Below are 72,089 nucleotides of genomic sequence, written 5' to 3'. Positions count from 1 at the left end.
CTATCTTCTCTTGTATGGGGCCATCTGCCTGACAGACTTGTAACTGGAACAACAGCCGTCCTGTGTCTATAACTTCTATCGTGTTAGGGGACCCTCTCAGCGACGAGTCTGTTTACAATGCATATGTCTTTTGATTAAAAGTCTGAAAATTTTATGCCAATTGCCTATCTTTATACTTATTTATGAATTTGACATTAATTAGGTCAAATACATGTGGGTTTATGAATTAAAAGATTATTTTTGTATCCTAGCTGTTGGGCATATATATTTACATACATAAATATTTTATACGTTAGATACACAAGCATATATAAATATATAAAACTTTCTATTTGAGCGTGTGATGGATACTGGGAGCTTTCTCCGCTGTTTCTGTTAAAGGACAAAAGCCCCTTTTCCAACTTGTACTGTCTCTTCTTGCCTATTCCATAAGGAAGCAGCCTAGGCAATTGTATTAATGCTTTCTCTGCTCTATAGTCTGACAGCCTTCGCTGATTCTCATGACATCAGTGAGCTGCCATGTACATTTTGTATAATTCTAGTTTTCAGGATCTCTCCCAAAGTGGTCTTGACAATAAACGGCAATTTCCTAAACCATACACACAGGGCACTGTCTGGCCCTGATCCTTCAGATGAACGGTGATTACACAGGTTATTATTGTCTCCTTCAGGACACCATCTGAAACCTAAAATGCCATTTTGCCAATTCAGATTAAAATCAGATGGAATTATGTGACACAACAAATGCAGAAATGCTGAATCAGATATGAAATAGGCTGCCAAGGAGTTGCCCTCAGTAACTCTGACCAAATTCCGTATCCATTGCACCTTACAGCCAGCAGGTAGCAGTGATGTACCATGTTACCACCTTGGCCACACTGCAGCACATAGGATGATGGTGCAGGACAGGGAACCATTGTACCAGCTAGTTGATATGTTAAACACTAAAGATTTCTGAATGAATTGAAAGCTTTTGTGGTTATTCACATTTTACATTTAGTCAAGTTGACTTTAAAGTCTGTTTATGATCTGAACACAGATGGTTTAATAAATCTTTCTAGGTTTCGGATGTGCTTTTCCACTGACAGATTTAGCTCAGGCAAAAATGTAAACTAAACATTAAATCATTGAATCTTACAGTACAGAAGGAGGCCATTTGGTCCATTGTGCCTTTGCTGGCTCTTTGAAATGGATATTGAAGAGCGGTCCTGCTCTTTACCCATAGTCCTGCAAATTTCTCCCCATCAAGTATTTATCCATTTTAAAAGATCATCATCAGCTACAGATTTTTAATAGCAGAAAACACAATATTGTTACTTATCGCATTAATTAAAACCTAGTGATGTGATGACACAAGCAGCTGGATTGGAGAGAGAAAAATTAACATACGTTTGATGTGTAATGTTGCTGATGTGACACTTATTATGTAGGTCACTGAAAAACAATGCAACTGGCACCCATATGCTCAGAGTATTCAGGATCTGGGGCCATTGCTATTGAACTAAAACTAGGCTAAGAAAGGATTTAGTACAACAACTTTGTTTAATAATGTTTATTCAAAGTACAGAGAAGCATGTAATAGTTTCCCCCCACAGTGATATAGAAATCATTACCCTGGTGCTGAGGTCATTCCAGGTGCAATTTGCTTGTTATTTTACAGAAGTGTGCAGATAAAGTGTGAATTTTAAATTCTCAGCCTTGATTTTTTTCCTATCACGGAGAAAAAGGTTGCTTCTGGTGTTTTGATCATTTTACTGAAATGGGGTGGAAAAAGTCAGCGATTGGTTTGACAGTGTGTGACAGGTGATTATGTAGATTGAGGATGGGAGTAGACTCCTGTCATTAGGCTCCCAGTTCTGAGTGTACTCTGTGAACCAAAGGTTACACAACAGTGCACAAGGGCAATGGGATGTCACCTTCCCACCTGCAAGAAAGCAGGAAAGCGAAAGAATCAAATATTTGTCTTTGCTCTGAGGTTACTGTCAGGTTGACTCAATCTCAGAGTGTTTAGAATATACGAGAATCCACATAAACTAATTCAGTTACCAATAAAATTATTCAACTATTCATAATTTGGTGATGATGAAAAAAGTACCTGCAAGGGATGGAATGGGGAAAATCTAAAAGCAGAATCTGCTCCTCTGTTTCCTGAAATCTTAGTTATAGTCACAGAAGGAATAGTTCCATGAACCAGTGTTTTGCTGAAAGTCTGTTATTTTCTGTTTAGGTTTTTTATTGGCGTTAAAATTATGAAGAGTTTTGATCGAGTAAATAAGGAGAAACTGTTTCCAGTGGCAGGAGGGTCATTAACGAGAGGAAACCCATTGAAGGTAATTGACAGAAGAACCAGAGGCAAGATAAGAATTTATTGACACAGTGAGTTGTTGTGATCTGGAACGCGCTGCCTGAAAGGGCGGTGGAAGCAGATTCAATAGTAACTTTCAAAAGGGAATTGGATAAATACTTGAAAAGGAAAGAAAGCAGGGCTATGGGGTAAGAGCAGGGAAGTGGCACTAATTGGATAGGGCTTACAAAGAGCTGGCACAGGCTTCCCTCTGTGCTTTTTGTTTATTTATTTGTTTTATAGGATGTGAGCATCACTGGCTAGGCCAGCATTTATTGCCCATCCCCTATTGCCCTTGAGAAGGTGGTGGTGAGCTGCTTTCTTGAACCGCTGCAGTCCATGTGTTGTAGGTACACCCACAGTGTTGTTAGGGAGGGAGTTCCAGGATTTTGACCCAGCGACAGTGAAGGAACGGCGATATAGTTCCAAGTCAGGATGGGGGCGAGGTGGTGAGTTACTCGCCGCAGATTCTATGAGGTAAGACTCTGTATCTCAGCCATGCTGTTCCTCTCAGGTCTTCAGGTGGAATTCATGAGCTCTGGCGAGGTACGAAAGTCCTGGTAAAAATGGATACAGCTTTACATTGCGGTTGTGGGAAATTCACCCTTACTCCTAATGCAATAGATTGACCACCTTCCAGTCCGACAGCGTTTTATGCTCACCCACAAGAAGGTAACCTCACTGTGACCCTTCCTACGAGCTCTTGTTACAGATCTGGGTGATATAGACTTGTCTGTGGTTCAATTACTATATTCATTAGTGTTGATGTATTATTTATAGGGGTCTCTGTGTGTGGCAGATTCCATTTCCTATTGTGAAGGGCTCCATACTTACTGTGGGTATAAATATGAATCTCTGGTGGGTGACTCACAGGGAAATCTTCCCTTTCTCTGTGTTAGCTGATACCTGGATTAGTTGACATAATGATACTGGGGCTAAAAGGGTTAAATGCTGAGGACATGTTGCATAGACAAGGCTTGAATTCCCTTCAGTATAGACGATTAACGTGATCTAATTGAGATGTTCAAGCTGATTAAAGGAGTTGATAGGGTCGATAGAGAGAAACTCTATCATCTGGTGGGGGGAGTCCAGAACAAGGGGGCAGAACCTTAAAATTAGAGCCAGGCCGTTCAGGGTGATGTCAGGAAGCACTTCTTCACACAAAGGGAAGTAGAAATCTGGAACTCTCTCCCAGAAAGCTGATAAGGTTGGGGGTCAATTGAAAATTTCAAAACTGAGTTTAATCGATTTTTGTTGCTAAGGGGTATTCAGGGTTATGGAACAAAGGTGGGGAAATGGAGTTAAGATACAAATCAACCATAATCTAATTGAATGGCGGAACAGGCATGAGGGACTGAATGGCCTCCTTCTGTTCCTACATTAGTGGCATTATGCATGGGAAGAAGGAACATTTTGATGTGCATTGGTCACAGTTGCCTTGATCAGGGGTAGCCAGTGAACAATGACAAAGGCAATAGTAGTGAGTGTCAGGAATGCACTGGTCATTTGGGAAGATGGGGAAATGTCGATGTGAATGTGTCCTTGGTGCTGTATTATCAATGAACTCCACCCACGCCCTCTCCCCCCACCCACAACACTGATCTGTGAGAATCCCACGTCATCACAGTTCACCCCGAAGAAGAGGGTGGAGGGTCTTAAACTATTTTCCTGTAGCTCTGAGCAAACAAATGGAGGACACGTTGCTAGAAGTCAAGTAAAAGTCTCAGCCAGGGAATGGTACCACTCTGGGCAGAAATCGGAGCTGAAATCCAACCCCCACCACCTCGCCCCCAGCCCCAGTTCACCACCCTGCTCCCACCCCCAGCCCGCCCCCTGCCCCCACCCCCTCTGCTCTCACCCCCACCCCCCACCCCACCCTGGCCCCCACCCCCTCCACTCCCACCCCCCTGCCACCACCCCCTCCGCTCCCACTCCCCCTGCCCCCACCCCACCCCCAACCACCCCCTCCCTACCCCAGCTCCCCACCCCTACCCCCACCCCGAACGAATGGGTCAATGGCCTCGTTAAGATTGAACGGAAGGAGTTTGGCACAAAAACATTGATCAGAGCACCAAAAATAGCAGAATCGCAGCCCCCAAAGAGAATTTGGGCACAGAACGATAGAGAAAGTTTGATGAACAGTAGATGTCAAATCAGTTGGTGAAATCCATATCGGTTTATAGGGTCATTGGAATTTTATTTTGTTTTCAAATTATAAAGGAAACAAGCTGAATCATACCCGAGTGATTTTAAGGCAAGACAAATGCATATAATTCTCAACATAGCTTGTTGACATTCATCTCAGGACTAACACTAAGCCAGTGAGTCAGTGACACAAGAATCATGAAACCTGATATCAGTTGTGCCCCTAATAGATGTATTCTGTGGTGTTCTGTACCAATGGTATATCAGACTTTGTAGGAAACATATATGTTCTTATAACCTACTGTTTGTATAGCTCCCAACAATAGCATAATACAAACTTCAACATCTCCACTCCACTCCACTCACTGCGGCACAGTGGCGCAGTGGTTAGCACCGCAGCCTCACAGCTCCAGCGACCCGGGTTCAATTCTGGGTACTGCCTGTGTGGAGTTTGCAAGTTCTCCCTGTGTCTGCGTGGGTTTCCTCCGGGTGCTCTGGTTTCCTCCCACATGCCAAAGACTTGCAGGTTGATAGGTAAATTGGCCATTATAAATTAGGATAGTATAGGTAGGTGGTAGGGAAATATATAGGGACAGGTGGGGATGTGGTAGGAATATGGGATTAGTGTAGGATTAGTATAAATGGGTGGTTGATGGTCGGCTCAGACTTGGTGGGCCGAAGGGCCTGTTTCAGTGCTGTATATCTAAATCTAAAAAAATCAAAGCATTAGCAAGGCAATTCACTTGACTCCTGTTGGCTTACTGTATATATGCTTTCTTAGTTCTTTATTTACCTGGCTTATCCCCTTCTAGTGATATTGCTGGTTACTGATGAAAGCATCTAACTAACATCCTCTCCTGAAACCCCTCTGCTCTCCATGTCTTCAGATGATGTTGGTGAGGGGCCAGCATGTAGATGAGAAGTAGAACGGGGCCAAGGATAGAACATTGGGTGACTCTGGAGGTAACCGTGCAGGGGGCAGGAGGAGAAGCCATTGCAGGTGATTCGCTGGCTATGACTGGATAGGTAAGGGTAGAAGCAGGTGAGTGCAGTCTTACCCTGCTGGACAATGGAGGAGAGGCTTTGGAGGAGGATGGTGTGGTCAACCATGTCAAAACCTACAGACCGTTTGAGATGGATGAAGAGGGATAGTTTACCATGGTAACAGTCACAGAGGCTGTAATTTGTAACTTTGATAAGAGCTGTTTTGATACTGTGGCAGAGGCAGAAATGTTATTGGAGAGATTCAAACAAGGAATTGCAGGAAGGATAGAGCAACAGTACATTGGAGGACTTTGGAGGGGAAGGAGAGTTTGGAGATGGGGCAGGGTTAAGGATGGGATTTTTGAGGAGGGGGTGATGACAACCATTTTGAAAGAAAAGTGGGAAATGTCCCACTGAGGAGAGGAACCATTTACAATATCAGTTGGTATGGGTATCAGGTTAGCGTATCTGTACACTGGCAGAATCCTGCTCGAGTTAGGGTGGGCATAGCCGGAACAGCTGTTTGTTTTTGGAGTCTTGGTTCTTCTGGTTATGATAGCTTCTGTTTTCTCTCTAAACATGGGCCCACCTTCTTTAGCTTAACCCTTGGAAGAAGATAAGCTGCTCAGAATCTGAAAACAGAGGCAGCCTTTTTCCTGCTGGCTGCCAAATTCACAGTATAATGTGTGGAGGTAGGCTTTGTACCCTTCGAACTGTGTGGTGACAATAGACCATTCATGATTTAATTAAACTGGACTTACTATTCCACCAGCACTGAATGAGGACAATGAATTTTTATTGATCGCCTGAAATGTTTATCAATAACTTCAGCTAACTGACCCTTGGGATCTTTCCATTTCTCACTGCAGTAGTAATTTGCATAAGTAGAAGAGACATTGGCGTCATGTCTGAGGTCGAGCTGGTATGACCCACTCCCAGGAAACCTTGGGTGACAGATTTAACCCCTTATATGCTGATCCTAGTTACAAAAAACTATTATAAATTAAAACAACATGGACAAAATCCAATTTTCTGTCTCATACATTTATAGTTTTAGCATGCTGTCTGACATTTTTGCCAAACTGAGTACAGTCTCCTGCTCTCGAAAGATGACCTCTGGGTAATATTATACACATTCCCCTGTCGCTGCCTAAAATGAGACAGTGCTGCCTGGCCAGATATCTTCGGCAGTCGGTCCTCATTCAGAAGGCAGTGTGGCACAGCTCTCCATAGCCTATTTGGTGAAGCATACTCTTCTCATAACACTTCTCAGGATCTGTGTAGCCTGTAAATTCTTTGAAAAGGGGTTGATATATTTTGAGGCATATCCTCCTGAAATGTTGCCTCACTTTCCTTCCCTCGAGCTTTTTCTTCCCCCTCTTCCTCATCCTCAAGAAAAATTACAAGCAAAAGAATTCCCATTGGGAATCCCATAACTATCAGCTCATTTGAGGTGAAAATGCTCTCAAATCTCTTTTGTGACACCAGCTCTCAGTCAGGATTCAAATCACCTGCACTGGCAGTAGCTCTGCCTCTCTGACTCTTTAATTACCCTTGGTGCAAAGGAAGCTTTCTGAACTCTCGAATGGGGTTCTCCTCAGTTTAATATATTATAATGAGCATCAGCAAATCCTACATCACCATGGAGATCAAAGTGCAGTCATCATGGCGTGGAAACCTGGTGGCAACAGGTCCTGATCCAGAATGTTCCCAGTATAAGATCAAATTATGCCTTGTGCTCACTTCAAAATGTATTCAGGGTCAAGAATTTTCTTTCATGGCACATTTTAAGAATGAAAGACTGCAACACATGTTTTAGTAGGTTATGGTGCTTGTGGTGTGTTGAATGCAGGCAATGTAGTTGTTTATGTGGTGTTATTCTGCTCATCTCAAATTCCTACTGGGCTTTAAAGTAGCCCATGTGCATGCATCTAGGCCCAGCTAACTCACACGTGCTCTGTGGAAGTTTTCCCCCAGCTGAGGCTGTAGCAGTGGGAGTTGGTAACTCATCCAACCACTCAGCTACCCGGGAATGTAAAGACTTACATAAGCCACTAGATGTTAGGTACACGTCATACAGCCAATGGACTTGTAGCCACAGGGAGAAAATTAAGTGGTACACAACCTCAGTGTCTTACTTAACTTCAAAATTCAAACACCACAAACTTTCCAAGACCAACACTTCCTCTTTCCACCTTTACGTTATCTACTTCCAATCTGACCTTAACTTCACCACCACACAGCCATACTTCTATTATTTAAAGGTTTTACAACACTATTCTTGCTGACCTCATCATTTAGAAACTCCAACTCATCCAAAACTCTGCTGTTCACACTCCATCTTGCACTAAATCTGTCTTGCCCACCAGCCCTGTCCTTGCTAACTCCTATTGTCCAATGTAACAAATTCAAAATCCTCATATGTGTTATAACTCCAACTATTCCCTACCTCCTTAACCTCCTTGATCTGCTCCCTTTGGTCTCCTGACACTGGTCTCTTGTTCATCCCTCCCTTCACCATTAGTGGCAGAGCGAACAATCCAATTGTTACTTCTTTCTTTGAAAATTCCCTCAATGAGGAAGGGGAATGCACAAAAGGCCAGTGTCAGAAGACTGAACGGCAAGGGAGAGAACATAGAGCTCGGAGAGGTTTCAGAAGTAAAGTGGGCTGAAGACAGCTGAGTGGTTGGATGAGGGATGGGGGCAGAGGTGTAGATGAGGATGGGAATTTTAAATTAAATGTGGTTGGGGATCGGGAGCCAATGTTGGTCAGTGAGGAGGGGTATGATGGGTGGGAGGAACTTAGTGCAGGGCAGGGATACAGGCGTTTTAGACAAGGCAGCCTTCAATTACTGCACATTCTGGGATTATCCAGTGTTTTAAGAAATTGCAAGCACAGTGACTTTTGAAGTACCCCATTTTCCAGACACAATAAATCTGTGCTTCAGATATTGCTCAGTTGGTTTTGAATACTTTTGCTGCAAAAACATGAGTGAATGAGGCTTGTTGTTCTTCAGTGTGACAACCAGGATTCACAAAGTATTCAGGGAATGCTGGAAAGAGTGGATTGGCCACAATCTGGAACCTGAAAAGACCGGTGCATGGTTTGGGTGAAACCCTTTAGGATTTAAGTGAAATGTTAACCTATCTTTTCTCTTTATAGATTCGGGCAGCATATTCCTAACATTAAAAAAAAAATCAAAAGCTTAGGGAGGTACACTTTCCTTTCATTTTAACTTCACAGCTTGTAGGTTGTGGGAGTTTGTGAGTTGAAGCTGAAAGTTCGACCTGATAGCCCAGTGTGTGAGTGGGTTGGGTCTTCTGTACAGCCTTTATGTCCCTATGAATCTCAAGGTAATATTTAATGGGTTTCTAACTGCAGATGACCATGAAACTGTGGAGGTGCCTTTTATATCTTTATCTTTTATATCAATGCACCAGATTTGCTGGAAGCTTTGTTTCCATGGCTGCTGCCACCATCATACATAAAAAGCTGATGCAGGGTTAGTTCAAAAACATAACAGCCACAGCACATTGAACACTAAAATATAGTGAGAAACACCATAGAAATACAAGTATTGTATATTATTAAAAAAGGATAGCAGACAATCACAGTATTAGGTTGTCCCACATAACCTTGAAACCAATAGATTAGTTCTGAGGAGCAGTCTCTGGTCTATAGATTAACACAGCAGCCAGTTTGTACATAAAATGTCCCTTACATGGTGATAAGATGAATGACCAGTTAATCTGATGTTTGTAGCGATTGGGTAGTTGGGGACATGGGGTTGAGTTGGGGGGGGGGGGGGTGGGGGAGTAGTGGTCCGGAGGGTTGGAGTTTAGGGAGGGGCTGGTGGTTGAGCACAGCAGCAGAAGAACATTCTACTTGTGGTGAAATGGTCCTGATTCAATTCTACTACTTTGTTTTTGGAATGACCTTATTGCTTAGCTAATCATTAATGCAACATTTAACTCAAACTGAGTTCAATGGGGGTCAGTGGGCCTGAGTTTGGAGTCATACTTAACACAAAGCAAGATGACAGTGGTTGTTGGAGGCCAATCATTAAGACATTGCTATCGGAGTTCCTCAGAGAAATATCCTCAGCTCTGTCAAGTTCATCAATGACAGGCTTGGGCTGGCAAGTGTTAGAGGTAACAGTTGTGCCACATAATTGCCAGATATTGACCATCTCCAACAAGAAAAAGCCCCTGCACCTTCCCTTGATCTTCAATGGCATCCCCATCACCCAGCATCAACATCATGGAGGACACTATTGACCAGAAATGTAACTAGACCAGTCACAGCAACACCTTGGCTACAAGAATACAACACATAATGTGTTTGATTCTTAATGCCCTGAAGGTAACTAGGGATGGCAGTGTTGAATTCAGTTTGAAGTACACTGGCTGTTGTTATGCCAGCTCAGATGATGAATAGTTTCAACTTAGGATCAACATTTTATTGCCAACAATATTTGTACAAGGGTACAGCAGTGTAGTGGTTACGTTACTGGACTAATAAGCTAGAGAACGTGAGTCTGAATATAGTTTTAAAAAACCTGGAAATAAAAATGTGGTATGAGTAAAAATACATGTGAAGTTGTTGGATTGTTGTAAAATTTCAACTGGTTCACAATGTCCTTTAGGGAAGGAAACTGCCATCCTTACCTGCTCAGGACCTATATGTGACTCCAGTCCTACAACAACATGGTCGACTCTTAACTGTCTTTTGGTGGACTATCAAACCTGCTACCTGTTCAAGAAGAAGGCCCACATCTCCTTCTTGGTGCAATGAAGGATGGGCAATAAATGCTGGCCTTCCAAGCGATGCCCATATCCAGATAATGAATGGGGAAAAAAGGCACTGCATTGTATTTGCAAACAATGTTGAAGAGAAGCTAGATGTTATAGCACTACCAGGGATGGAAATGATGCTGTTGTATGACAATTTTATCAAATTCTTTGCTCAGCTGTTGTAACCCAAAATAACCAGATCATCGGCTTTTAAAACCGTCCAGAGTGGAAGCGGGTTAAGCATTTTGCCCAATCACATCACTACTGGTAATAACCACCCATACATACCTAAGAAGCGAGTGAATTTTACACTAGAGTGTAAAAATAATAAACAGTCGCTTTCATTAAACGCAATGTGTCACATTTAACCTGAATTACCAGAATCAATTACCGGCCTATCAGCAGTGTGGGGACAGAGCTTTGAGCAGAGGCGTTATTCTACATCTGGGAACCAGGGATTTCAATTAGGAGGCCAATAACTGTAGAAGGGATCATGTACTTCACCATCTCCCAGAGGGTCCAAGAAGGCTACAAATTCCAGTAATCAAGGTGATGTCAACAGACATTGCAAACCATCTGCTGCTAAAGTACCATTTACATCTCAAACCTCAATATTTACAGAGCATTGATCATCTCCAGGGACTGGGGGAACTGTTTGCCTGGGGACTGTGGGACCAGCAGGGTAGGTGTGTTTTAACAGGCTAATTAATAGTAAGCACCTGTTTCATCGCTGAATGGCTGGCACAGGCAGTGAGCTCGGACTCTAACTACTGAACAGATCGCAGTTATTTTGAATTTGTTGATGTTACAGCTGATGCCCAAACAGGAATGAGTTTGCAGATCTGCCTGGGAATTACCAGGCCAGACTGGCAGTGAGTGGGGTTACAGAACCGGTGGCAATGCTGATAGAATGGAGCCTGGACAAGTTTTAATTGAATCATTGTCCCTGTAAATTCTCATAAAAATATAATTAACTCTCTATGCAGTTCCACTGAACACTCATGACCTTAGATTCTGAAAAGAGTTGCTTTTGAAATATTACAAGGAGAGAAATCTGCGAAAGGAGGCTTTAAACCAGGAATATTTTTTAACTTCAAAATAATGATAATATTGGTTGTGGATTAGTGAAACCTATGTTTGTGCTTGAAGTCATTAATCAGACTGCAGAAGCAACAGGATGTTGGTCTCCTTCCTTGGAAATTGGAAATTTCGGGCAGTCTCATTTAACAGAGTCTCATAGAGTCATAGGCTTATACAGCACAGAAACAGGCCCTTCGGTCCATCGTCTATTCAATACAACAGACACATACCTTCTGGGAGTTCCAACTGTGGGCGTGTCAGTTGGCATTCAGATCCCATGTGTGTAAAAGGAATAAAAATGATTTGTGATAAATACTTGGGTGAAAATCACCCGTTCTTTCAAAAAGGAAAAGAAATGTAGTCTGAACTGACAACAGGAGGCTGGATTGTGGACAGGATATTGTTTGGTGGGGAGTCTGAGTCAGGGCCCAGATATCAACTAGATATTTTTGAAGAATGATTAAAAATCGATGAATTCTCTTTTTTTTAAAGAGTATATATGTGTCAGTGAGCAGTGATAATATAAGTGCCATTAAAATCAGGTGAGCTGTTATTAAACATTCAGTTAGTCCTGTCTGAGAGAGCAGGACCATCCCTGAGCTGATTACTTTGTTGCTTTTTAACCCTTTGGGACTGCAGCAAGACTTTTACACCAAGAAATTAATTAACATTATTAGAGGTTTTACAATTCAATCAGAAATGGCCTGTTACAGGGCTGTAGATTCTATGAAAAAGGATCAAACTTTTGCAAAATACAGCCCTTCTAGCTTGGGCAGCAGTTCAGGATTGAAAATCGCATCTTTTGCTTGGGCTCTTATTCTGTTGAAGATGCAGTACTGAGGGAGAGCTGCACCATTGAGGGTCATACTGAGAGAGTGCTGCACTGTTGGAGGGTCAATACTGAGAGAGTTCTTAACAGTCGGAGGGTCACTACTAAGGGAGTGCTGCATTGTCAGATGGGCAGTACAGAGGGAGTGTTGCACTGACAGATTGTCAATACTGAGGGAGTGCTGCACTGTTGGAGTGTCGGTACTGAGAGAGTGCTTCACCGTCAGAGTGTCAATACTGAGGGAGTGATGTACTGTCAGAGGGTCAGTACTGAGGGAGTGCTGCCACTGTCGGAGGGTCAATATTAAGGGAATGCTGCATTGTCAGAGGGTCAGTACTGAGGGAGTGCTGCATTGTTGGAGGGTCAGTACTGAGGTAGCACTGCACTGTCGGAGGGGCAGGATTGAGAGAGTGCTGCACTGTCAGAGGGTCAGTACCGAGGGAGCGCTGCACTGTCGGAAGGTCAGTACTGAGGGAGCGCCGCACTGTCGGAGGGTCAGTACTGAGGGAGCGCCGCACTGTCGGAGGGCCAGTACTGAAGAGCAGTATATTATCATGGAAAGAGGATTGGCTAACTAACAGAAAACAGAGTCAGGATAAAATGGGTCATTTTCAGGTTGCCAAACTGTAACGAGTGGAGTGCCACAGGGATCAATACTGGGGCCTCAACTATTTACAATCGATATTATTGATTTGGTTGAAGGGACCGAGTGAATTGTTGCCACATTTGCTGGTGATATAAAGATAGGTAGGAAAGCAAGTTCTGAGGAGGATGCAAAGTGTCTGCAAAGAGATATAGATAAGTTAAGTGGAAGAAATTTGGCAGATGGAGTATAATGTAAAGGCCTACTCGGGTCTGCAAATAAAACCCAACCCGAGCCCAACAGAACCACATCCGACCCCCAAGCCCAACCCAGCCTGTGTCCTTCTATTTTTTCCCACGTCTACCCGACCCGACCCGATCATCAGTTAACTTACCTTGCGTTTTTCACTTTGTTGCTGATCTGCACAAGTTTAAAATAACTGTAACAAAACCACCTTTCAAGTCCAAAAAGTACATTAACAGTGGAGCCACTTACCGCAGGTGGTGATAGAACGTGTCTGTCCTGGCTCGACCCGACCCGAGCCCGAATGCCAGACCGGAAGTGTGACCCAACCCGACCCAAACCCAACACATGTTGTAAGGTCCCGTCGGGTTCGGGTCGGGTAGTCGGCCTTTAGTATAATGTGGGAAAATGTGAGGTTATGTACTTTGGTAGGAAGAATAGAAAAGCAGAATATTATTTAAATGGAGAGAGACAGCAGAATGCTGTAATACAGAGGGATCTAGGTGTCCTTATACATGAATCACAAAAAGTTAGCATAATGGTACAGCATCTAATTAGGAAAGCAAATGGAATGCTGGTCTTTATTGCAAGGGGAACGGAGTATTAAAGTAGGGAAGTTTTGCTACAACTGTACAGGGCATTGATGCGACCACACTAGGAGTAGTGTGTACAGTTTTGGTCTCCTTATTTAAGGAGGAATAACTTGCATTGGAAGCAGTTCAGAGAAGGTTCACTCGGCTGATTCCTGGGATGAAGGGATTATCTTATGAGGAAGGGTTGAGCAGGTTGGGCCTATACTCATTGGAGTTCAGAAGATTGAGAGGTGATCTTATTGAAACATCGAAGATTCTGAGGGGGCTTAACAGGGTAGATGCTGAGAGATACAAGGGATTCAAGGGTTATGGAGGTCAGGCAGGAAAGTGGAATTAAGGCCACAATCAGATCAGCCATGATCTTATTGAATGGCGGAGAGGTTTGAGGGACACAATGGCCAACTCCTGCTCCTATTTCATTTGTTCTTATGTTCACCGCCTGCAGGTTCACCTCCAGGTCACACAACGTCCTGTCTTGGAACTATGTTGCCATTCGTTCACTGTTGCTGAGTCAAAATCCTGGGTGGGGAGGGTGGGGATGGGTGGAGATATTTGGGTGGTGGGAGGTGTGGGAGAGGGTGAGAGTGGGGAGAGATGGTGTGGAGTGAGTAGGGTGGGGTGGGGGAGGGTTGGAATGGGGCTGGTGTGGGGGATGGTAGATGGGTATTTTGGGGATGCACAAATTAGTTGCTGTGTTTCCTTGTATTTTTGTTATTCATTCATGGGATGTGGGGGTCGTTGGTTAGGCCAGCATTTATTACCCATCTGTAATTGCCCTTGAGAAGGTGGTGCTGAGCTGCCTTCTTGAACCGCTGCAGTCCTTGTGGTGTAGGTACACCCACACTGCTGTTAGGAAGGGAGTTCCAGGATTTTGACCCAGCGACAGTGAATGAACAGTGATATAGTTCCAAGTCAGGATGGTGTGTGGCTTGGAGGGGAACTTGCAGGTGGTGGTGTTCCCATGTATTTGCTGCCCTTGTCCTTCTAGATAGTAGAGGTCATGGGTTTGGAAGGTGCTGTCAAAGGATCCTTGGTGAGTTGCTGCAGCGCATCTTGTAGATGGTACACACTGCTGCCATTGTGCGTCGGTGGTGGAGGGAGTGAATTTTTGTAGATGGGGTGCCAGTCAAGTGGGCTGCTTTGTCCTGGATGGTGTCGAGCTTCTTGAGTGTTGTTGGAGCTGCACCCATCCAGGCAAGTGGAGAGTATTCCATCACACTCCTGACTTGTGCCCTGTAGATGGTGGACAGACTTTGGGGAGTCAAGAGGTGGGTTACTCACTGTAGGATTCCTGGCCTTTGACCTGCTTTTGTAGCCATAGTATTTATATGGCAACTCCAGTTCAGTTTCTGGTCAATGGTAGCCCCTAGGATGTTGATAGTGGAGGATTCAGCGATCGTAATGCCATTGAATGTCAAGAGGAGATGGTTAGATTCTCTCTTGTTGGAGATGGTCATTGCCTGGCACTTGTGTGGCATGAATGTTACTTGTCTCTTATCAGCCCAAGCCTGGATATTGTCCAGGTTTTGCTGCATTTCTACACGGACTGCTTCAGTATCTGAGGAGTCGCGAATGGTGCTGAACATTGTGCAATCATCAGTGAACATCCCCACTTCTGATCTTATGATTGAAGGAAGATCATTGATGAAGCAGCTGAAAATTACAACAGTGACTACACTTCCCAACTACTGAACTGGCTGTAAAGTGCTTTGGGACATCCTGACGTTGTAAAAGGTGCTATATAAATGCAAGACTCTCTTTTACACCTTTTGCTGCATGCTGGCGGCAATCACAATTTCTGGAACCTTCTGCCAAGCTCTTTGTGCCACAGTTTTGGGAATCTTGCGGCCTTGTTTAGGAAGGTAATATTCCTCTTACCTGAAGCAACATATTAACAACATCTTCATCAAACCAGGAGGCCCTGTTCCTCCCACAGTGCTGCCTCCCATCCCTTTATCACATTTACAACAAAAGTCAACCTGCAGAGAACCCAAAGCAGGAAATTTCAGTCCAACCTGCACAGAAATCAAAGCACAATGATTCAGCTGAAGGTCAGGCTGAGGCATTTGGGCCTTTTCTTGCTGGAAATCACTTATCAGCCCTAAGGTTTGAAATTTCACTATAACAATATTTGCAAACAACTGCTAATGGTGTTACAATGACATTTTTATCTTCAGTGGCATAACACTTATTAAGATAACAGGAAAAGGAATTGTATAAGGACTTGTAAAGGTCTTAAGGTTTAATATTAGCACAGAATACACAGAGGTTTGCACATTTAGAACACAGAAAGGTGCCCTGAGTCTTTAAATTGAAGGTGTTCTTGCCTGAGTAAGGTATAGTGTGCTCTATGTTTGAGGTGTTTTGTGTCTGTATTTCATAGAATCATAGAATGGTTACTGTACAGAAGGAGGCCATTCGACCCATTGTTTCCATGCCTGCTCTCTGCGGGAGCAATTTAGTTAGTCTCACTTTCCCTCCCTTCCCCCGTAGCCCTGCAAATTTTTTCTCCTTCAGGTGCTGATCTAATTCCCTTTCGAAGGCCTCAATTGAACCTGCCTCCACAACACTCTCCTAAACACTCTCTGTGTAGAAGGGTTTTTCCTCATGTCGCCTTTGGTTCTTTTGCCAAACAACTTAAATCGGTATCCTCTGGTTTTTGACCTGTTCGTCAATAGGAACAGTTTATCCTTATCTACTCTGTCCAGACCCCTCATGGTTTTGAACACTTTTATCAAACCTCCTCTCAATCTTCTCTTCTCCAGTTTCTCCAATCTGCCCATGTAACTGAAGTCCCTCATCGCTCAAACGAGTCTTGTAAATCTTTGCTGCACCTGCTCTAAAGCCTTCAAATCCTTTTTAAATTGTGGTGCCCAGAATTGGACACAATACTCCAGTTGTGGCCGAACAAGGGTTTTGTAAATGTTCAGCATAACTTCCTTGCTTTTGTCGTCTAAGTACTCTTTGTACTTTACATTTAAGTTGTTTTATGCTCTATATTTAAGGTGCTTTGTGAGTCTATATTTAAGGTGGTGTGTCTCTATATTTAAGGTGTTCTGTGACTCTGTATTAATGTGTGGTGTGTTCTGTATTTAATGTACTTTCTGCCTATATTTGCTGTAACTCCTATCCTTTTCACCTGCTGGATCCATTACCAGTGTTCAATTATTTCCTTGTAATTCTGTTTCTCAAACATCCAGAGTCTATTATGCTGTTGTATTTTTGATGTCACACATCTATGGATGCTCTTCACCATCTCGGCTGTTTGTCCTGTTGATTTTATGATTTTATCGAAAGCTGTGTTTGGACAGTGACAGAACTTGTCATCACATTGGGAGACAGCTGTACAATATTTGCTGTATATCACAAAAAACATTTAAACATGCTTAATCCAGAATTTACCAAGCCTATACAAAGGGTTGAAATTCAGACCAATGTAAACCAGGCTGCATGAAAAGTGTTTTGGAAAGCCAGCACCTGAACTGAAATTTGAACCATGTATTGCCTGCCAGGTATTATACTACAGGCTTTAGTTAGGGAAGTAAAGGAAAACTTTACCAGTCTAGTTACAGCACATGGAAACAATTTACAGCTTAAAGGCTTGGCTTACCAGATTTTAGCAAAACAGTTAAATATTATTTTTTAATTTTAATGTTAGGAGTCTTAGAAGTGTAATTGACAAAGCCTCTTGAACAATGTACAGGAACAGACACCTGATCCTTCCCTTACCTTGCCTCACTGTGTCAGCTTCTCTTACAGACATGAAGTTGTCATTAAATTTAGAGAGGAGAAAAACAATGCTCACACAAAAAAATTAATTCATCCCAAATCAGACTGTTTTAATATAGACATAAATATGAAGTTTACTCCAATTTGTCAGAAATAAATGGAACAGTGGAGCATTCCAGCAGAAATAATTGAATTTCTGGGCTGTGTTAATATGGAGATGAAATTAAATCAAAGCTTTTAGAAAATCTAACATTGTTCTTTTAAAAAATGAGACAGGGAAATGCCGGAAAATGATCTGCCTGGTCATGCTACTTCAACTGTGGTGAAGATCTAGACTGGAATATGGGATATTATTGAGCTCTTGGAGACCTGAGTTAATATGAACCTCTCAAAAAAGGAGTCATGTGGCACCAATCTTATTGAATTCTTTGAGGAAATATCCAGGTGGATAAGCAAAACAAGAGCAGGGGATGTGGCTCAATTGCATTTTCAAAATCACTGGCGAGGTTCCAAAGAGACTTATGGATGAAATGATGGCCATTGAATTAGGAAAGAAAGACTGGTGAAATCTTACATCACAGAAGGAGGCCATTCAGCCCAACGTCTCTGTGCCGGCTCTTTGAAAGACCTATTAGTCCCACTCCCCTGCTCTTTCCCCATAGCCTTGCAAATTTTTCCTTTTCAAGTATTCATTCAATTCCCTGCAACATATTCCAGGTCAGAACAACTCACTGCGTAATTTGTCCTCGTGTTGCCTCTGGTTTTTTTGCCAATTACCTTCAATCTGTGTCCTCTGTTACTGATCCTCCTGCCAGTGGAAACAGTTTCTCCTCATTTACTCTATCAAAACCCTTCAAGATTTTGAACACCTCGATTAAATCTCCCTTAACCTTTACTGTTCTCAGGAGAACAATCCCACTCTTTACTACAAAAGCAAAATACTGCAGACGCTGGAAATCTGAAATAAAAACAGAAGATGCTGGAAATACTCACAAGATCAGGCGGCATCTGTGCAGAGAGAGAAGCAGAGGTAAAGTTTCAGGTCAAAGACCTTTCATGTGAACTTACGGCACTATCAGTGGTTGTTTAGGTCACTTTAGCTCTCAACTTCGACACCACTGGATCCTTCCAGGCTAGAGCAGGCAACATTACCAACATATCATAATTCACCATCCATTGCTGCATCAGAGAGGTGATGGAGGCCCTGCCTTCTTTTTCTTTGGCCTCCTTGTCTCAAGAGACAATGGGTAAGTGCCTAGAGGTGGTCAGTGGTTTGTGAAGCTGCGCCTGGAGTGGCTATAAAGGCCAATTCTAGAGTGACAGACTCTTCCACAGGCGCTGCAGATAAAATTGGTTGCCGGGGCTGTTACACAGTTGGCTCTCCCCTTGCGCTTCTGTCTTTTTTCCTGCCAACTACTAAGTCTCTTCGACTCGCCACTCTTTAGCCCCGCCTTTATGGCTGCCCGCCAGCTCTGGCGATCACTGGTAACTGACTTCCACGACTTGTGGTCAATATCACAGGACATCATTTGCAGACGTCTTTAAAGCGGAGACATGGACGGCCAGTGGGTCTGATGCCAGTGACGAGCTCGCTGTACAATGCGTCCTTGGGGATCCTGCCATCTTCCATGCGGCTCACATGGCCAAGCCATCTCAAGCGCCACTGGCTCAGTGGGGTGTATATGCTGGGGATGTTGGCCGCTTCGAGGACTTCTGTGTTGGCGATACGGTCCTGCCACCTGATGCCAAGGGTTCTCCGGAGGCAGTGAAGATGGAATGAATTGAGACGTTGCTCTTGGCTGACATACATTGTCCAGGCCTTGCTGCCGTAGAGCAAGGTACTGAGGACACAGGCTTGAAACACTCAGACTTTTGAGTTCCGTGTCAGTGCACCATTTTCCCATACCCTCTTGGCCAGTCTGGACATAGCAGCAGATGCCTTTCCCATGCGCTTGTTGATTTCTGCATCGAGAGACAGGTTACTGGTGATAGTTGAACCTAGGTAGGTGAACTCTTGAACCACTTCCAGAGCATGGTTGCTGATATTGATGGATGGAGCATTTCTGATGTCCTGTCCCATGATGTTGGTTTTCTTGAGGCTGATGGTTAGGCCAAATTCATTACAGGCAGTCGCAATCCTGTTGATGAGTCTCTGCAGACATTCTTCTGTGTGGGATGTTAATGCAGCATCGTCAGCAAAGAGGAGTTCCCTGATGAGGACTTTTTGTACTTTGGTCTTCACTCTTAGACGGGCAAGGTTGAACAACCTGCCATCTGATCTTGTGTGGAGGAAAGTTCCTTCTTCTGAAGACTTGAACCATCCATCGCTGTATCAGGGAGGTGATGGAGGCCCTGTATGATAGACAAAAGGACTTTGTTGCCTTCTCTCTTACCAGAGGAGGTGGAGGAGTGGCCACATGCTGTTGTCTGGGTAGCAGGATTCCCAATGGTGCAGGAAGCCATTGACTGCAGGCAGGTTGCTCTGCGGGCCATGCATATTAATGAGGAGAGGGACGAGGGCGACCAATGCATCGACATGCAGCTGGTGTGTGACCACGCAAACAGAACCATATCATATGAGCACAGATTGCTGGACTGCTGTGAGTGCCTGCAAACCGCTTTGAGCACTGGTGTCCGCAGCCATGATGGCAGCAGTTTGAGCCTGCATGGCACCACGCTGGGCTTTCATGACAACAAGCATGACTCTCATGACCTCAGTCTGAGCTTCTACTGCAGCACTCAGACATTGGGTAGCTTCTGTCTGTGCTACAGTTGAAGCAGAGACATTGGCCATCAGACACTGCATCGTGGCTGAGTCCCCAAGTATTCTCATGGAGTTGGCCACCACTTTCACGCTGGGAAGAATGGGCTCCAAGCTTTGCACAAAGCCCTGTGGAAAACTGCAGCCAGACTCCTCCATGCTCCTGACAGTGACAACATGCTCTGTGGCAGATCTGCCAATGCACCAAGCATCGTGGTGTGCATGCCCATCAGCATTACCCTCTACATTGTCCCATCAATGTCCTCATCTGAGTCCTCTGCAGCAGAACTCATTTGCAACCCTGCACTCCGGGGAGCTGACACATCCTCTATCCATTCCCCCTGGCCTGGCTACAGCCCACACCTTGCCAGTGACTCACCACAGGCTGATCCCAAATCTATACTATCCTCTAAATTACATGCAGTACCAGTATCTGAGCTGGTGGATCTCAGTGTCAGATCGAGTGATGATACTTCTTCATCAGAGGTCTATAGTTACATGTGCCCTTTATGGTGAGTCTGCTCTGACTAGCCAAGCGGCAGATCTTGGGTATCTGAAAGCATAAAGGTGATGTCACAATCAGCAGAGAGTGCGGGGAAACAGAAAGCAGGCTGGGGTGAGTATACCAGTAAGCTTTTAATCTAATCTAAGTTGATCAAATATAAAATAAAACTTGATTGATTCATTAGTTTTTAGTTTTTATACTAAGGTAGATTTTATAATTTACCATATACAGAGAAAGAGACCAGCAGGGAGGTTATTGGTTCAAATTAGGAGCTGGGAAATTTAAGATGTTTCAATTGGGTAGTCTAATATTAAGTGTTGTAATAAGCAATTAAAATTGATTGTTTAAAAAGGGGATAGAGGGTTTTTTCCTTAGATCCTGGATGGGCAGCTGCGGCCTGTTGCTTCAATTCCTGCGCCCTGTGAGAACTTCAGGACACTTCATTTCTCCTGGGAAACCATGTGCGTAGGAAGTGTCTCCGGATCGAGCTCAGGATTTCCAAGCTTGAGTGGCAACTGGAATCCCTGTGGAGCATCAGGGAGCAGGAGAGTTTCCTGCATCGTACGTTTCAGGAGGTGGTCACCCCAACTGCAGTGAGAGTTCAGGATAGGAGATGGGTGGCCATCTAGAAGAGTAGGGACTGAATCTGGGCAGGTGGAAGGGGTATCAGTTGGGGAGCGCTTTGGTGGAAGTGATCAGAATTCAGTTAGATTTAGGGTAGTTGTGGAAAAGGACAAAGATAGATCAGGAACAATAGTTCTAAATTGGGGAAAAACTAATATTACTAAGTTGTGATGTGGACTGGACTGGAAATAGCTACTTGAAGGTAAATCAGTGCCAGGTCAGTGGGAGGCATTTAAGGAAGACATGAGAGCTCATAGTAAGTATGTTCCCTTAAATAAAAGGGTGGGACTAGCAAATCCAGAGCCTCCTGGATGTTAAGGTGCTTAACGGAGAGGATAAAGAAACAAAAGGAAACTTTTGACAGAAACCAAGTGCTCAATACTGCAGAAAGCCTAGAGGCGTATATAAAGCGAAGGGGTGAAGTTAAAAAGGAAATTAAGAAAGCAAGGAGAGGCATGAAAAATAGCGGCAAGTAAAATCAAGGAAAACCTGAAGATTTTTTATAAATACATTAAGAGCAAGACGATAACTAAAGAAAGAGTAGGGCCTATTAGGGATCATGAAGGTAACCTGTGTGTGGAAGCAGAGGACATTGGTATCGTTCTTAATGAATACTTTGCATCTATTTTCACAAAAAAAGGGACAATACAGACATTGTATTCAGGGAGGAGGAGCGTGAAATATTAGATGAAATTGACATAATGAGAGAAGAAGTATTAAGGGGTTTAATACCTTTGACAGTGGATAAATCCCCAGGCCCAGATGAAATGTATCCTAGGCTGTTAGGGGAAGCAAGAGAGGAAATAATGGAGGCTCTGACCATCATTTCCAATCCTCTCTGGCTACAGGCGTGATGCCAGAGGACTGGAGGACAGCTAACATTGTACCATTGTTTAAAAAGGGAGAAAAAGATAGACCGAGTAATTAGAGGCCAGTCAGCCTAACTTCAATGATGGGAAAATTATTGGAAAAAATTCTGAGGGACAGGATCGATCTTCATTTGGAAAGTCTTGCATTTATATAGCATCTTTCATAACCACCAGATATCTCAAAGTGCTTTACAGCCAATGAAGCACTTTTTGAAGTGTAGTCACTGTTGTGATATAGGAAATGCAGCAGCCAGTATCCGCACAGCAAGCTGACCCAAACAGCAATGTGATAATGATTAGAAACAGCCTTCTAGTCACAAACACACCCATCGACCATTACCCTTTGTTTCCTGCCTCTGAGCCAATTTTGGATCCAACTTGCCACTTTGCCTTCGATTCTTGGATTACCAGTGGGTTCTGCAGGGCTCAGTACTGGGTCCCTTGCTTTTTGTGGTATATAATCAATGATTTGGACTTCAATGTAGGAGGTATGGTTAAGAAGTTTGCCGAAGATACAAAAATTGGCCGTGTAGTTGATAATGAAGAAGAAAGCTGTAGACTGCAGGAAGATATCAATGAACGAGTCAGGTGGCTGAATAGTGTCAAATGGAGTTCAGTCTGGAGAAGTGTGAGGTAATGCATTTGAGGAAGGCTAACCAGGTAAGAGAATACACAGTAAATGGTCGGATACTGAGAAGTGTAGAGGAACAGAGGGACCTTGGAGTGCATGTGCACAGATCCCTGAAGGTAGCTGGACAGGTAGATAAGGTGGTCAAGAAGGCATACGGGATACTTGCCTTTATTCGCCGAGGCATAGAATATAAGAGCAGGGAGGTTATGCTGGAACTGTATAAACACTGGTTAGACCGCAGCTGGAGTACTGTGTGTAATTCTGGTCATTGCACGATAGAAAAGATGTGATTGCACTACAGAGGGTGCAGAGGAGATTTACGAGGATGTTATCTGGACTGGAGAATTTTAGCTATGAGGAAAGATTGGTTAAACTAGGGTTGCTTTCTTTGTAACAGAGGAGGCTGAGGGGAGACCTAATTGAAGTATATAAAATTATGAGGGGTCTAGATAGAGTGAATAGGAAGGCACTATTCCCCTTGGTTGATCCCAGAGGGTGGTGGGGATCTGGAATTCACTGACTGAAAGGGTGGTAGAGGCAAAAAACATCTTAACATTTAAAAAGTACTTGGATATGCACTTTAAGTGCCGTAACCTACAAGGCTACAGACCAAGAACTGAAAAGTGGGATTAGGCTGCACGGCTCCTTGTCGGCTGGCGTAGACACGATGGGTTGAATGGCCTCCTTCTGTACTGAAAATTTCAATGATTCTAGGTGCCATAGGAAGGGGAGACAGTGTTGGTGGTGATTGAGGAGTGGACCAGGGTATCACAGAGGGAACGGTTCCTTTGGAATGCTGAAAGGGGAGGGGAGGGGAAGATGTCTTTGGTGGTGGCATCATGCTGGAGGTGGTGACAATGGCGGAGGATGACCCATTGAATATGGAGACTGGTGAGGTGGAAGGTGAGGACAAGGGGAATCCTATCGTAGTTGAGGAAGAGAGGGGAAGGGGTGAGAGCAGAAGTGCGTGAAATAGAATGGACATGGTCGAGAGCCCTGCCAATCATGGTGGGGAGGAATCCTTGGTTGAGGATAAAGGAAGACATATGGAAGCATTAATATGGAAGGTTGCACCATCAGAACAGATGGGATGGAGATGGAGAAACTAAGAGAATGGAATTGAGGCTTTATACGGAAGTGGTGTGTGAGGAAATGTAGTCGAGGTAGCTGTGGGAGTCACTGGGCTCAGAGTGAATATTTGTTGATCACCTCGCCCCAGAAATGGAGGCAGAGAAGTTAAGAAAGGGAAGGGAAGAGTTGGAGATGGACCATGTGAAGGTGAGAGAAGGGTGAAAATTGGAAGCAAAGTTGATGAAATTTTCCAGTTCATGACAAGAGCAGGAAGCAGCACCGATACAGTCATCAATATACTGGAAAAAGAGGTGAGAGAGGGGGCCTGAGTGGGACTGGAACAAGGAATGTTCCACATATCCCACAAAAAGGCAGGCAAAGCTTGGACCCATGCAGGTATCCAAAGCAAGTTGAAAGTTTACAAGGGGGAATGCAGTCTACGAGTAAAACAGTGAGAGAATGGTTCCAAAGACATGAACTGACAACTGCTAAGAATTCATTGTGGACTTCCAGATAAGGCAATTCAAATGATAGATTAATAAGCGACATATAGAAGCTCAGAAAACACACAGAGACACACCAACACACAGATACCAAGCACACACAGAGAGACCAAAAACACACACAGAACCAGCACAGACACACCAACACCCAGATACCAAGCACACACAGAGAGACCAAAAACACACACAGAACCAGCACAGACACATCAACACCCAGATACCAAGCACACACAAAGAGACCAAAAACACACACAGAACCAGCACAGACACACCAACACCCAGATACCAAGCACACACACAGAGACCAAAAACACACAGACACATCAACACCCAGATACCAAGCACACACAAAGAGACCAAAAACACACACAGAACCAGCACAGACACACCAACACCCAGATACCAAGCACACACAGAGACACCAATACCCAGATACCAAGCACACACAGAGACACGAACATCCAGATACCAAGCACACACACAGACACAGAAAACACACCCAGATACCAAGCACACACAGACACATCAACACCCAGATACCAAGCACACACAGAGACATCAACACCCAGATACCAAGCACACACAGAGACACCAACACCCAGATACCAAGCACACACAGAGACACCAACATCCAGATACCAAGCACACACAGAGACACCAAAAACACACGCAGAACCAGCACAGACACATCAACACCCAGATACCAAACACACACAGAAACACCAACATCCAGATACAAAGCACACACATGGACACCAAAAACACACGCAAAACCAGCACAGACACATCAACAACCAGATACCAAATATGCACAGGGACACCAACACCCAGATACCAAGCACACACAGACACACCAGAAACAGACAAAGAACCAGCACAGACACATCAACACCCAGATACCAAGCACACACAGACACACCAGAAACAGACAAAGAACCAGCACAGACACATCAACACCCAGATACCAAGCACATACAGAGACACCAACACCCAGATACCAAACACACACAGAGACACCAACACCCAGATACCAAACACACACAGACACACCAACACCCAGATACCAAACACACACAGAGACACCAACACCCAGATACCAAACACACACAGTGACACCAACACCCAGATACCAAGCACACATAGAGACACCAACACCCAGATACCAAGCACACATAGAGACACCAACACCCAGATACCAAGCACACATAGAGACACCAACACCCAGATACCAAGCACACATAGAGACACCAACACCCAGATACCAAGCACACACAGAGACACCAAAAACACACGCAGAACCAGCACAGACACATCAACACCCAGATACCAAACACACACAGAGACATCAACACCCAGATACCAAACACACACAGAGACACCAACATCCAGATACCAAGCACACATAGAGACATCAACACCCAGATACCAAGGAAACACAGAGACACCAACACTCAGATACCAAGCACACACAGAGACACCAACACCCAGATACCAAGCACACACAGAGACACCAACACCCAGATACCAAGCACACACAGAGACACCAAAAACACACACAGAACCAGCACAGACACATCAACACCCTGATGCCAAGCACACATAGAGACACCAACACCCAGATACCAAGCACACACAGAGACACCAACATCCAGATACCAAGCACACACAGAGACACCAACATCCAGATACCAAGCACACACAGAGACACCAACACCCAGATACCAAGCACACACAGAGACACCAAAAACACACGCAAAACCAGCACAGACACATCAACACCCTAATGCCAAGCACACACAGAGACACCAACACCCAGATACCAAGCACACACAGAGACACCAACACCCAGATACCAAGCACACATAGAGACATCAACATCCAGATACCAAACACACATAGAGACATCAACATCCAGATACCAAGCACACACAGAGACACCAACATTCAGGTACCAAGCACACACAGAGACACCAACATCCAGATACCAAGCACACACAGAGACACCAACACCCAGATACCAAACACACACAGAGACACCAAAAACACACGCAAAACCAGCACAGACACATCAACACCCTGATGCCAAGCACACACAGAGACACCAACACCCAGATACCAAGCACACACAGAGACACCAACACCCAGATACCAAGCACACACAGAGACACCAACATCCAGATACCAAACACACACAGAGACATCAACACCCAGATACCAAGCACACACAGAGACACCAACCTTCAGATACCAAACACACACAGACACACCAACATCCAGATACCAAACACACATAGAGACATCAACACCCAGATACCAAGCACACACAGAGACACCAACATTCAGATACCAAGCACACACAGAGACACCAAAAACACACGCAGAACCAGCACAGACACACCAACACCCAGATACCAAACACACACAGAGACACCAACACCCAGATACCAAACACACACACAGACACCAACACCCAGATACCAAGCACGCACAGAGACACCAGAAACACACACAGAACCAGCATAGACACATCAACATCCAGGTACCAAGCACACACAGAGACACCAAAAACACACACAGAAGAGTGTGAGTTATAAATCTCTCCGGGAGGATGATCACAGATGTACAACTGGTGATCTTTGCCAACATGCTCGGGGTATCCCTTTTTCTCCTTGTTGTCCTGTACCACTATGTTGCTGTTAACAACCCCAAGAAGCTGGAGTACTGGTATAGCACAGGAGCATAATACTGTGACAGTGTGAAGATTAGGACCAATAATAAATGGATTACTTGAAAGACGAAAGATAGCTTAATCGATGAAGCACAATGCACATTGGACTTTGCCAGTACTACAGTAAACGACAACTGCTTGAAGCGTATTTTGTACTGAAGAAATGTGCCTTGTCAATAAATATTTGACTTTTTAAAATAAAAAAAACACCCAGATACCAAGCACACACAGAGATACAAAAAACACACGCAGAACCAGCACAGACACACCGCATACACACTGACGCAGATTCTGTTTTCTGTGTGTTATTTCTGGAGTCTGTGTTAAGCTGTAGTGGTTGTGTAGAAAAAACATTTTTATGTCTATTACTTACCTCACTGTTCAATTTCTGTTAATGGCATTTTGTCATATCAAAAAAAATGTTTAGAATCAATCTCTTTATAATCTCATTTCCCAGCAGTGATTATCTAGTTCTGATATCCTGAAGGTACTTATAACACTCGATTGAAATAATATTTATTGAGAGCTGTACTCATTCCTAAAGAGGGACTTTAGTATACAGCAGCAACACGGAACCAGCTGATATAAATGTCACCTTTAAGTAAATCCCAAAATCTGCCATAAAATTCACCTCCTGCGTTAGTGGGAGTAGAGCTAGTTTACAGAACAACAGCATGCAAAGCACAATCCTTAAAATCTTTTCAGTAAATGGGGGGAATCACATTGTCATTAATGTGAAATTCTCCTGAAGTCGTTCCAGTTTTCATCACAAGGGCAGCTGTTTGAATAAGAGGACTTTGTAGAGCTAAAGGGGTCAGAGATGTTTTTTTGTGATAGTTACTGCACGTTACAATTTCTTTCACTCTACTTGACTAGTGAGACAAGCTGACAATGATGGCTCTTGCTGAATGATGCAAGGTTAAAGCGAGACCTCTATGAATGACAGCCGGTACTAAGAAGGGTGCACTATGGTGAAAACAAGAAGAATATGACGAGGCGGAGCACAACCTCCTGAACATTCATGTTCAATCATGGAACAAGCTGATTATCAGCAAGAGTTTAAAGAGGGACAGGCTTTGAAAGGCCAAAAGACAATTTGTTGTGTTGTTTGTTCCGGTTTGTGGTTAAGTTTGAACTCGTGTTCTGGGCGGTTGATAATTTTCTCCAGTAGAGAGAATTGGAGGATTCAAACTATAAAAGTAATTATATATTATTCATAAGAGCAGTTTAGTGAATCAGATGATTAATTGTGAGCCCTGCTCACTAGCAATGGAACCTCTCTTTGCACCGCGCCCCTAGTATATACTGAGAGATGCTGTAATTTCTATACTGTCCACAGCAAAATCTATAACCTATATACATTTCAGAATATATCCCTGTTTCCAAAGTTCATCTGCAGTCTTTCCAGTGGATCCTGGGCCTAGGTTAAAGTGGAGAACCTCCACATGTTCACCCATAATAAGCCAATCCCTGGCCTTGTGCCAATGTCCCCAGAAAGCAGAGCCTCAGTCTTTCCTCCCTTGGGGCATTGACATTGAGGGGGCGAGGACTCCCTCAGCTAGCAGTTCCTGATCTTGGGTCCATCAGTCGGGAGCTGGTGTAGGATTGGCACAGGTCAGCCAGTCTCACTTGGTGATGAACCAGCCTAAAGGGGCAGAACAGAATCCACCTGAGGGTTCAGGCCTGGCTGAGGGGGAATGGAGTGGACATTTTTACAAAGTATTTAAAGTGCCTTCTGTCTCAGACAGCCATTTGGACGGAGACCAATAACCTTCAAGGGAGCTGCACACACCCTCAGGACCGCCACCCCCCACTCACCCCAGGCACTCCACCTCCTCCCCAGCTTCTGGGGTCTCTAGCAGGAAGGCAACACAAATCGCCAACTGCTAACTCAGGCAGGCCCTGACCCCTCACCCCCTGAACTTTGCAGGGTCAATGACGGAGTTCTGTGAGGTTGTGACACAGCACTTAACTGAAGAATTCACCCCCCACCACTTTGCTCATAGATGTTCCGTGTGTTTAATAACACCCTCCACTTCCACTCCTGTCTGTAAACTGATGATCTCACATTTTAAAAAAACCCTGAAAACACTCAACCCTCCATTCCTCACCCAAACCAGCAGCCAAAGTTTGCATATTGACAGCTTCAGACTGTGATATTTGCACTATTACATTTCCAAATTTTTATGGATCATCAACAACTTTATATCGAGCTCCACCATTCCCTCACCCACGCCCACTCCTCCAGTTCTCTCATACTCAGTGAATCACCAGATCTTCACTTCCACAGACTAATTGCCACATCTGGTCTTCAGCCTGGGAAATAGGAAGTATTTGTGGCTGGTGGTGAGTGGAGGGGGGTTGGAGCAGGGGAAGACACATGGCCTCACTCCTCCCTATCTCTGTAATCTCCTCCAGCTCCACAACCCTCCGAGATCTCTGCGCTCCTCCAATTCTGGCCTCTTGTGCAACCCCAATTTTCATCATCTCACCATTGGTGGCCGTGCATTCAGCTGCCTGGGCTTGAATCTCTAGAATTCCCTCCTTGAACCTCTCCACCTCTCTTTCTTCCTTTAAGATGGTCCTTAAAACTTATCTCTTTAACCAAGCTTTTTGGTCGTCTGTCCTGAAATCTCCTTACGTGGCTCAGTGTCATATTTTATCTGATAACGCTCCTGTGAAGTGGCTTGAGATTTTTTTTTACATCAGTAGTAAAGGGATATATAAATGCAAATTGTTACTAGTTTTCCAGGTAGGGACAGCAATGAGCTTATTTTGAGGTCTGTGGGTAACCAACTATAGTCCCACATCCGCACATCTCTAAAGATAACTGGGGCTGATTGATTTTATTCTCACAATAATGAAACAAGTTTATCTCTCCTGAAATTTAAAGGAATTTCTTTTGTTATGTTAATGTCACAAGGAATCTTTCCAATCCACTTGTGCATGAGCTGTGGTCAGCCCAGGGTCTTTTCAATGTTCTCTCAGGGGAACAGTTGTCTTTCCAACAACAATGCAGCTTAGATAGCTGTCAATTCACCCAAACTAATGCAATGACATTACTGACTTTATCTCCTTTTCAATCGCTTTGAAAATGCTTCTTTTGAAGAAAGATATTGTGTAAATAATGATTCTATAGTTAACTAAACAAGGGGAACAAATATCTCAAGAACCCTGAAACTCAACGTATTAATTAATATTTGGAAGTGCATTATGTTCAAATGAAAACTTTATTTTAATTTTTGTCTTTTCTCAGAATTTCCTTTGAAAGCACACTGCTCTGCTTCTGTTAAAATTTTCCAGTGGCAGAAATTTGGAGTTGAGTTGTGAGTTAGTTAGTTCTTTTGGGAATTCTCGAGCTAACATATTATGGGATACACTGAATCATCTCTTGTTTAAAGACATTGCACCAATCAGATTAAATATGTGCTATAGTTCCATTGATTTTCATTATACTCTAAACACATCCACTAAAATGACAATTAGAAATATTCTCTATTGATCCTATAATTCACTTTACAAACTACATTCAGGCCAAACTCTGAAGCTGGTTCATGCAAAAAAATTGAACTGTGACCCCCTTCACTGACGCAAACGGGTCGAGGAAACCACACCTGACACTGATTATACTGACCCCAGGGGTCAGTACTAGGACTACTGCTTTTCTTGATATATATTAATGACCTAGACTTGGGTGTAATGGGCACAGTTTCAAAATTTGCAGATCGCACAAAACTTGTAAGTATTGTGAACTGTGAGGAGGATAGTGATAAACTTCGAGAGGACATAGACAGGCTCGTGGAATGGGCGGACAAGTAGCAGATGAAATATAATGCAGAGAAATGTGAAGTGATACATTTTGGTAGGAGGAACGAGGAGAGGCAAAATAAATTAAAGGGTACAATTTTAAAGTGGGTTCCACAGCAGCAGAGGGACATGGGTGTATAAGTGCACAAATCATTGAAATTGGCAAGGCAGGTTGAGAGAGCGGTTAATAAAGCATACAGTATCCTGAGAATTATAAAAAGGGGCATACAGTACAAAAGCAAGGAAGTTATGATGAACCTGTATAAAACAGTGGTTGGCCTCAGCTGCACTATTGTGTCCAATTCTGGGCACCACACTTTAGGAAGGATGTGAAGGCTTTAGAGAGGGTGCGGTAAAGATTCACAAAAAAGATTCCAGAGATGAGGAACTTAGAGAACAGAAGATTGAGAGGAGATTTGATAGAGGTGGTTAAAATCATGAAGGGTCTGGACAGAGTAGATAGAGAGAAACTGTTTCCATTGGTGGAAGGATCCAGAAGCAGAGGACACTGATTTAAGGTGAATGGCAAAAGAAGCAACGGCAACATGAGGAAAAACATATTTACACAGTGAGTTGTTGTGATCTGGAATGCACTGCCTGAAAGGGATTTGGAAGTAAATTCTATCGGAACTTTTGAAAGGGAATTGGATAAATACTTGAAAAGGAAAAATTATGGGGAAAGAGCAGGGGAGTGGGATTAATTGGATAGCTCTTTCAAAGAGCCAGCACATGTATGATGGGTCAAATGGCCTTTTTCTGTGCTGTATTATTCTATGATTTCTAACCTGACCCTACTGATAGCTGTGACCATCAGCTATTTGTTTCTGTTGTTGGGAGGTATTTACATGCCTACTTTGTCAGGTCTGTAGCTTTTGTTATTAATTCCATGAACATCACTATGGAAACAAAATATTTCAACATTTGTACAGCCATAACATGTGCGATTAATTTCTTTTTCGGTATCCAGATAAAAGTGCCAGTGGTGATTAACATGGCTACAGTTTCCAGGACAACAAATGAAAGATTAAAAAATATTCTAAATAGCAACATTTAATTGGCACTACAGATGTATACACCATTAATAATGATTTCTTCCAAAGTTTTCCTTGTTTAATAAGAGCCCTATTAAACCCTAGCTATAGGGTTTTCCTAAGTAAAAAGTGTTTCTGACAGAAATAGAGGAGTGGGAGAGACTTTGTGGTATATCATGATATTGTGCAATTGTGTAAAAGTATCGATTAAAATCAATGGAAATTTAAATGTGAGTATGAATAGGTGAATGGGGCGAGATGTGAAAGGGGGGAGATGTAATCACTGTACTCAATTTTTCCCCCCAAAAATATACTTTATTCATAAAATTTGTAAAAGTACATTACATAACAGTTCAAATTTGACATTACACAAAGTGCAATACACATGAGTTTCTTTCAATACAGTGCATGAGGTGCCTCAACATGCTTGCCATTACAGATTATATTTACAATGTACATTTACATTCCATGTCAAACTTTCTCTGGTGCATACAGCCCGAGGGGCTTTACACGGGTTCCAGCCCCTCGGTATACCACGGTGGGAGAGCCTTACACAGTGGCATTCGGCACAGACTCAGTAAGGCATTCGGCACAGACTCAAGGAGATGTCTCCGCTCCAGCATCTCATTTGATTATCTTTTCCCTCTGTCTTCTCATCACCCAATCTGGTGCTCGCAGCAAATTTTATGTCAAAGGCTTTTCATTGGCTGGTTTAGTTTTTGGCCAGTTCAATCAAGCCTAGATACTGTGATTGACCTAGAGCTGGGGGTAAATTCCCTCGGGAGTTCTCCTACTTTGGTTAAGGGGGTTATCTCTGAACATTGGACAAAGTTACAGCAGCAGAACAGGGGAACAGATTGACAAAATTCACCCCGTCGGCTGCTTCATAAATTACAAGTCTGCTTCCAGCAGAGAGGTCCAGTCAGGTAACCTCAGTCACAAGGTGGTAAGTGTTGATGGCATCTGGGGTTCAATTTACAAAGTGGTAACTGGTGCCAGTGTCTTTCAGGGAAGCGTTGGCAATCTGCAAGAACTCTCCGTCCTTACCTTAAGGGAAAATTTGTTTTGTTTTCATTTTCATTACAGAAACATTTGGATAGAAAATTCTTGGGCTAATTTTAACCAATGCACCCAATGGGAAATGGATGGCTTTGGATCAACCGTCCGTTTGATGTGTCCCCATTCCCACTGCTTCATCTTTCGGCTCCAATACAGGGCAGCTAATCCCATCCTGGCCGTTTCCCACTGGGGAGATTAAGTTAAAATTAGCACCGGAGTGGGACCACAATTTTGGAAGGAAAGAAATGCTGATATCTTCACGAATTCTCCAAGACACTAATCTGTTGCTCAACAGCTGCTTCCTGTGACTGTGCCCACAAACTCCAGTGGAGTCAGTGTTGAGGTTCCTGTGCCCGTTAATTCCCCTATGCATCCACTTGTCGCTACAAACAGATCTTGGTTTTCTGGTTTAGGATTTATCTGCCAATGTTTACAGTGCATCATAATTCCATTCTTGGCACAGAAACTGCACATCACTGAAATTGAGAATAGAGAACCTTGCAGTCGACTTAGAAACAGAAAGTGCTGGAAATACTCAGCAGGTCAGGCAGCATCTATGGAGAGAGAAGCAGAGTTAATGTTTCAGGTCAGTGACCTTTCATCAGAACTGGCAAAGGTTAGAAATGTAATAGGTTTTAAGCAATTAAAGCAGTGGGGTTGGGGGGGCGGGGTGGTGGGGAGAGAACAAAAGGGAAGGTGTGTGTTAGGACAGGGGGCGGGAGAGATTAACTGACAAAAAGGTCATGGGGCAAAGGCAAAGAGAGTGTGCTAATGATGTGGTGAAAGACAAAGCATTAGCGCAGAGAGAGTGTTAATGACAGAATAATGAACAGCCCTAGCCAAAAGCACAAATATGAAAAACCCGGTTTAAGGCAGGCACATGGTAAAAAAATATATAATAATAATAATAATAAAGGGCCAGTCATGCTCTGAAATTATTGAACTCAATGTTCAGTCTGGAAGTGCCTAATTGGAAAATGAGGTGTTGTTCCTCGAGTTTGTGTTTATGTTCACTGGAACAGTGCAGCAGGCCAAAGACAGAAATGTGGGCATGAGTGTGGGGTGGGGGGAGGGGTTGTGTTGAAATGGAAAGCAACGGGATCATGCTTTTGGACTGAGTGGAGGTGTTCCATAAAGCAGTCCCACAATCTGCATTTGGTCTCCCCAATGTAGAGGAGACCACATTGTGAGCAGTGTATACATATACTAAATTGAAAGAAGTACAAGTAAATCGTTGCTTCACCTGAAAAAAGTGTTTGGGGCCCTGGATGGTGAGGAGAGAGGGCAGGTATTACACCTCCTGCGGTTGCATGGGGAGGTGCCGTGGAAAGGGGATGAGGTGTCGGGGGTGATGGAGGAGTGAACAGGGTGTTGCAGAGAGAACAATCTTTTCGGAATGCTGACAGGGAAGGGGAAGATGTTTTTGGTGGTGGTATCACACTGGAGGTGGCGGAAATGACAGAAGATGATCCTTTGGATGTGGAGGCTGGTGGGGTGGAAAGTGAGAACAAGGGGAACCCTGTCACGGTACTGGGAGGGAGGGGAAGGGGTGAGGGTAGAGGTGAGGGAAACAGGTCGTTCACAGTTGAGGGCCCTGTCAACCACAGAGGTGAAGCAGCGATTTACTTGTACTTCTTTCTATTTAGTATACTGTATTCGCTGCTCACAATGCAGTCGGCTCTACATTGGGGAAACCAAACGCAGACTGGGTGACTGCTTTGCGGAACACCTCCGCTCAGTCCGCAAGCATGACCCCGAGCTTCCGGTCGCTTGCCATTTCAACACCAACCCCCACTGCTCCCACATTTCTGTCCTTGGCCTGCTGCAGTGTTCCAGTGAACATCAATGCAAGCTCAAGGAACATCATCTCATTTTCCGATTAGGCACACTACAGCCTACTGGACTGAATATTGAGTTCAATAATTTCAGAGCATGACTGGCCTTTTTTTATTATTACTTTATTTTGTTTTGTTTGATCATTTTTTTTACCATGTGCCTGCCTTAAACTTGTTTTTTCATGTTTGTGCTTTTGGCTAGGGCTGTTCATTATTGTGTCATTAACACCCTCTCTGCACTAATGCTTTTATCTTTCAGCACATTATTAGCACACTCCCTTTGCCCCATGACCTCCTTGTTAGTTAATCTCTCCTGCCCTCTGCCCTATCACACACCTTCCCTTTTGTTCTCTTCCCCTCCCCCCTACCCCCGCTTCATTTGTTTAAAACCTATTACATTTCTAACCTTTGCCAGTTCTGGTGAAAGGTCACAGACCTGAAACGTTAACTCTGTTTCTCTCACCGCAGATGCTGCCAGAGCTGCTGAGTACTTCCAGCACTTTCTGTTTTTATTTCTGATTTCCAACATCTACTCACAGTTGACTTTCTGAGCTGCTGTATCTATGAGTCACACATATTGGGAAATTGGGAGAGGTCAGTCTCTCACTGCTTGTTCATTTTTTCTTATACTGCATCGCTGCAACTGCCTTCAGCATTCACTAATTCAATCCCTGCTACCCTTTAACCTCTAAATATATTCTACCTCTCACTGTTTGGTCAGGTGTAAGCATTATACCATACACATATTTGGCAGTTCCCTGAGCAAATACTCTTTCTATTATTGTGTTTTAGTGAGAATCCGTAGCAGGGAGACACAGAGAAAAGTCCAATTCTAATCTTGGACAACAGCTTCCAAACCCATGACTTTTACTGTCTAGAAGGACAAGGTCAGCAGGCACATGGGAACACCACCACCTGCAAGTTCCCCTCCAAGTCACAAACCATCCTGACTTGGAACTATATCGCCGTTCCTTCAATGTTGCTGGGTCAAAATCCTGGAACTCCCTTCCTGACAGCACTGTGGGTGTACCTACCCCACATGGACTGCAGCGGTTCAAGAAGGCAGCTCACCACCACCTTCTCAAGGGCAATTAGGGATGAGCAATAAATGCTGGCCTGGCCAGTGACGCCATGAATGAATAAAAAAGTCCCCCACAGCAATTAATAGATTGAAGTGATGAAGAGGTCAGTTCTGAGGTATCGACTCATGCTGTACACTGGGACTTTTAATAATTGAGCTGAGGTGCTTTGATGATTATATTTCTTGCCAGCTAGCCTGTGTAATTACACTGTGTTTTGTGCTTAATGCGAGTATCTTGGGATCTGAGTGCTATAATATACTATCTGCAAGTTATTAGAGGGATGTGCACCTTGGAGTGTAACACTTCAATCAAGACAATTATCAAAATATCTAGGCAGTCTGATCCAGTCCCAGACCCGGTCCCTAAGCTAATCACAGCTGGGGTGGCCCTGGCTTAGGAATCTTGCTGTTCACTGACTGTGGGAGAAGATAATGTACGTAGGTGCTTGGTGAGGACTGGGGTAGGTATGGATGTGATACCTCCAGCAGTCAAATAGCCAGCGAATGCTCAGCAGCAAAGATCACAGGTGAATAATGGCCACTTGGGTGAGATGGCGGAGGGAGTTCAGCTCCCATGGACCTAAACCTCAGGTGAAGTCAGAAGAGGAGCATTGATGGGAAAGAAGATATTGATCCTGCAAGTCTGGCTATTGTGCAGTTCAGTCAATCCAAGATTAATCCATAGGCTGATATCACTGTGAATCTGGGGATGATTTACAGTGTTTGCTTTTAGCATTAACACTGAATAAAACCTAATCATTGCACTGCAAATTCAATGGAATCCCATTACAATTGTGTCTGGTTCCAAAGGCACCACACAGCGCAATGTGAGTCAACAGCTGATTGCGAAGAAGGTTCTGTGAGTGAACAATGGCCCGTGTGGGAGGCTTAGACGCAACTCATTCCTTTCAGCACCCAACAAGTGGCATTGTCAATTCTTGCCGAGTGTGTTTGGCATCGTGAGCTGCAGGGACAAACCCGACATCGACCTGAGTTGTACTTTTTAATGGTGAAAATTAGGAAGGGAAATGTAAAAAAAGAGATTTTTGGGTTTTCAATAGAAATCTGTTGAATTTAAGCTAGGTACTTCTGTCCCTTGAATATAGGGAGAGGGTAGGGAAGGGGGATTATAATGGATAACTCCAATGGAAGGGCTAGTACTGTCACAGTCACACTGGGCTGAATGGCCTCCTGTGCGATAAATTCTACATTTTTACGGTAGCTTCTTGGGAAATCTGGCACAGGTGTTCCTATTGTAGTAATAAAACCCATCCTCAAGGAAGAGAGCGAGGGTTAGGGTGGGGTTGATTGTGAAGGAGAGGGAGAGGTTAAAGGAGAGGGGGTGGACAAAGGTGAGGGTGAGGATGAGGAAGAGAAGGGGGAGAAGCAAGAGTTGTGGAAGAGGTAAGGCGATAGGGAGGGAGAGGGGGAGGGGTGAGGCAGGGGGAAGGTGATGGGGGTGGGAGGGGAATGCCTTACCTGGTCTGGCCTACATGTGACTCCAGACCCACAGCAATGTGGTTCACTCTTAAATGCCCTCTAAAATGGCTGAGCAAGTCACTCAGTTGGATCTAACCACTACGCAGTCAATAAAACAGAATGAAACTGGACGGACCACCTGGCATCGACCTAGGCACTGGAAACAACAAGGCAAACCCAGCCCTGTCGACCCTGCAAAGTCCTCCTTACTAACATCTGGGAGCTTGTGCCAAAGCTGGGAGAGCTGTCCCACAGACTAGTCAAGCAACAGCCTGACATAGTCATACTCACGGAATCACACCTGACAGACAATGTCCCAGATACTGCCATCACCATCCCCAGGTATGTCCTGTCCCACCGGCAGGACAGACCCAGCAGAGGTGGCAGCACGGTGGTCTACAGTAGGGAGGGAGTTGCCCTGGGAATTCTCAACATCGATTCAGGACCCCATGAAGTCTCATGGCATCAGGTCAAACATGGGCAAGGAAACCTCCTGCTGATTACCATTTACTGCCCTCCCTCAGCTGATGAATCAGTACTCCTCCATGGAGGAAGCACTGAGGGTGTCCAGGGCGCAGAATGTACTCTGGGTGGGGGACTTCAATGTCCATCACCAAGAGTGACTTGGTAACACCACTACTGACTGAGCTGGCCAAGTCATAAAGGACATAGCTGCTAGACTAGGTATGCGGTAGGTGGTGAGGGAACCAACAAGAGGGAAAAACATACTTGACCTCGTCCTCACCAATCTGCCTGCCGCAGATGCATCTGTCCATGACAGTATTGGTAGGAGTGACCACCGCACAGTTCTTGTGGAGACAAAGTACCATTTTCACATTGAGGATACCCTCCATCGTGTTGTGTGGCACTACCACCGTGCTAAATGGGATAGATTTCAAACAGATATAGCAATGCAAAACTGGGCATTCATGAGGCGCTGTGGGCCATCAGCAGCAGCAGAATTGTATTCAGCCACAATCTGTAACCTCATGGCCTGGCGTATGCCCCACTCTACCATTACCATCAAGCCGGGGGACCAACCCTGGTTCAATGAAGAGTGCAGGAGGGCATGCCAGGAGCAGCACCAGGCATACCTCATAATGAGGTGTCAACCTGGTGAAGCTACAACCCAGGACTACTTGCATGCCAAACTGCATAAGCAGCATGTGATAGACAGAGCTAAGCGATCCCATAACCAACGGATCAGATCTAAGCTCTGCAGTCCTGCCACATCCAGCCATGAATGGTGGTGGACAATTAAACAACTAACTGGAGGAGGTGGCTCCACAAATAGCCCCATCCTCAATGATGGGGGAGCCCAGCACAACAGTGCGAAAGATAAGGCTGAAGCATTTGCAACAATTTTCAGCCAGAAGTGCCTAGTTGATGATCGATTTCGGCCTCCTCCTGAAGTCCCCAGCATCATAGATGCCAGACTTCAGCCAATTCGATTCACTCCGCGTAATATCAAGAAACGACTGAAGGCACTGGATACCGCAATGTTTATGGGCCCTGACAATATTCTGGCAATAGTACTGACGACCTGTGCTCCACAACTTGTCACACCCCTAGCCAAGCTGTTCCAGTACAGCTACAACACTGGCATCTACCCGGCAACGTGGAAAATTGCCCAGGTATGTCCAGTACACAAAAAGCAGGATAAGTCCAACCTGGCCAATTACCGCCCCATCAGCCTACTCTCAATCATCAGTAAAGTGATGGAAGGTGTCATCAACAGTGCCATAAATCAGCACTTGCTTAGCAATAACCTGCTCAGTGATGCTCAGTTTGGGTTCCGCCAGGGCCACCTAGCTCCTGACCTCATTACAGCCTTGATTCAAACATGGACAAAAGAGCTGAACTGAAGAGGTGAGGTGAGAGTGACTGCCCTTGACATCAAGGCAGCATTTGACCGAGTATGGCATCAAGGAGCCCTGGCAAAACTGAGGTCAATGGGAATCGGGGGAAAACTCTCCGCTGGTTGGAGTCATACCTAGCGCAAAGGAAGATGGTTGTGATTGTTGGAGGCCAATCATCTGAGCTCCAGGACATCACTGTAGGAGTTCCTCAGGGTAGTGTTCTAGGCCCAACTATCTTCAGCTGCTTCATCAATGACCTTCCTTCAATCATTAGGTCAGAAGTGGGGATGTTCGCTGATGATTGCACAATGTTCAGCACCATTCGCGACTCCTAAGATACTGAAGCAGTCCGTGTAGAAATGCAGCAACACCTGGACAATATCCAGGCTTAGGCTGATAAGGGGCAAATAACATTCGCGCCACACAAGTGCCAGGCAATGACCATCTCCAACAAGAGAGAATCTAACCATCTCCCCTTGACATTCAATGACATTATGATCGCTGAATCCCCCACTATCAACATCCTAGGAGTTACCATTGACCAGAAACTGAACTAGAGTTGCCATATAAATACCATGGCTACAAGAGCAGGTCAGAGGCTAGGAATCCTGCAGTGAGTAACCCACCTCCTGACTCCCCAAAGCTTGTCCACCATCTACAAGGCACAAGTCAGGAGTGTGATGGAATACTCTCCACTTGCCTTGTTGGGTGCAGCTCCAACAACACTCAAGAAGCTTGACACCATCCAGGACAAAGCAACCCGCTTGATTGGCACCCCATCCACAAACATTCACTCCCTCCACCACTGACTAGTGGCAGCAGTGTGTACCATCTACAAGATGCACTGCAGCAATGAACCAAGGCTCCTTAGAATGCACCTTCCAAACCTGCGACCTCTACCAACTGGAAGGACAAAGGAAGCAAATGCATGGGAACACCACCACCTGCAAGTTCCCCTCCAAGTCACACACGATCCTGACTTGGAACTATATCGCCGTTCCTTCACTGTCACTGGGTCAAAATCCTGGAACTCCCTTCCTAACAGCACTGTGGGTATACCTACCCCACACGGACTGCAGCGGTTCAAGAAGGCAGCTCACCACCACCTTCTCGAGGGCAATTAGTGATGGGTAATAAACGCTGATGTAGCCAGCGACGCCCACATCCCATGAATGAATTTTTAAAAATCAAGTCACCATTGTCAAAAATTGAAACAGCAGAATTAGAGGGAACCTTGTGACTTGGTTTGGTAATTTTTTGGGAAGAGATGGAGAGTAAGGATAAAGGGAGCAAGGTGTTGGCAGTTGCGGTGAGAGCACAGTGAATCAGGGGTTGTGCTGGGGAAATCAAGGCTCCCTCAACCATATTGTGGCAAGTTTGTTTTTAAAGCCACCTCTGGCACAGTGAGTCTTTCAGCTTTGGGTGTATGTAAGCGGAGGGAGTAATGTAGTGTATTCATAGAATCGTAGAATGGTACAGCACAGGTGGCCATTGAGCCCATTGAGTCTGTACCAGTTCTTTTGAAGAGCAATCCAGTTAATCCCACTCCCCCCATTCTTTCCCCATGGCATTGCAATTTTTTGTTCAAGTATTTATCCAATTCCCTTTTGAAGGCTAATATTGAATGTATATCCACTGCTCTAGTGCATTCCATATCCTAACCACTTGTTTTGTAGAAAAGTTTTTCCTCATTTCGCCTCTGGTTTTTTTGCTAATTACAAATATGTGCCTACTGGTTATCGACCCTTCATCCATTGGAAAGAGTTTCTCTTTTTTTACTCTATCTAAATCCTTCATGATTTTAAACATCTCTATCAAATCTCCTCTTAGCCTTCTCTGGTCTAAGGAGAACAACCTCAACTTCTCCAGTCTCTCCACATAACTGTAATCCTTCATCCCTTGTACCATTCAATGAAAATAAAAACAGAAAATGCCGCAAATACTCAGCAGGTCTGGCAGCATCTGTGGAGCGAAACACAGAGTTAATGTTTCAGGTCAGTGACCCTTCATCAGAACAGAATCTGATGAAAGGTCATCTACCTGAAATATTAAACTCTGTTTCTCTCTCCACAGATGCTGCCTGACCTGCTGAGTATTTCCAGCATTTTCTGTTTTTATTTGAGAGTTCCAGCATCTGCAGTATTTTGCTTTTGTTTTACCAGTCTAGTAAAACTCCGCACGCTCTCCAAAGCCTTCACATTGTTCCTAAAGTGCGGTGCCCAGAATTTGACATAAAACTCCAGCTGGAGCTGAACTGGTGTTTTATATGGATTTAGCATAACTTCCTGGCTTTTGTACTTTATGCCTCTGTTTATAAAGCCCGGGACCCCATGTGCGTTATTAACTGCTTTGCTAACCTGTCCTGCCATCTTCAAAGATTTGTGTACAGACACCCTCAGGTCTCTCTGCTCCTGCACCACCTTTAACATTGTACAATTTCTTTCATATTGTCTCTCCTCATTCTGCCCACCAAAGTGTATCACCTCACACTCTTCTGCATTGAATTTCATCTGCCACATGTCCACCCATTCCGCCAGCCTGTCTATGTCCTCTTGAAATCTATTGCCATCTTCCTCAGTTTTTACTATACTGCCAAGTATGGTGTCACGTGCAAATTTTGAACTTGTATCCCAAGTCCAAGTCATTAATGAATATCATCGCAAACCTTGGAGGGAAAGTAAGAGCTTCTGCTGGCGCAAGAACCCTGCATTGTTTCCAACAATTCAAGACTTGTGTTGCAAATAAATCATCAGTGCTTATAAAGACAAACATGTCAACACTCTGATTTTTCGATGGTTGGTGCAAACTCCGAACAATCCTATGTATTGTCAGTATGATTGGAGAATTAAAGGGGGTTTAATTAATTGCATGGCCGAATTTCTTGAACCTATTTGGAAGGATACATTGGAAAACTGCTTTTATCTATCTAACAATCCCTGTCTTGTAAGACCTGGATTAAACAATGAGTACAGAACAGGTAGTGTGTGAAATCCGGTAAAATTAGGTAAATCTGATGCAGACTGTTTCTGAGGTTGATTTTTAACACTTTGCTGAGTTATTGACATTTAGTTCAAATTATCGAATAATTCAGGTTTCAGGACTCAGCTGTGAAAGTCTGTTGGAAAGCATTCCCCTCTTTAAGCACACACTTCGCTGTACCTGAGGTTAGTTCCAATTGGGAAGGAGTTCAGTGAAGAAGCCGCCAAACCTTCAGCAGTCAGGAGTTTAAAGTGAAAACTTCCCGCGCAGCAGGTTTTATAAAACATTTAGTTGGCTGTTGGTACCTGATTGAGTTTCTGTAGTTAGCAAGTTGTAAATGACAGAGTTTTGCAATGTAGTTTACTGTGAGATACATTAGCCAGGGGACATATGGGTGTCTGAAACATCGCAATTGTTCACGCCAGGCAGGAAAGCTGAGTTTCCATAGAGACGTGGAATAAAATGCTCAATGCAGCCTAATTGGTATGTCTTTCCAGATCAGCTCATTGTACTGCCATTAATGACGGGTTGTGTCTGTGGTGAAGATAGTGTGCTGCAGATACTCACTGCCTGGGTGCTCTCCTCGGACAGACACACAGACTCGAGTCAAATCCAGCCTTTTCGAGACCGAAGCCTGTGTTCGACAGCATATGGGCGAAGGCTGGGGGTTGGTGTCACATACATATTCCTGCCATTAAGATCTAGCTTTCTGCTTTGTGCGCCCCTGGCCTGCTGCCAGATCAGCCCACCTGCTGAAGAAGTGGTTGGAGAGCTGTGTGCACTGACAGGCATTCACAGATGGGACACAATCACAAACACAGCTGCATGAGGCTCACTCAAACACAAAACAGGGGGTAAGTTCCTCCAAGTCCTGTTACTAAAGCGCCAGACCATTTACAGAGGACACAGTACATCCACCCCAATAGTGAGCTCGGGATCCATTCATGGGGAAATCGCTCCTGGCCTCCAGCCTGATCCCTTGCTCAGGCACTTGGCAGGAATTATGTGGGTGAGGGGCTGGAGTCACATAGGCCACACCAGGTAAGGACGGCAGGTTTCTTTCTCTAGAGTACCTTGGTGAAACAGTTCCGTTTTTGGAAAATCTAGCCATCTTTTTATTTGCAAATTTATTTTTTAAACTAAATTCAAATTCTCAAACGTGTGCCGTGCTGGGATTTGAATTCTCACTCTGTGGGTTAACAAGTCCAGTAACATAACCACCAGAATTTACTCCCTGAATTCCACACATGATAGTGTATTTGCCATTAAACTTACAGATTAATATTTTGGTAATGTCAGAGATATTTGTGATTACTTAACCCTCCGCAGGTCTGTTACACACAGATCAATTTCAGTTCACTTGTATTCAACTTATATTATTGTAAGATAAATTCTGAGTGTGTTTATAACACACACCCTGATAGACAGCCTCTCGATAGTTCCTTAATAACTTCTTCAGGTTGGCAGCATGGGGATGAGTTTAAAATGGAGCACAGATAGTCTAGGTTAATGATTCCACATTAGCACTGTGTTATCATGGCAATGGCGACTGTGATATATCTGTGGATGATGACAAGAGGGCAGAGGTTATGTGAAACAGCCCTGCATTCAATGACAGCCATCTTCCATTCAAAGGCATCACAAATTTCATTTGGAGTGATCAGATTCACATCCATCTTCTCTAATTAACTCCCCTGTCGAAGCAAATAGAGTCTTAGCCTTGTCTCAGTGGCAGCACTCTCATCTCTGTGGGTTCAAGTCGCATTCCAGAGACTTGAGCTCATAATCTAGGATGGCACTCCCAGTGCAGTACTGAGGGAGTGCCGTACTGTCAGAGGGTCAGTACAGAGGGAGTGCTGCACCATTGGAGGGTCCGTAATGAGGGAGCACTGCACTGCCAGAGGGCCGTACTGATGGAGCACTGCACCACTGGAGGGTCCGTAGTGACAGTGTTGCACTGTCAGAGGGGCAGCATTGAGGGAGCGCTGCATTGTCGGAGGGTCAGTACTGAGGGAAAACCACACAGTTGGAAGGTCAGTACTGAGGGAGTGCTACACTGTCAGATGGTCAGTATTGAATGAGTGCCGCACTGTCGGAGGGGCAGTACTGAGGGAGCTCTGCACTCTCTGACAATCAACTCTTGGTGCTGTTAAGTCTGATTTATGAGTAAAATCTAAGCAGTTATACATATTATTTGTTTGTTTGAAGAGCTCTTTTTAAGTTAAATTGATTTTTCTATCTGAATGAAGCTCCCCTCTTGTGACATGATGAGAATTCTCTTGTGCTCCAAGCTGAAGCTGGTTGGGTTATTGTGATACCAGCCTTTTGAAAAAGGGAGATGTGAGGATAAGGAGATTGGGACAAAAGCATCTCTGGGGTCGTGTTGGGAACTAAATGATTTTAAAGGGACTCTCACCATCAGTACAACTATGAAAAAATCTGCGTGTCAAATGTCTTGGGATTCGGGAATGCTGGCATTTAGAAGGGGGAATCACTGTTAGTTGTGATGTTATGTGATGATGTGTTCCTGTTTACATATCTTGTGCACTGTGTTTGGTCATAAACATGAACAAATTTGTCAAACAATACAATGTGCAATTGATGATCCTTTAAGAAAGAAAAAATATCATGTTTTTTTCTGTATTTCTGTCGAATATCTTTTAAATCATCAATCCTCATTATTTAATCGAGGGAGCCAATGAGGGAAGCTGAACTGGGGTGGACAGCGTGTGACCACAACACAAGCAGACTCATCAATCCCGGAGTGCTGCAGTGATTTTCTCATTCCCACTCTGTGCTAATTCAGTCCTTGGGGTACTGTCTGTTAAAGTAGCTTCTCACAGGATGGGATTGTGATGGGATTAGGAATGCTCACTGCTCAAATGCAAAAATATTCAGCCAACTAGAGGGAAATAAGCAAAGGAACATTATTCTGAATTTACATCACTGGCAGGAAACTTCTCCCACTGGGTATGTGCCAAGAGTTGGTGGGTAGTGGGTCCTGATCGTATGCCAAGCAACACATTTGCACAATCAGCCCTCGCACTCAATCAGAATGATCGGAGCCCAGTTATTTAACAAGTGTGAATTAAGATATTTGGGTATTCTGCAATAAATTAAATTGTAGCCTGTTGTCACTGGAGAGTTAGTCAAATTGAAGCCAATGTACCTGGGACCTTGAGAGGTTCCTGGTATCAAATCACTGCAAAGGTTTATAGCACAGCACTATGAAAAACAGCTGCTTTCCTCTGAACATTAATGTCAGTACACATGCTGAGCCCACTGTCAACCATAGCCCAGTGTCAGCCCTAGCCCAGTATCAGCCGTAGCCCAGTGACAGCTGTAGCCCAGTGACAGCCGTAGCCCAGTGTCAGCCGTAGCCCAGTGTCAGCCGTAGCCCAGTGTCAGCCATGGTTCAGTGGGTAGCACTCTTGCTTCTGAGTCAGAACGTCGGGGTTTTAAGTCCCATTCCAGTCACTTACACAAAAAATGCAGGCTGACACTCCCAGCGCATAACTGAGGGAGTGCAGCACTGTCGGAGGGTCAGTACTGAGGGAGTGCTGCACTGTCGGAGGGTCAGTACTGAGGGAGTGCTGCACTGTTGGAGGGTCAGTAGTGAGGGAGTGCTGCACTGACGGAAGATCAATAGTGAGGGAGTGCTGCACTGTCGGAGGGTCAGTACCGAGGGAGTGCTGCACAGTCAGAGGGTCAGTACTGAGTGAGTGTGGCACTGTTGGAGGGTCAGTACTGAGCGAGTGTGGCACTGTCGGAGGGTCAGTACTGAGGGAGTGCTGCACTGACGGAAGATCAATAGTGAGGGAGTGCTGCACTGTCGGAGGGTCAGTACCGAGGGAGTGCTGCACTGTCGGAGGGTCAGTACTGAGGGAGTGCTGCACTGTTGGAGGGTCAGTAGTGAGGGAGTGCTGCACTGACGGAAGATCAATAGTGAGGGAGTGTGGCACTGTCGGAGGGTCAGTACTGAGGGAGTGTGGCACTGTCGGAGGGTCAGTACTGAGGGAATGCTGCACTGATAGAGTTGCTGTCTTTTGGATGAGGCATTAAACCGAGGCCCCATCAGCCCTCTTTTGTGGACTTGGGAAGATATCACCGTCGCATCATTGTCTGGTGTGTTAAAATCCCGGTCCTCCCTACCTAGCAACATTGTGGGAGCACCTTCACCACACGGACTGCAGTGGTTCAAGATGAAGGCCCACCAGCAAGTTTTTACAGCAACTGGGGATGGGCAATAAATACTGGTCTTGCCAGTGATGCCCACATCCCAATAATTCATGTTTAGAAGTCCCTGATTGTGTGAACTGTACAGGAAGGAAGAGACTCAAGGGACTGAGTTGCTCTTCCTGTCGCCCTCTGTCTGGACAGTGTACATCAGCATAAATTGTATCTGAGGAACCCCAGGTTAGGATTTCTATTCCTTTCCCCCTGATCCCAAAAATAAGTCTAACTCTGCAGCAGCCTTAATGGGGAATGGGTTTTGATGAACGTTCCTAACCTTGATGGACTGTCTTATGTATGTTGGCTCAATCCTCACAGTTTTCAGCACTCATTGTTCTAATATATTACTGTTGTAGTAACTGTGCTGGAAGGATTCTGCAAGTCCCATTCGCCCATCACCCCTGTGCTCACTGACCTACATTGTCTTCTGATCCAGCAATACCTTGATTTTAAAATTCTCATCCTTGTGTCCATGGCCTCGCCCCTCCCTCCTCCAATTCTACAACCCTTTGAGATCTCTGCACTCCTTCAATTCTGGCCTCTTGCCCATTTTAATTACCTCATTGGCGGCTGTGCCTTCAGCTGCCTGGGCCCTCAGCTTTGGAATTCCCTCCTTAAACCTCTCCACCTCTCTCTCTCCTCCTTTAAAACACTAATAAAATCTACCTCTTTGACCAGGTTTTTGCTCACCTGTCCTAAGGCCTCCTTATGCGACTCCGTGCCAAATTGTGTTTGATAATGCTTCTGTGAAACACTTGGGACATTTCACTATGTTACAGATGCAATATAAATGCAAGTTGTTGTATTGTTGTTAGTGCAGATCTGGTCAATCACCAACCACCCTCACCCTTACCCCTTGCAACCCCCACAGAACAGGAGCTGTTCACAAGTTTCAGATGATAAATTCTGGGCCCGGGACAGTGCAGATACTTCATTGACAGAGACAAGATATTGGGGATAAGTCCTCATCTAGCCAGGTTGGAACTCCCTCTTGATGTGGGATGTGTGATGGTGGGGTGTTGGGGGAGCTGAATTTGGCAGGGATCTCGCCATTGCACATCAGATGAAGGGGTTCAGGGTTTGGGTTTGGGGATTCGGGGCAGGGGCTTTTCAGACAGGGTTCGTGGAGCATCCCGATCCTGTGTCATTCTGATGAGATCATGAACGGGATACATGACTTTCTGAATAAAACCCAAATGTTCAGTCCTGACACTTAACGTTCCTCAAAAACCCAGACAGGAGTCCTCATGACAGCAGTAACCATTGGGACTGGCTCAGACAATTTAAATATGCATAGACCTTTAAGGGAATTGTAAAATTTGAGACATTCTACGTGTTAGTTACTGTCACATACAGTTCTGTTAGTGAAGCCATTTGGTGCAGTCAGGTTTCACAATACTGGCGATGACTTTTCTGGCAATGGATCCTACCCAGCCCTCTCTTTGGTATAACAGAGGGCCCCAGTAATGAGGCCAGTGATCTGTCTTTTCGAGAAGCTGGCATTAGTTGCTCCTGCTAAAGCACATTGCAATGGTGGGATTCCACATGGTGTGGGGAAGGTGCAGGGGCGTGGAGGGTAGGAAGATAGGAACAGGAGATCATTCAGCTCCTCAAGCCTGTTCCACCATTCAATGAGATCATGGCTAATCTGTACCTCAACTCCATTTACCCAGCTTTGCACCGAATTCCTTAATACCCTGACCCAACAAAAATCTATCAATCTCATTCTTGAAAGCTCCAATTGTCCCCCAGCACCTACAATCTTTCTGGGGGTGGGGGAGGGGGAGGTGGGGGAGAGAGGTCCAGATTTCCACTCCCTTTTGTGTGAAGAAGTGCTTACTGACAGCACCCCTGAACGGCCTGGCTCAAATTTTAAGGTTCTGCCCCCTTGTTCTGGACTTCCCCCCCCCGCCCCCCCACCACCACCACCACCACCACCAGAGGTAAAAGGGTAGATCGAGAGAAACTATCAACTCATTTGTTCATTTGAAACACAATTAGATCATCCACAACCATCTAAGCTGAAGGGAATACAAACTAAGTTCCTGCAACCTCATAATTGTAGGGCGCAGTATGAGGTAGTTGCAGGATAGTGAAGGTGAGGGTTAGGGACGGTGAGTGTACGGTGGGTGCAGGAGGGTGAGGGTGAGGGTGGGTGAGGGTTAGGAAGGATGAGTATGAGGTGAGTGAAGACATCATCACCCTCATCTACAAGCGGAAGGGGGAGAGGCTGGAAATCAGAAATTGGCGGCCCATCTCACTGCTTAATGTAGACTACAAGACTCTGTCCAAAGTCATCGCCAGTCGAGTCAAGTCTGCTCTGGAGTTGGTGATTCACCCTGACTAGACCTACACTGTACCTGGCAGGAAGATCTCCGATAGTCTCGCACTACTCAGGGCTACGATGGCCTATGTACGGGACAGGAGGGTGGACACCTGCCCCATCAGCCTGGACCAGGAGAAGGCTTTTGACAGGATATTGCACACCTACATGATGGACGTGCTTTCCAAAATGGGGTTTGGGGAGGGAATCTGCAATTGGATCAAACTGCTCTACACAAACATCAATAGCGCAGTCTCAATCAATGGGTGGGAATCAGAAAGTATCCCGATCAAATCTGGAGTCAGGCAGGGCTGTCCTCTCTCCTGTCTTGTTTGTTTGCTGTATTGAACCCTTTGCTGAGTCTATTAGGAAGGATGCGAGCATAAGAGGGGTGACAATCCCAGGCAGTGGAGGCACTCAGGTTAAAACCTCCCTGTACATTGACGATGTCGCCGTCTTCTGCTCGGATCTGCTGTCTGTGCGCAGACTGATGAGCATCTGCGACCAGTTCGAACCGGCCTTGGGAGCCAAAGTAAATCACGGCAAGAGTGAGGTCATGTTCTTTGGGAACTGGGCGGACCGATTCTTTGTCCCCTTCACCGTCAGGTCAGACAACTGAGAGTGCTGGGTATATGGTTCGGAAGGGCCAGGGCTGTGCCAAAACCTGGAAGGAGTGAGTAGCCAGGCTACACCATAAACTAAGCATGTGGGAGCAGCGTTCTCTCTCCATTGTGGGTAAGAACCTGGTCATCAGGTGCGAGGCGCTCACGTTGTTGCTGTACGTGGCGCAGGTCTGGCCCATACCCCACTCCTGCGCTGTGGCGGTTACCAGAGCCATTTTCCGCTTTATCTGGAGATGCAAAATGGACCAGGTCTGGAGGGACACGATGTTCAAACCTCTGGATAAAGGTGGTCATCTTGATGACCATCTTCGTGTGCGGCTGCATCAAGCTGTGTGTAGAGCCCCAGTCTTCTTCTTTGGCCTCCTGGTCTCGAGAGACAATGGGTAAGTGCCTAGAGGTGGTCAGTGGTGTGTGGAGCAGCGCCTGGAGTGGCTATAAAGGCCAATTCTAGAGTGACAGACTCTTCCACAGGTGCTGCAGATAAAATTGGTTGTCGGGGCTGTTACACAGTTTGCTCTCTCCTTGCGCTTCTGTCTTTTTTCCTGCCAACTGCTAAGTGTCTTCGACTCGCCATTCTTTAGCCCTGCCTTTATGGCTGCCCGCCAGCTCTGGCGATCACTGGCAACTGATTCCCACGACTTGTGGTCACTGTCACAGGACTTCATGTCGCGTTTGCAGACGTCTTTAAAGCGGAGACATGGACGGCCAGTGGGTCTGATACCAGTGACGAGCTCACTGTACAATGTGTCCTTGGGGATCCTGCCATCTTCCATGCGGCTCACATGGCCAAACCATCTCAAGCGTCGCTGGCTCAGTAGGATGTATATGCTGGGGATGTTGGCCGCCTCGAGGACCTCTGTGTTGGAAATATGGTCTTGTCACCTGATGCCAAGGATTCTCCAGAGGCAGCGAAGATGGAATGCGTTGAGACGTTGCTCTTGGCAGACATACGTTGTCCAGGCCTCGCTGCCGTAGAGCAAGGTATGCTAAGTATCACTACGTGCTGAGGCTCTATCTGCCCCCGGTGTCGCGAAGGATGGGTCTGGTCACATTGCCGCGGAATGCTCCATCCAGTTGGACCATGCCGTACCACTTATCCTTTGTGGAAATGTTTGTGCAGAAAAACATCTTTGACCACCAATCCATCAGGCAGTGATCTGCACAGAATGTCCTCAAGGCCCTATGGGAAAAGGAGATGGTGAATCCTGTCGGATGGTTCCCTGAGCAGACCGCCAAAGACATTTGGCAGAATACCTCATCACCAGAACTTTCAAACAAGCATCAAGACATAGCTTAGCTGGTGGTGAGAAGGGCCCTCCCCGTCAGATCCTTCCTGCACGCCTGGAATCTGACCCCCTCCACACACTGCCCTCGAGGTGGCTGTGGTGGGGAAGAGACTGTTACTCACCTCCTTCTGGAATGTGTCTTTGCAAAGCAGGTGTGGAAAGAGATGCAGTGGTTTTTGTCGAGGTTCATTCCAAGCAGCTCTGTAACACAGGAGTCTGTGCTCTACGGGCTGTTCCCAGGGACGCACACCGAGATAAACATCAACTGCTGCTGGAGGACCATCAAATCGGTGAAAGACGCTCTTTTGTCTGCCCGAAACTTTCTGGTCTTCCAACGCAAAGAGTTGTCCACGACCGAGTATTGCAGACTGGTACATTCCAAGGTCCAGGACTATGTGCTGAAGGACGCACTAAAGCTTGGGGCAGCCGCAGCAAAGGCTCAATGGGGAAAGATCACTGTGTAAGGTCCTCCCTCCAAAGTGAACTGAGGGGCTGGATCCATGGGAAACCCCTTGGGCTGTATACACCAAATATGGGTTTGCTGTAAAATGTACCTGGCAGGTAAAATGGAATGGAAGGATTGTGAGGCAACTCACTCCTGTATTGAAGAAAACTGATTTCCTTTGCACTCTTTGGAATGGCAACTTGGTACTGTTTTGAACTGTTTGTAATGTATTTTTTTTACAGATTTTTATGAATAAAATATATTTTTGGGGAAAAAAGTGAGTGCAGGAAGGTGAGGGTTAGGAAGGGTGAGTATGGTTTGAGTGCAGTGTTTTTAACAGCTGTGAACTATCACTGACCAGACTGTAAAAGTAACAACAAATCTGTAACAAACAAAAGAATTAATCAGTTTCGTTAAAAACTCTGAATAACATTTGCCTTTTAGATAATTGGAGCTGTTTATTGTGGTTCCTTGCTGAGTTACAAACCTTTTCTGTTACAGAGAGCATTGCAGTTTGCCAATTTATGAAATATTGATATTTCTGTCTGAAGAGAAGTACATAAAAAGCAGAAAGCTAATTTGTTATGTGGAATTGACGATGCTTTCAAGTAATCTAGCATTTCTTTTAAGGGAAATTGTGGCAGCCTATATGGTGTAATTAGGGGGGTTTATGTGCACTTTGTAGCCTCTCTGTGTGGAAGCCAAGGAATGAAGTGGCTTCATTGAACACAAACACTGCTCAGTAAATATCTTCACCACAACTTAAACCAGATTAATAGCATTGCTACATTTAACATTGAAAATTAGAATTATTTCTAAAATAAACTTCATTCTGTGTGTTTATTCTCAATCTCTGGATGAGCGCAAACTGCTCTGGCATTAGAAGTGAGATTGGGAAAATCAGACTGGCGTGATAATTCTCTGCCAAACAATCTGTGATTATAATGCCCTCCTGTTAGAGGGCAGGAGTCAGAGTGCAGCTTTCTCATGAATTCATTTAACAGTAGCAAAAGCACAACTTCTGTCTGAATAATTCCATTTTTTAAACTCAGTTACAAATCAATAAGAGTTTACTTAGCACTAACAGTACAGCCCTGTGTCACACACATTTCAATAGATGCGTTTGGACAAAAAACAAAGAGGTTAAAAAAACAGAAAGAAATTGATGAGTTTAGACTTCTTCAGCCTTGGGTTTGATGTCTATGGCTGAGATGTGAGTGATTTTTTTAAAGTGTCTTTAATTTTTTTAACACTTCAACAACAACTTGCATTTATATAATGCCTTTTAACACAGTAAAAAGTCCCGAGGCTCTTCACAGAAGCTTTTTGAGACAAAAATTAATACCAAGCCAAAGAAGGAGACATTTGGATAAATGGTTAAACATTTGGTCAAAGAGGCAGGTTTTAAGAAGCATTTTAAAGGAGGAGAGAGAGGTTGAGAGGAGGTTTAGGGAGGGAATTCCAGAGCTTAGGCTTCGTCAGCTGAAGGCACGGCTGCCAATGGTAAGGTGAAGGAAATCGGGGATGCTCAAGAGGCCAGAATAAGAGGAGTGCAGAGATCGCGAAGGGTTGTAGGACTAGAGAAGGTTACAGAAATAGGAAGGGGTGAGGCCATGGAGGGATTTGAAATCAAGGATAAGAATTTTAAAATTTGAAACTTCACTGTTTTTAAGTTTAATCGTGTAGGCTGGGCCTTGGAAACAAAGGGACCTCCCTTCGACCTCCTATCTCATTCTGCTACGAGGAGGAATGTGATAGAGTGGTCAGGAAAGAGATACTGTAGACCCCTTGTCCTTCCTCACACCCACCTGTCTTCACACCCAAACTGCATAAACCTGTGAGCAAAGTGAACTGAAAATGCCCAGAACAGAGTTTCCTGACAAACTCTTGAGAATACAGAATCGGTTAATACTTACAATCATACATTCTTCAAGATATCCCTGGATATAGCATCAGGTTCAATTAGGCACTGGAACCAAAAACAGGTTTCTCTGGAGTGAATATTTTGATGAGCACAAGAGGAACTGATCAGAGTAATATTTATAATGAATTCCTGGGATATAAGTGTCACTGGGAAGGCCGTCATTTATTGCCCTGAGAAGGTGGTGAGGTGAACTTCTGCTAGCAATTTAAATACAACTGATTGAGGACTGTTAAAAATTAACCAGGTTGGCGTGGCATTTATAGGCCCAGACTGGGTAAGAAGGGCAGATTTTCTTCCCTACAGGATAGTAGTGAATCAGTTGCGTTTTTAATTCTATCTGGCAGCCTCATGGTCACTTTTACTGATCCTGGCTTTTTATTTCCAGAGTTTTGTTTTAAACAGAATGCAAATTCTGAAACTGTTCTGGTGGGATTATGAGCTCCCATTCTTTTGATTCCTAGTTTAATGACATAACCACTACACTACACTACGTTGTATGATCGCTTTGAGAGTGATGTCCCTTTAAGATCTCAGTATGCTAATGAGTTAAGTACCAGGATGTAGTCATGTGACTACAAACCAGCATCACTCTGCAACTGTAACACCTAGAGGAAGGTTTTGTAAATAATTTGCTCTGTACTGTAAATAATAGTTTAGCTATTAAAATCCTGTTTGAGATCTTCAACGAACTGGTCCCCACGCATCTCATTTATGTTGTAACAGGTAAAACAGCTTTGAAAACTACCCTTCCTACAGCCAAAAGAAAGCAGGTTCAGAAGAAGTACTAACCCAAAAAGTGGAAAGCAGAAAGCATCTTGCTGTAGAAGACAGAGCTCAGAACTACAGGCTGCAAATAAATTCCTGCGATCGGGTGAGTCGCTGATGGTCGTGGTTTAAAAAAAAAGCTTTGAAGTGCTTAAAAAGTTGATTTTCTTTCAAAGGCTCAGTATAAAAAAACAGGGAAAACCCAATTCCTTTCCCAGGCTGTTCGAGGTTGGTGCCATTACAGGAGGCGCCTGATAGCAAAAGCGCAGGAAAACCTCGAACACTGCAGAGTCTCCATTCACGCAGCCAAAGTTTAAAAAAATAATTAAACTACTCCAGTGTGAAGAAGAGTCCACATTCAGGCAGACACAGCTAAAAAAACCATTAAACCAGTCAAGCGTGAAGAACATAAACAAACTCTAGCCAAAAACAACTGTGTAAACAAACAAGCTTAAGTGCTGCAAGCAAAATAAACAGAGAGCACTGCAAAACACCTGCTCCCCTCCATCAAAGCAGCTAGTCTAAATAACAGCGAATTTCTTAAAGGGGAAACAGTGCAGAGTGAAAAGCACACGTTCTAAAACCAGTTTCAAACCCCAAATAGAAAAATCATAATAAATACAGTACTGGAGGCACTCACAGAGTGGAACAAAGTTAAATACAGAACAGAAAGCAAAAGAACAGTAGAAAGATGGATACCAAATTTCCCAGCATGAACTGGAAGGCCATTGATACCCTGTCCGAGTTCAAACATTTTAAACAAAGAATGCAGTTATTCTTCACAGACCAAGCAACTGTAGAGCCAGAGAAACAGGCTGTGAAAATACTAATAGCAATTGGAAATGAGGGGTTACACAAAATCAACACTTCTGGCTTATCTGAAGAGGACCAGAAAGATCCGCAAAGATATGGAAAGTGCTAGAAACTCAGCTCCAATTGAGAGTGAATTTTAGAATTCACCACCTGGAATTGATGTCCTACAGGCAATAGCCACAGGAACCAACAGACCAGTTCATCAGTAGATATCATAGTAAGGGCGATGAATGCGATTTCTCAGAAACAGAGCTGTCGGAGCGATTAATGGAGCTGGTGATTGTCTCAACCCCCATTGAAGTGTTTCATAAGGACCTCTTGGGGGGGGAAAAAGAAATGTCACAGCATTGATGCACTGCTAGAAGATGGCAGGAAATATGAAGCCAATGTAGCTGGACAACAGCACCTTCAAGCACTAGGTGCAGCCAACAGTATCGGCACGATAACCAGGTTGCAGAGGGCAAGCAAGCTGTGTGTTAAGTGTGGTTTGTCCCACTCACCGTGAAGTTGTCCTGTATTTCAAGATCTGTGCAAGGCGTGCAGTACAAAAGGACGCTGGGCCCACCTACGCAAGAAATCTGGCTGCAAAGAGGCAGCCGGAAGTCACAGTAGGACACGAACAAACAGAAGACAGGTGCAGCAGCAGGGCAACAGCAGCAATGAAAGCACCAGAGACCTGCGTAAATGCAAGCTGAGACACGAAGTCCACAGTGAAACAGACCTGAGGCAAGACTCAGAGAGGAGAAATTCTCAGCCAGAAGACGAGCAGGTGTTCCACATTGTGAACTTGACATGCTGTGTTGATAAGGTCAAACAACTGGAAGCTTTTGCTACCATTAACATCATGTGCCCAAAGAACATTGGCAAATACACAATGAGGGTTAAGATTGACACCGGAGCTAGTGCAAATATCCTACAGTCCGAATCCTGAAGGATATGTACTGGAGTTGTTGGAAATTAATGATAAAACCCACAGCTGCAAAGTTATCTGCATACAACAGATCACCCATCTCGTGCAGTGATGCACTGACAATGCAATGCAGCTATGGCAAGTCGGCATAGAAACCACAAATATTTTACCTGGTAGACATGAGCGGACCAGTGGTGGCAGGACTACCAACGTGTAAGGACCTCAACATCATTACTATCCACGAGGTCACCAAGGTACCAATTGCAGCAGAAGAGACCAAGGGTACCCGCATTGAGTCACAGTTCCTCCAGGATCTCAGTGGTTCTGGTTTGGAGAGTATCAGCCTCTTCTCAGAGATGCCACACTAAGAGATAGTGAAAGTTCTTTGTCATTGGCAGTGTCCCTTCACACTCCAGTGACTCAGAAGAAGAGATTGACGGTGTAACTACTGAGAATCAAAGGCTGGCAGTGGGGAGCATTCCCAAAGGGAAATCTTGAAGGACCAGAACCCGCTCACAGACTCTGACCAGTATCAAACGGTGCAGTCTCGAAACCCAGCAACAGCATAAACTATGCCACGGCTTCACTTCTGCTCTCTAGAGAACTGCCAGCACCAACACGATCCAGAACGGACAGGTACCTCCATAAGCCCAAGTACTCTTCCCCCAACAAGTCCTCGACCTTGAGCCCCAGGCCTTCAGACACAGAGGATGAGGAGAGGCAGAGGAGGAATGATTTGAAGCAGTGTCTGTTGGCTCTTTGAGATGAGGTGCCGGAACTTTCCAAGAATGACAGCCCCAAAAATGGTCATCTTGAGAAAAACAACAGAGTATATTAGCAGGCTGAAGGCAGAGCAACAGAAACTGAATGCAGAGAGGGAGAAACTTCAGAAAAACAGCAACAGCTGAGACGCAAATTCCATTACACACTACACTACACACATTGCTATCATACAAGTTAAAAGTATAAAACTATTATGCCTTTCAGGTTTCCATATTTAAACAGGCTGTATATTTTTGTATTATGAACTTTTTTTTAATGTTGCTTAGATTCCAATAAGATCATCAAGCTTTAAAATAAATCATGCAGGAGAACCTTTTTCCTTGAGTCCACACTTGGAGCAGTTTCAGTGAATGAAATGTGTTCTGTGGTATGCAGGGTGTATTCAATTCACACGGGGAAAAGTGTTTTGCGATATGTTAATATCTGTCTGTCGATGGGGGAGAACTTGCCCACTTTCCTTTACAATTGTGGTACAGTATTGTCATGATAATTTCTGAAGGCTCAGTTTTTAAAAGTTAAAAATATATATATTGTAGAAATCATGTTTTTGTTCCAGGAGACACTCAGGAAGATTGAACGTTCAGAGGTTAACACCATCAGGCATTTCCAGTTTTTAGAGGCCCCATTACAATTCTCAGTGTGCTCAAAGGATTCTATCTTGTGGCTGATGTATTTTTCTAAATGTATCAGCAGTAGCACATAATGAGTCACTTAAGCAATAATGGCCAGAATGTTTTATACTTCATCTTGTAAATAAGATATGTTCAAATTGCTATAATATGAGTAAAAAGTATAAAATCCCACCTATTATAGCTTTCAGCTTTCCATGTTAAAACAAGCTGCTTATTTTAAAAAATCTGTCAGACAATGCCTGCTATAAATGTATTTAACACTTTAGATAGTTTAACATCTCCAGTGACCTGTATTATTAACAACAATAACTTGCATTTACATAGCACCTTTAATATGGTAAAACATTCCAAGGAGCGTTATCAAACAGAAATTAACACTGCCCAAAAGAAGGAAATATTAAGACTGTCGAACATGTAGGCTTTAAGGACTGTCTTAAAGGAGGGGAGATGTTAGAGAGGTGGAGAAGTTTAGGGAGGGAATTCCAGAGTTTAGGGCCCAGGCAGCTGGAGGCATAGCCATCAATGGTGGAGCAATCAAAAACAGAGAAGCGCAAGAGGCCAAAATTGGAGGAATGCAGAGATTTCAGAGGGTTGTAGGGCTGGATGGGTTGCAGAGATAGGCAGGGGGTGAGGCCATGGAAGGACATAAACTAAAGGATAAGAACTTTAAAATTGAGGTTTTATCCAACCCTCTCATTACATTCCTCATGATTTTGAAAAATACCCTGTTTTATTCTTACTGTTTTCTTTTTTTTATTATAAGTCAACAATTTATTTTTGAAAAACCATTTTGATTACCCTGTAATCTTTCTTTGACTAGATTCCAAGTGTCAGAGCACTCTTGAAACCCTGAGCTACACTTTATCATGATTAAGGTCTGGGATCTCACACGACTGCTAGGAACATTTTACCGATTTGAAATCGTGCAATTAATTTATTTCTCAGTTCTCAGTGATCACAGATGCTCTACAGAGAAATTCCTATTAAATATTAATTGCAGGAAAACCAACAAAGGAACATGGAGATGTGGAGGAGAGGAAAAGCTCACCCTAGTGTCTAGAGACTATTGTACACCACACGCCATATCTACTCAGGTACTTATCCAACTCTGTCCTGAATTTGTTAGCAGAATAAGCCCTGGACTGTCCATTCCTCACACCGCGCACCCTCTGCAGAAACTAACTGCATCTAAAATGTCTTTAATCCTGGGATTGCCAGTTTGTGTACCTACAATGAGCTGTTAACCCCATGGAAAACAGCCAATAGTAGGTAAATTGGGAAGTAGTGGCACATGATGATCATGGACCCCAACTATAATGTAAAAGAATCTAACAATACAAACCTTGTACTTTAGAAAGTGGGATAGTACAACCACTTGTGCAGAGGGAAGAAAATGACTTTAGTTACAAAAGCCGAATTCAAATTGGAATTGGAATGGAATACCAGATGATTTCATCTCCTTGGTTTCCCCCATCGACAAATGATCAACAATGGACGGACTTCATGGTAGCTAAAATCACAGTATCTATTTTACTTGTATCGAAAGGAACTAGATTTAAATTATTTTAAAATGTCCTTTATATTAAAAGATTTCTTACAGGGGTTAAATCTACAAGGACAGCTGGTGTACATCAGCTTTCAGGCAGGGCACCTGAACATAATGTCCTGGAAACAATGGAGGATGATTTGAAACTCCAGGAACCATTCACACCAATTGCTGTTGTCCTAACCTGTTTGTTTGATCAGCCAGAATCTTTCTTCTTCTTAGGTGGTCCCTTGGGAACGAGGATGACTTTCTTCCACTCCAGGGTTGTGGGTCCTTAGGTGATCGAATAGTCCAATCCTGATATTCCAGGTCCCGAAGTTTATTTTGAGGGGGTGGAAGATGCCTGTGTGTGGGTTCTGTTAACGTGGGGTGGCCATTGCACACCGACTATCACGAGGTCTGAGCGAAGCAAGGTCTTTGTTCAATGGCAGGGATGACCAAGACAATTGGAGACCAGGCACCGCTACACAGACGGGGACTAATACACACACATGGCCAGCATGTCCAGCTGGTGAGCCCGCTTGCAGGCTGTGTGGATCTGCATCAGGGTGTTCTCGAAGGGGTAGCTGAAAGCCTGCTCCAAGGGCTCCTGTGACAAGGGCTTCCTACGACCCCTCATGGAACTGGCAGGAATAGGCTGAAGCAGAAAAACCAGTTTAACCAGTGGCCAGTCACAGGTTCAGCAGGAGACTGAAGTCTCTCAAACACAGCAGTGGTGGGGGAAGGGCATCACAACAGAGCAGCAATTCAGAGACAAAGTTGGGTCTTATGTTATAACCAGTGCAGTCCAGAGCAAAATCGTCCTCTTGATGTTGAGATAAGTCCAGAAATTTGAAGCTAAGTTTCAAAGAGGATCTAGATGTAGATTTTTCCAGATCTTTTCCACAGCTCACAGATCGGAAAAACAGAAAAAGGCAGCAGATTATAGACAGAAACAGATTCTTACATTTTTCCAGTGTAGTCCAGTGCAGGAGATTATGTCCAGTGATGCCAGGAATTTGAAGCCAGATTTGAGAGAAAACCACATCCAGGACTTACCAGATCTTTACCAGAGCTCACAAGGTAAGGTCGGGGGATTGGGTTTGTACCAGCAGACAGAGCCCAAGATGGCTCCTGGGCAGTCAGCTCCCTAGGGAGCTCCTCACTGTCCACGTCTATCCATGGCCATCTGCTGCCATCCATTGCTCTTTCTCTCCACTGAATCCTCTCTTCTGCTGTTCAAGCTCCCCTGAGTTGAACAGTGGGTGCATTTTTAGTCCAAACCTCAAGTTAACAGTTAGTTTAAACAGCCTCTGTTTGCTGATCAGCCAGAATCATTGCCAAGCTAGCTTGCTGGATCGGCTCTCAGGAATTGACCAAATGCTCATGTTTGAGTTGGACCTTGAAAGCATAACGAGAAGCACAGGCACCAAAGAGCTCAGTTAAAAAAAGAAAGACTTGCCTTTCTGTAGCACCTTTCATGACCACCAGATGTCCCAAAGTGGTTCACAGCCAATGAAGTACTTTTTGAAGTGGTGTAATGTGGCAGCCAATTTGCACATAACAAACTCCCACAATCAGCAATGTGATAACCAGAGAACCGCTTTTAGTGATGTTGATTGAGGGATAAATATTGGTCAGGGCACTGGGGAGAACTCCCCTGCTCTTCAAAATAGTGCCATGGGATCTTCTATAAAATCATAGAATGGTTACTGCACATAAGGAGGCCATTCAGCCCTTCGTGTCCATGCCAGCTCTCCTGCCTCTTCTCTGTAGACCTGAAAATTCTTTTCTCTTCAGACAATTATCCAATTCCCTTTTGAAAGCCACATTTGAATCTGTCTCCACCATACACTCAGGCAGTGAATTCCAAATCCTAACCACTCGCTGCATAAAAATTTTTATTTCCTCATGTTGCCTCTGGTTCTCGATCCTTCTGTCATTGGGAACAGTTTCTCTCTATCTACTCTGTCCAGACCCCTCATGATTTTGAACACCTCAATCAAATCTCCTCTTAATCGTCTCTTCTCTAAGGAGAACAGTCCCAACTTTGCCAGTCTTCATCCTGACAGGGCAGAGGGATCCTCAATTTAACTTGTCATCCGAAAGACGACGTCGACAATAGTGCAGCCCAATGTTTATCCTAAAACAACATTACTGAAACAGATTGTCTGGTCAATTATTTGTTGTGACCTTGTTGAGCATATATTAGCTGCTGTCTTTACCATCAAGTCAACAGTGATAATGTTTCAAAAAATAATTAACTGAAACACTTCAGGACCTCTGGAGGATGAGAAAGGGGTGACATGAATTCAACTCCTTTTAAATATAAGCAAAGAAACTGTGTTAGTTGCCAGCACAATTTTTGAAAGACTACATTGCAATTGATGGAAGCTCCTTTTAAGTAGTTTCCTGAAATAGGGGTCCTTGTGATGAATCAGCTCGGTCTTTTCTTTTTGGATGCAATTCTATAAATAAAACTTGTGCTTCCAAAAGCCACTATGTTGTGAGGTGCGGTGTGAGGTTTGGATCAAAGCACTGCAGGGTAATAGTAATGACTGCCAGCACAGCACCTGTTCAAAAACTGCAGGCACAAGCTTCCAGTTCCAAATGTCCGTGCTGTACCTGCTCTCAGCCTCTGTTTGCTTCCAACCTATACCTGTGGGTGCAGCAAGCAATGTGGACCTCAGACCAATCTAAAGACACACTGTGGACAAACTGCCACTGGGATCATCGACAAAAGGCGACCCAGGAAAATGAGGCTGGGACATTAGGTGCTCATCCAGGCTCGTTTCCAGATTATTATAACAATCCCAACTCTGAAGGAGCCAGAGATCGACCCACATGTCTCCAAAGTAAAATACACAGGCAATCTACAGGCAGAAGAAAATGTTACACCCACCCTTCCAGCTACACTGTTTCTCACACCCCCTTACTGATACACTGTCTCCTGTACCCCCTTACTGATACACTGTCTCCCGTACCCCCTTACTGATACACTGTCTCCCGCACCCCCTTACTGATACACTGTCTCCTGTACCCCCTTACTGATACACTGTCTCCTGCACCCCCTTACTGATACACTGTCTCCCACACCCCCTTACTGATCCAGCCCAACCTCCTGTCTGTAACTGATACAGTGCCTCTTTGGAGTCTTACTGAGGCAGCCCCACCTATGATCCGTTTACACTAGTGATGTAGAATACCAGCTTTTTCTGGTCTATATGCGGACCCTGTTGATATTTACACCTGACAATGTGTTGACTGTCTGCAGTGCACCTCTTAGCATCGTAGAATTATGGAATGGTAATAGCACAGAAGGCGGCCATTCAGCCCGACATGTCTGTGTTGGTTCTCTGCAAAAACCTGTTCCTCTCCTCCACCTTTTCCATGTAGCCCTGCAAATTGATTCTCTTCAAATGCTGATTCAATTCCTTTTTGAAAGCCTGATTGTATCTGCCTCCACCACAATCTCAGGCCATGCATTCCAGATCCTAACCATTACTGCTTAATAAAGTTTTTCCTCATGTTGCCATTGTTTCTTTTGCCAATCACCTTAAATTGGTGACCCCTGATTCTTGATCTTTCCCTCAATGGGAACAGTTTCTCTCTATCTACTCTGTCCAGACCCCTCATGATTTTGAACACTTCTATCAAATCACCTCTCAACCTTCTCTTCTCTAAGGAGAACAATCCTAGCTTCTCCAATCTATCCATGTAACTGAAGTCCATCATCCCTGAAACCATTCCCTTAAATCTTTACTGCACCCTCTCTAAAGCTTTCACATCCTTCCTAAAGTGTGATGCCCAAGTTTGGACACAGTACTCAAGTTTAGGCCAAACAAGTGTTTTATAAAGGTTCATCATAACTTCCCTGTTTTTGTACTCTATGCCCTTATTTCTAATGCTCAGGATCCCGTATGCCTTTATAACCGCTCTCTCAACCTGCCCTGCCACCTTCAACAATTTGTGTACATATACCCCAAGGTCTCCCTGATCCTGCACCCCTTTTGGAATTGTATCCGTTATTTTCTATTGTCTCTCCTCGTTCTTCCTACCAAAATGTATCACTTCACACTTCTCTGCATTAAATTTCATCAGCAACGTGTCTGCCCATTCCACCAGCCTATCTCTGTCCTCTTGAAGTTTATCACTATCCTCCTCACAGTTTGCAATACTTCCAAGTTTTGTCATCCACAAATTTTGAAATTGTGTCCTGTACACCCAACTCTATGTCATTAAAATATATCAAGAAAAGCAGGGGTCCTAATACCATTCTGTGGGGAAGCCCAATTATACCTTCCTCCAAGTCTGAAAAACAACCATTCAACACTACTCTCTGTTTCTTGTCACTCAGCTAATTTTGTATCCATGCTGCCACTCCATGAGCTTCAATTTTGCTGACAAGCCTGTAGTGTTTCTTGTCTTCATTTCCCACCTCTATCCCTGATGGCCTTATCCCTCTCTCTCTCCTGCAGCACGGAATTCAGTAGAATTCTGGTCATCTGAACTCAAGCACTCCACATGGATACTGCTCCAGCCTCACCCCCGACACAGGGAATGGGCTTGGGATAGGGAGAGTGGATTTCATTCTCAATTGTCGTGTCACCCTGTTCTTTTGCTTTTTCAGGCAGTGGAATTTAACAACCCTGATCTCAGCTGCACCTTTGTGGGTTACTTGAGAAAGAATGTATGCAGCCTCTGCCCTCTGTGTCACCTGAGTTGAGGGAGGGGATCTCAATGGGATTGGAAAACAAACCAAATTGGAACCCAGAATCCAACAAGCTCCTCATTGTAAAGAGTGTTATGTTGTTGACTAAGCTGATTCTTTGTTATTTTGGTGGGTGGAATAAGAGCAGTGAGAAAGCTTTTCTTCACTGTCCAAAAGTACAATGGAACAAAACATTTCACAACTCTTTCATGCTGGTATGCAGGTGTCATTATAAATATCAAATATGCACAGAATAAGTATCTAAATGTTGGTGATGATCATCAAATTAGTCTTTGAAAAGCTATAAATCATTAGTTTGTGGGTGGCAACAAAAAGGAAGTTGAGGTAAGGAGCTAAAAAATAAGACTAAGTAATACCTGGGGAGCACACCTACAAAACTCCCACACACTTTCTTAACTGAGTCCCAGCTCATGAGATGGGATATTGCCAGGAGGGAGACATGATCCACTGCACTAAACCTCACTGGTGGCAGAGACTGTTTGGACAATTGAACCCAGACTTTGCTGATATAGTTCTTGCTGTGTCCAATTATCCATTGTGCTGTGTAAGACCCTTTGTCTGGTCTAAAGATTCTAGCCTTTACTCTGGGCATCAATGGCATACAACAACTTGCATATTGTTCACTAGATGTGGTACACCTTTATTACACCACTAAGCAATAGTACATACGATAATACTGATTGCTTAGCAGCCCTGTGAGCCGGAGTCCGTCTCGGTGGTCAATCCGCTGACGAATCTTCCATCCACAACGCCCGGACAGCCGACCATGCCACCCTAACCACTGTAGCAAAGATGTTGCTGTGGGCTCTTTCTTTATACTTTTTTTTCTATGGCCCTGTTCCACATAAGGTAAAACCTGTCTTTAATTCTTTCAATAGGTCTGCAATTACCTCACTGTCCTTTTCAAAACAAGATAATTACTTCTCCAGGTGGTTGCCAACTTGGGCCTCATGCAGGAATTTCAAGGCCCACTGCTTCAGATAACAAAGACAATTGGCTCCACTTCATTATTTCTAATACCGTTATCAACCTCCAGACTGGTGCGGACAGACCTGTGTTTTAGCTCTTAATGGGCAAGACCTGTAGCTCTTCCTGGATGCTAGCACTTTTGCTGTTTAATTAATTTTGCAGACCTTGCTAATTCTGGCAAGGCTCTGTCATGACCAAAATTGACCATCCTGCCTTGCACCATCAGGCCCACAATACAGTTCATTAGAAGTCTTGTGTCTGGGTACTTTGATGCTCCATGTTGGCATCATGAGACAGACTCCACACACACAGGACTTCACCACAACCACTCTACATTCATTAATACAAAAGATAATAAAGGAACTGTTACATGGTTAAAAGGAATTCTGTACATTCTTCTTCTTTGGCCTCCTTGTCTCGAGAGACAATGGGTAAGCACCTGGAGATGGTCAGTGGTTTGTGAAGCAGCGCCTGGAGTGGCTATAAAGGCCAATTCTAGAGTGACAGACTCTTCCACAGGTGTTGCAGATAAAATTGGTTGTTGGGGCTGTTACACAGTTGGCTTTCTCCTTGCGCTTCTGTCTTTTTTACTGCCAACTGCTAAGTCTCTTCGCCTTGCCACATTTTAGCCCCGCCTTTATGGCTGCCCGCCAGCTCTGGCGATCACTGGCAACTGACTCCCATGACTTGTGATCAATGTCACAGGACTTCATGTCGCGTTGCAGATGTCTTTAAAGCGGAGAGATGGACGGCCAGTGGGTCTGATACCAGTGACGAGCTCGCTGTACAATGTGTCCTTGGGGATCCTGCCATCTTCCATGCGGCTCACATAGCCAAGCCATCTCAAGCTCCGCTGGCTCAGTAGGGTGTATATGCTGGGGATATTGGCCGCCTTGAGGACTTCTGCCTTGGAGATATGGTCCTGCCACCTGATGCCAAGGATTCTCCGGAGGCAGCGAAGATGGAATGAGTTGAGACGTCGCTCTTGGCTGCACCCCCTTCTGTACATTAAAAGGTAAATAACATGTTGGCTTACAACATCCACCCTTGAAGTGTATAACTTCATCTTCTAAGAACGTTACTACACATACACTATCTCTTCTTGCTCAGCCCATAAGCTTTTAGCCCATTGTTTCAGCTTCCTACATCTACGTTGGTGACATAAACCATATATTAGATATAAGACAATAAACAACTGGATAATAACCAATACATGAGAAATGATTCATATCCAAGGGTGGACTTCAATATTACTTCCCCAGTGCCATAACTTATCCCATCAAGACCGTTGTTCAGTGGTCTGGATTTCCTGCAGGATCTCCTGGTTCGCTTGCTGCAGCTTGACAAGATGTTCTGGTGTTGGGGGAATATCATAACAACATTTTTCCACATACTCTCACAACTCTCCTTTCTTAGTGTCCCGGGCTATAATTTCAGTGCTGTTATGACTGTAAATATTCATCAATTCTTTTTCCCCAACCCTCACAGGTCCCTCAGGAGTAAAACAAAAATTAGGTAGGATTATTGGGCATTTCAAATTCGACCCATACTGATACTACTTCCTGTTTATGGTAACACAATACTCCCCTACATAGGCTACCTGAGTAGTCTTAAAGATCACCTTCACTATCTTCATGATACAGTTTACTTCCGTGCTGTTAAACCCACAGGTCAACTGAACATGCCTTTCCATCCTGTAGGGACACACCACTTTACCCCTTTGAGTGTTACAACCTTCCAGCCAGGTTCCCATTATATAATCACCCAAATTCACTGCATATGATAGGATATCATGAAACTGCACATGGCTAACCCCTTCTAAAACCTCAATGTCTCGACCCAATATATCGGGAGTGGTGTCACCACATGTGGTATTACCAGAAAGTAAAGTACCAATCCCATCACCTTAAGATTTCCCCTTTTACAATCTATCTGTACCAAACCCCTGAGCTGACACACAGTGATGTTGTTTTCATATTTAGTCAATGGTTCCAAACGGTCATTAGTACCCATGAGGACACCTCCCTTTGTAAACTTGTCTTCTGTTTTCATGGGCTTGCTCTACCAACCAGAAGCCATACATAACACATGCATCATTCCTAGCAGCCTCATCAGATGCCTTCCTATCGTCCCAGGTGAGTTTATTGATAGTCCTGGCATGATTCTCAAATTGATCCACCACCCTTTTCAGGTGGACAGTCATCATTTGATCCTCATTTAGCTCAGAATCCTGGTTGGTCTGCTCTTTTGTCAAAATGTCCTCCATTTTCCCCTTTAGTTTTTGTATCTCTACCTCCAGAGAGGCCAAATCTAAACTATTCATTAGTGATGTACATGTGCATCTCATTGTGTACATCAGTAGTGTCATGCAGACTCCCCCCCAACCTGCCAAGAATGAGGCATATTAATTTTGTTGTGTGAACATTGATTTTAAACTGTTGCTGGAGCAAGGAAATGACTTGTTAAACAGATCAGCCATGGCTGGAAAAAACATTTACATACTAACAGGCAGTGCTTGTGGAGACAAAGGAAGATTCCCTTACACATTCAACCCACAATGGACTTTGATCACCAGACAATGAAGGTGAGGAAGCTCACATTCCAGGATGACTGCTAAGATGGCTGAACCCACAAACAGACGAGGTCTAACCAGCTGGTCACATGACTAACTGACTGGTTCAGGTTTTTTTGAACAAGCCACAGACAATTTGAATGGAGAGAGATTGTTTGCTCCTGAACTGAGAAGACATCTGCTGTCTGTTCCCATCTCTTCCTCACGGAACTCCAACCCACTGAAGACACGTGAACCTCAAGAGAGAAAAGTCTCCGACATCGAACAAGGTTTAAGAAGAATACTGGTCCCCAACAAAAAGCAAGACCTACCTCCAATCAAAGACTCTACAGCGAGCTCTAAGAAGAGTAACCAAAACCATCTTCATATATTGCCTCAAACTTTTCCACTTTATTTTCTCTGCTCTTTTCTGTCTCTATCTGCATGTGTGTATCGTGTATACATGCTAGCGTGGGCACATCGCGTATCCGTAGGCGTTAACCGAATTAGAGTTTAAGTTTAATAAAGTTCAACATTTCTTCTTTAAACCTAAGAAAACCTGTTTGGCTGGTTTCTTTGCCTTATAATTGGAAAGCAGTGAACAAGTATTCACCAAGGGGGAACTAAAAATGTGCTGTGTTTAAAATTAAACCCTGTTACGGTAAGACCAGGTGAAGGCTGAGAGGGAACCCTAGACCCCTTTTTTACCTGGTCATAACGGTAGGTATTAACATTAGATCATTCTTTGGGCCAGGCATATGTTTGGGACACTCCACTGCCTGACTCTCATTGTGACTAGGAGGTGGCTACTTACATCGGCGGGGTGGGGGGGGGAGCGGGGGGTGCGGTGATTAAAGCAGCTCCTCGCGCAATACCACCCTTATTCCTGGTAATGACCCCCAAATGCACGGCCCTTGTATAGGAACACATGTACACACCCTGTTTTCCCTTTGTTTGGGTCCAACAAATGGTAACGGCCTTAATATCGTTGTACTGCATTGCATCAGATGTCCCTTTCAGTTCCCCCCTTATTGAATTCCCCCATCAAAGTCACTACCTTTGGCTTGGTCCGAGGGCACATCATACAGAACCGTGCTCTGAGCCTCACTACCACCACCATTCAGTTTATATGTGCCCTTAATTGACTCTGTCCCGGAACCAGACAGCTCAAGTCTGACCTAGCGGAGTGATGAATTTAAAGTTCTTCCTGGTTTGTATCCTTGGTGTGGCCTTGTGTCCATGTCATCCCAGGTTCCCCCTGCTACACCATTACTAGATTCTCTTACTCTACTCCAGTAACTTTACCATCCAATACAATGGTCTCATCTATTTCCAAAACAGAAATCAAATATTCCCATTTGATTCCAGACATTAACATATTTTGCTTATTTGTTCCTTATTTTAGATGACACGTTTTACTTAACAGTAGTCTACAAAGTCGCACCAATATTTTCTTCAAAATTATCCAAATTCGAATAACTGTGTTGTTGGGCTGACGGGCGTGTTCAAGTTATTTCTTCCTAAAAGAAACTTTATCTCCTAATATTCACATAAACCACCTATACTGTTACTTATTAATTTTTTTAAAATCCCTTTAAATTTCCAGTAAATTTTCCTCTAAATGTTCAGAATACCAAGTCGTATAAATTTAATTCATCAATTCCAATTTACTTGTGCCCAAGCTTGATGGTTGTGAAATATCTGATACTCATTGGTTAGTATGTTTACATCAGATCTCCTGTTCTCAGGCACTTTGTTTTGGGAAATAACAAATGGCCTGAGTGAGTTAAGGCCAATTCTTATTAAAAGAAAGGCATATCCTTCAGTCCATGACTATGCTGTGACATTGAAAGTCAGCAGATAAATTTATGAATTTTTGAGGCTGCTGGAAATTTTGTTGCACTTGCAGTTACCTGTAGAAAAAAAACACAAAAGATCCATTCTGTTTGGAGCTGAATGGGTTTATTCATCCAGACAAATCTGACAATTCAGAAACTTACAATTTCTAATGCCCTATATATATAAAGTTTAATTCAGAAAACTAACAGTTGTGGTGAGCTAAGCTGCTAGCAGAAAAGGTTAACATCTGTGCTACTTTTAAAAGGGGCCAGAACAAAGCTCTCAGATGGGTGTGATAACATCATCCAAGTCTCTTTTACCCCAGCAAGAAAACTCCAATTGTTTCCAAACACCCCTTTTCTTCAAATTCCCTTTTTCTTCTTTTTCCAGTTTGAGTTCAAAACACCCAGAATTATTCCAGGCTCAAACTGTTTGTTTTCAAGTTCCAATTAGCAGTATCCAATCTCAAAAGTTTCCCTTGTTTTGTGAGAATTGGGCCCGGAGCAAAATTCCCGAATGTTTATAATAGTATGTGTAATGAGAAGCTTTTTATGTTGTCTGATGCAACATAAATAAGATGCATGGAGTTCAGTTGATTGAAGAGCTCAAACAGGGTTATTAACAGCTAAACTATTATACAGTGCAGAGCTATCTATTTACAGGACTTGCCTCTTCATGTTACAGTTAGAGTGACGCTGACTCCCAATCACATGACTTCATCCTGGAACTTGGCTCATTAGCATACGAAGATCTTAAAGGGGCATCACTCTTAAAGGCAATCACACAACATCCTCCTTCTTTCCAAATATAAGTCTCGTATAAGTAAAAGTACAAAACACAAAATTAGATAACATCAAAATTATTTACACATGGATAGAGATTGTGAAATTTACAAATATAGAGGCTCAAAAGTCCATATATTGTCTTGGTGGTTTGACAACACTTGCGTGGGGGATTTATGTCTCATCTGTTCCTGTTCTTTCTGAAGTTTTTCCCTCTCTGCATTCAGTTTCTGTTGCTCTGCCTTTAGCCTGCTAACATACTCTGTTGCTTTTCTCAAGGTGACAGCTTTTGGGGCCTTGTCATTCTTGAAAAGTTCCGGCACTTCATCTCAAAGAGCCACCAGACACTGCTTCAACTCATTCCTCCTCTGCCTCTTCAGGGCATTGCTTGTCCTTTGCCTCTCCTCATCCTCTGTGTCTGAAGGCCCGGTGCTCAAGATTGAGGACTTGTTGGGGAAAGAGTACTTGGTCTCATGAAGATACCTGTCCATTCTGGTTCGTTGTGGTGCAGGTGGCTCTTTAGAGAGCAGAAGTGAAGGCGCGGCATAGTTGTGCTGTTGCTGGGTTTCCAGACTGCACTGTTTGATGCTGGTCAGAGTCAGCGATTCTTGGAGATTTCCCCTTGGCAATGCTCTCGTGGATGGTTATCATGTTGAGGTAGAAAATAGGAGTAGGAGTAGGCCATTCAGCCCTTTGGCCCTGATCCGCCATTCAAAACAGATCATGGCTGATCATCTAATTCAGTACCTTGTTCCCGTTTATCCCCATATCCCTTGATCCCTTTGGCATTAAGAAATATATCTATCTCCTTCTTGAATATGCTTAATGACTTGGCCACCATTGCCTTCTGTGGTAGAGAATTCCACAGGTTCACCACCCTGTGGAATTTCTGAGTGAAGAAATTTCTCCTCATCTCAGTTCTAAGTGGCACACCCTGTATCCTGAGACTGTGACCACTGGTTCTGGACTCCCCAGCCATCGGGAATATCCTCCCTGCATCTAGCCTGTCCAGTCCTGCTAGAATTTTATAGGTTTCTGTGAGATCCCCTCTCATTCTTCTAAACTCTAGTGAATATAGGCCTAGTCGACCCAATCTCTCCTCATACGTCAATCCTGCCACCCCAGGAATCAGCCGAGTAAATCTTCTTTGCACTCCCTCCATGGCAAGAACATTCTTCCTCAGATAAGGAGACCAAAACTGCAGACAGTACTCCAGATGTAGTCTCACCAAGGCCCTGCATAACTGCAGTAAGACATCCTTGCTCCTGTACTCAAATCCTCTTGTAATGAAGGCCAACATACCATTCGTCTTCCAAACTGCTTGCTGCACCTGAATGCTTGCTTTCAGTGACTGGTGTACAAGGACACCCAGGTCTTGTTGCACCTCCCCCTTTCCCAATCTATCACCATTCAGATAATAATCTACCTTTCTGTTTTTACAACCAAAGTGGATAACTTCACATTTATCCACGTTATACTGCAAGTGCCATTCATTTGCCCATTCACCCAACCTGTCCAAATCACATTGGAGCCTCTTTGCATCCTCCTCACAGCTCACATTCCCCCCTAGCTTTGCGTCGTCTGCAAATTTGGAAATGTTGCATTTGGTTCCCTCACCCAAGTCATTAATATATATTGTGAATAGCTGAGGCCCAAGCACTGATCCTTGCGGTACCCCACTAGTCACTGCCTGCCACCCGGAGAAAGACCCATTTATTCCTACTCTCTGTTTCCTGTCTGTCAACCAATTCTCAATCCATGCCAGTATATTACCCCCAATCCCATGCCAGTATATTACCCCCAATCCCATGTGCTTTAATTTTGCCCACTAACCTCTTATGTGGGACCTTATCAAAAGCCTTCTGAAAATCCAAATACACTACATCCACTGGTTCTCCCTTATCTATTCTACTAGTTGCCTCCTCAAAAAACTCCAGTAGATTTGTTAATCATGATTTCCCTTTCGTAAACCCATGCTGACTTTGTCCAATTCCGTTTATGTTTTCCAGGTGTTCTGCTATCATATCCTTTATAATAGACTCTAGCATTTTCCCCACTACTGATGTAAGGCTAATTGGTCTGTAGTTCCTTGTTTTTTTCTCACCCTCCTTTTTTAAATAGTGGTGTTACATTTGCCTCCCTCCAATCTGTAGAAACTGCTCCAGAGTCTATAGAATTTTGGAAGATGACCACCAGTGCATCCATTATTTCCAGGGCCACTTCCTTTAGTACTCTGGGATGTACATTATCAGGCCCTGGGGATTTGTCAGCCTTTAACCCCATTAATTTTGCCAGCACTATTTTTTTTTCCTGATACTGATTTCCTTCAGTTCCTTCCTCTCATTAGATCCTTGGTTCCCTAAGATTTCTGGGAGGTTATTTATGTCCTCCTTTGTGAAGACAGAACCAAAGTATGTGTTTAATTGTTCTGCCATTTCTTTGTCCCCCATTATAATTTCCCCCATTTATGACTGTAAGGGACCTACATTTGTCTTCACTGATCTTTTTCTCTTCACATATTTATAGAAGATTTTACAGTCAGTTTTTACGTTCCCCCGCAAGTTTACTCTCATACTCTATTTCCCCCCGCTTAATCAACCTCTTTGTCCTCCTTTGCTGAATTCTAAACTGCTCCCAATCCTCAGACTTGCTGCTTTTTCTGGCAATTTTATATCCCTCCTCTTTGGATCTCATACTATCCCTAATTTCGTTTGTAAGCGACGGTTGAGCCACCTTTCTGGTTTTATTTTTGTACCAGACAGGAATAAATGATTGTTGTAATTCATGCACACGTTCTTTAAATATTAT

General features: G+C 44.2%; 1 protein-coding gene across 1 annotated transcript; it reads left to right on the top strand.

The window, feature by feature from the left end:
* The first annotated feature begins 26,868 nt into the window (after nucleotides 1-26,868).
* On the top strand, nucleotides 26,869-27,149 carry LOC137371016 (dolichyl-diphosphooligosaccharide--protein glycosyltransferase subunit 4-like). The gene has a single exon (XM_068032918.1). It carries the CDS (start codon nucleotides 26,897-26,899, stop codon nucleotides 27,029-27,031), a length of 135 nt encoding a protein of 44 aa, XP_067889019.1. The 5' UTR covers nucleotides 26,869-26,896; the 3' UTR covers nucleotides 27,032-27,149.
* The last annotated feature ends 44,940 nt before the right edge of the window (nucleotides 27,150-72,089 follow it).

This window comes from Heterodontus francisci, chromosome 6 (assembly GCF_036365525.1).
Source record: "Heterodontus francisci isolate sHetFra1 chromosome 6, sHetFra1.hap1, whole genome shotgun sequence".
NCBI classification, from domain to species: Eukaryota; Metazoa; Chordata; class Chondrichthyes; order Heterodontiformes; family Heterodontidae; genus Heterodontus; species Heterodontus francisci.
The sequence above is the reverse complement of the archived record's forward strand: the minus strand, read 5'-3'. Positions and strand labels throughout refer to the sequence as shown.

Coding starts and splice junctions, on each gene's coding strand:
- LOC137371016 (XM_068032918.1), top strand. CDS start 26,897: ATGATCACAGATGTACAACTGGTGATCTTTGCCAACATGCTCGGGGTA.